This window comes from Kryptolebias marmoratus, linkage group LG16 (genome assembly GCF_001649575.2).
Source record: "Kryptolebias marmoratus isolate JLee-2015 linkage group LG16, ASM164957v2, whole genome shotgun sequence".
NCBI classification, from domain to species: domain Eukaryota; kingdom Metazoa; phylum Chordata; class Actinopteri; order Cyprinodontiformes; family Rivulidae; genus Kryptolebias; species Kryptolebias marmoratus.
The window spans coordinates 20,435,159-20,507,247 of NC_051445.1; the positions used below are offsets into that span (position 1 = coordinate 20,435,159).

The following is a 72,089-nucleotide window of genomic DNA, read 5'->3' on the forward strand; positions in this document are numbered from 1 at the left end:
GTAAACAAACATCTCATAATTGTTGGCAACAAAACCTGACTCCGCTGATTTTGCTCATTTAGTACAAATTCTGTGGTAGACTTTTAGTAGTGAATGATGCGTATTTAGTGGTTATTTTTTATCACAGATGATACACGTATACAAGAAATTCAAATCAAAAACCTTAAAAAAACACATTTTTGACAGCTAATATGACTTTTGAAACTCATAACAATCAAACAGCTAAAAAGAAATGATGATTCTTCTCTGCTAGCACTGACAGGCAGCTGCTTCACAGACACCACAGGCTTTTCTCCTCCGCTGCCTCATATTTTATATCATTATTATAATGTTCAGTTCCAGTTGTGGCATCAGTGTGGTCTTCACCACTGTGTTTGGATTCAAACTGAGAGGGAACTAAAGTAATATTTATCTCACTGTAGGGTCAAGATGCCAGACTTTCACAGCTAGTTTTTTGGGACTACCCACGTCAGGAGCTGGTGCCAATCATGGCAGTCAGCAAGTAGAAGATGGGGTTCACTCCGGACAGGTCATCAGTTCATCATGAAGCCACATGGAGACGAACAACCATACATGCACACACTAACACTTAAGTTCAATTTAGCGCGCCAATGTATAGCTAAAATATATCTTTCAAACTGTGTACGGAAACCAAAGAAAAAAAACAATTGAGGCATTGAACAAACCAACTCCACACAGAAAGGTTCTGTCCAAGATTAAAACCCAGAACCTTCTTCCTGTCCATCTACAGCTCCAGTCCCCACACCATGGTTTCCCCCCTTTGGATTTTTAGACTCACCTCTTCTTTGCAGTTGGCAGGTGATAGGTTTGCTACTTGAAATCAAACATTTATTTGAATGCCATTAATTGCTGTTATGCTTCATACAACTGAGTAGTGCAAACACAAATTCAGTTGAGCTTTTATTTGTAGCATGGGTCACATTTAACACAGGAACCTGCTCCTTGGAAAAAGAATCAGGAGTTCACCTACATCTGACAACAATTTTATTATTTGTTGGAAGACGGCATTGTACTTTTGATAAAAACAAGGAGCAAAAGAATGTATTTTTTGCGTAAAACATCAAAGACTCTTCCCAAACAAGAAATGTGGCCTGGTGCCCCATCTATCCACTCTTTATAATGGAGCCCTGAACTCCTTCCTCAGGCAGTTTCAGCACCTGTGGAGGAATGCCTCCTTTTGTTTTGCATCCTAGCTTCTTTTAGCCATGATGTGAAAGAAAAATCTGAGGGCACAATCCTCTCCACGTGCCCTTTTTCTCCTCAGGTTCAAGGCCTGCACGTTTCAGATGTCTGAGGTGGTCATCTCAGACATCAACATCTCAAGGTTCTTTTATAAGACGTCTCAGGTCGGGACTTAGACGCCTTCTAGCCCCCTCAGAGAGATTTCTGAATGGCCGAGGCAGGCCGAGGGGGGTTGTAGCCAACCCTCCCCGATGCTCCTTTGTGCTGCGAAGCAAAACAGTCGACATGTGAAAAGGTAAACTGGCTTTTCAACTCAATAATCTGATGATGTATGGTCTGTACAACCACCCTACCACAGGATTAAACAACAAGAAACAGGTTTATTACCAAGGGAAGACTGAGGTTGACGCAACGCAACTTTACATTTAGTCTTTAAAAAAACTAACCTGCATTGAGAATCACTACACTGAGTTAATTCTTCATGTTTTAAGAACGATACAAGAGAGGCGTTCGCCACACATTGAATTTGTTGCGCTCTACGTCAACACAGCTAAGTTTGGTTTTACGAGGCTCACTTCATTTTCTGAAAGCTCACATCTGTGATGTTTGAACGGCCAGAGGCAGCATAAAGACGGGTCGGTCTGAGCGGCCATTTCATGGAACTGTTTTGTGAAAGAGCCTTCAGACTTTGTAATCGGAGTCTGTTTGAGGAAAGGTGAAATCGTCTCAAAGAATTGGATTTAGTTGCCTTCTACTGGTGCCTTTCAATTAAAATTCCTGAGTTATCTCTTTAGTGTCATTATCAGCTCTTCATCTGTTTGTTTCATCTCTGTTTCCTGGGTCTGATTGTAACTCTAGTCACTGACAGCTTAATGGGGCATTGACTGAACCCATTGATCATAAAGTGGATAACAGCAACCAGACTGAGTTCTGTGATGACCTTCAGTCACAATCTATCACCAACACTTTGCTATAGTTATTCCTGGTTTAAAATGTCATTAGGTTACCCATTATATACGCAGTATTTTACTCGAAGGCCTAGAATCTGTTTTGTTTTGTTTTTTGTCTAGCACATAGACAGAAAGCTAGTAACTAAATAGAGTTTCAAAACAAGATGTGGCGTTTTAAATGAACATGTCGCTTCTTTAAGACGAGATGTAAATGTAAACATTTGAGACCAAACCAAAACCAAAGTGGTTTTGACCAGTTCAGTATTTTTGCCCATTACTGTCTATGCCATGCTTACAGGATTATATTGACATTTCATTTTACAGTTGCTCCTCTAGAGTCCAATGTTTGTTACATTTAACTGATGTGGTCTGCGAGGGATTATTACTTGTTGAAGTTATTTTTCTTCATGGTTATGTTTATAGAATCCCTCTAGGGCAGACTGTATAAGTCAGTTTTGCTGTTTCTTGGCAGAGAAAGATAACAGGAAGTTGTTATGGTGAGCTCTGTTTCCTGTGTTAAAGCTTGAAGACGGTTGTCAGTCTTAGTACGTAGATATAGCCCTCTGCCACCAGGCAGCTGGTGCCAGTAATCCATCAGCATCTTAAACTGTATGTCTTAAATGTAGTGTTTTTACTCACAGAGTTCTGAGAATTGCATTACTCCGAATCAGAGCGCTCCACACGATCTGCCTTTGGCAGCAGTGAAATCTCTTTGAGCAAGGTCAAATCTGAGCACTCAGCTGCTAAAAAAGTGCTGCAGAAGCATGTGTTGTAAACCGATGTATTGACTGTCGGGCTGCTTAATAGCAGACAGACTAATGTTATAAAGCTTTTAGGGCGTGCTGATGGGTCATAGGGTGGCTGATAATAGCCTGTCATTGTTCAGCCTCCAGTCTAAAACACATGTAGGTTAAATGATGTTTAATATTTGACTTGAAGCTGCTCAGCCAGAACGTCCAAGGCTTTTGCAGCTGTGTTTTGTTTAAAAAGTAGTAAATTGTGACCAATGTTTTCTATATGCGGTTAAAAAATAAGGGTGGAGGAAGGGGTGGGTGGTAATATTTATGTCTTGCTGTCACAGGAAAGTTGTTGATACTTTGCATTGTTGTACTTATTAAATTAGTACCACACTGGGAAAATGGAGGCTCAGTGAGAGGCTTGCATTTCACAAGACTCTAACACAATAGAAGATATATTTTGTCCCACAGTGTGTTCACTTCACATCTGACACAGTGCCTTAAGTATATGGGCTTAACTTCGCTGCAGTTTTGCAAGAGGATACGTGACACTGCTAAGGTTATTAAAAATCTCTTAAATATCTGCAGTACGTGTGGCACGGCTTACAGCGACATTTTGTGCATACATGTGTTCTGTGGAGAAGGCTTTTGTATATCTTTGGAGGATATACAACACTGTCTTGTTTTGGAGATGGGTAGACGCTTGATGTGAGTGTGTGTGTGTGTGTGTGTGTGGTTTTGCTTATGTTGCTCATGATCTCCAGGTCTTAATGTGGTATGGTTGGGGAAACTTGAACTCGACTCAATCTCTGTGGGTTGAAATGAGTTCACTGTCTTGCGGAGGTTTTGGGTGGTGCATTTCTAGTTTCATTATGGAACTGAGAGCGAATTTGCGGTACGTGTTTGTTGAAGAACTCTTCTAAAAAAAGGCTAAGATTAAAAAAAGCAATGTCTGTACATGAAATCGGTACAAGTAATTTTGCAGATCTTTGCTAAAAATAGCAACTGTAGTCAAAGGCATTCCTTGAAGCAATGCATATCGCCCGCCGCTCACTGTGAGATAAGCAGAGTATTTCTACTTGTGCAACAGTGTTGCTATCTCCATGTACAAATGAAAACAAAAGATATAACTCTGTATGTTCGGGTGAAGCAATTCTTTTTTTGTTACACAGAAAATACATTTGAGGAAAGGGTTTGTATAACTATTAAACCAAAAACCAAATCTATTCAGATCAGATTTATAGAGGCTGGAAAATGAGAAAACTGCTTATAGCTATACAAAGAATTGGTTCTTTGGATAGTATTATGAGCAAAAATGTTCCCTTCATGTATTTGGAATTTTATCTCAGCAAAGCATTACACAGACATACCAAGAAGACCAGCGTTATGAGTCACACTGAGAAGGTTTCTGTAAAGTAAGAAGAAAGCAAAATATTTCATTTTACAGCTGTGTCAGAACCTGATTGGCAATGTTGTGAGAAAACAAAAAAAATAAAGTTTTTTTCAGTTGAACTAGTGGTCCTAAATGTGTAACATATTAGACTAAGACTAAAACCATGAGGATAAAAACAGTTGTTTATATAGATTTAAAACAGATCCTCGAGTTCTTTTTGGAAACATATTTTTTCAGTCATTGGGGAGCTCTACTGTTCAGAAGTTATTGTTGTGTTCTTGAGTCCTGGCTCAGTCATCACAACACTTCCTTTTAACTCCATTAGACCATGTTATTTTCACCCTGGGGGAATGCTGTGGACACAACACAGTCGAGCCCGGTATTGTTGGCTATCCTGTTGCTGCCTTTGAGCTTGAAAGTAAAGAATTGTTTGGCCAGCATAACATTTACATGTAGGCTTGTGTAAAAGTGACACACCCTGCTTTCAGGTCGCTCACCTTGCAGGGGTTCAAGAAATGTGGAAGAAAATAATTCAGATGAGCTACACAGACATATTTAGAATACTTGCAGAAACTTCATTCTTTTTATTTTAGTCAGTCCCTATGAAGATATTATCACAGAAAGTTAAATGTTAGTGGTGTTAACTATTTCTAGCCTGGTATACACTTTAAACACTTCATTTTTTTGGTTATAAAGCTTCAGCTTTTGACCTGTCGCAGAAACTGGACCCTGTGTTGGAGCAAGTATTTGCTTTGTTGTCATTAGCAACAGTGTTTGGGCATTTGGATGACTCCTACATAATGGAAACCCTTGACCTAATTTCTGCTTTACACAATGTTCCATATTTAATCTGACTCAGTATGTCTCAGCGGCAGCAAGGGTGGAGAAGGATGAATGTAGATAATTACAGCACAAAGAAAACTTTAAAAGAGTAAGATAAAGAAGACAAAAGGAAATTATAAGTACATGGAGTCCAATAAAATGTCTTCTGTATTATTATTATTATCATCATCATCATAATAATTATTATTATTGATAGTAACAGAATGTGAGGAAAGCAGTTAAAACTTGCCCTGAAGGTTTTGAGAGTGTGTTTTAATTTTTTGGCACAAAGAGACGTTCCTGTCTGATACTGGGCAGCAGCATGCTGAATGAAAAGGTATTTGTTTTTCTCTTTTTGCCTTTTTAGGTTTGTTGCTAAGTTTAACTATTTAAAAGCAAGGATTTCTACAGCTCTGACTTTGAAAGGTTGATTATGAACAAAAAGGATAAAACTGGAAACCGGTTGTGAACCACTGCTATTTGCGCCCTCAACCAGACGTACATTAAAACATACATAATTCTGAAGTTTAAAGCTGCTACGTGAGCTCTGAAACATCTCAGAATAAAACTGTCCTGCTTTGAAGGATTGGACATCACCTGCCAGCTTGCATGCCAAAGTTTTATACCACGATGTCGCGTGATCTGTTGTCGCTCGAAAATGTGTTAGGGATGACTGTCAGCTACTACCACACCAACGTTTAGCTCAGTGTCTGTAAAAATGACTTGGTTCTAACCATTTTTGTATTTGTTAAGGCCAGTTAGCCTTAACAGAGAGTTTCATTAACCTCCTGCTGCTGGCTCGTGTGATATTTTCCTAACAAACGCAGGCAAACACAGACAGAGGCAATCACATTATCACCCGCCACCCCAGGAGGTGGGGCAATAATCAGTTTATAATTAAATCTTGTCACATTTCTCCAAATCTCGACCTGCCTGGCAGCACCAGTGCAGAAGTCTGCTGCAAATGCACGAACTTCATTCTCGTAAACGTCCTGACTTGCTGCGACTTTTAAGACGGGGCTGAAAATGACACCTGGTAAGGCTCGCAAAGAGGGTTTACCGATTGAAATTTGATGCGTCAACAGATGTGTGTGATTCTAACCCACTCAAAGATGTTAATTGTTCCACAGTTTCTGCATGAGATGGGTTTAATCAGGGGATAACGGTACGAAGTGAAGTCATGTCTTTATTTATCTACACTCGAGCATGTGTTCAGTTTGTGTGACAGTCACTCAGCATGTAGGCAAGTTTGTTTATAAATACTTGAAGCAGGTCTATAAATGTCTCTAAATACTACACTAATACTGCTTGCCAAAGTAAAGGTGGAAGTAAAAGGAAATAAACTTGTTAGCTGTATTTGTACTGAATATACAGAAACATGGCTTTACTTGGTAAAGTAAAGTAAACTTGACTGTTTAACCACAGTTTTTTCTTTTTCATTTATTTACATATTGCCTAATAATCTGTATTTTTGCACAAAATTCAATCGGATTAAAAACTTTAATTATTATTTTTTTTCTGTTCTCTCCTTTTGTCTTTCTCTTTTCAGGTATGAGGTGAATAAATACTCTGCACACCCGAGCGAGCGGTCCTGGTTTGACGTCAGCCCCCCGTCCGTTCTGTGCTTGTGAGTCAGTCGGTGGACGTTCGACTTGTCCTCCGTCGTGATGCGCTCAAGACAAGTCTAGTTTATCTGGCTCATTTGGCTTTCCATGGCTAGTCTTGTTTTGAATCGGTAACCACTCGGCGCCAAGCTGGACCCAAGGACTGAGACTCCCCACACTTGTTCCTGCTCCACTGCCCTGTCCCCCGAGCTGTCCTCCGAACACACAAACACACCTCAGCTCTACAGTCCAGGCCTCCCATTGGCCAGCGAGGAGGTGGAAGAGGAGGAATATGTCAGCGAGGCGAGTCAGCCGGCCGCACATCAGAAGTTCATCTGGAAAGATGCTGAGACCATTACCGGTAATGTTGCATGCATATGTTATTACAGAAGGTAGAAGAAACTTTTGTGAGTCCATTTAGCTTTGTTGAAGCAGCATTTTGTGCATACTAATAATTTATATGTCAAATATGCTTTGCTTCAGAAGTCCATTTGTCAGCATTATCATGTTTCAGAACATACCTCAGTTAATAACATTACAGTTTTACAACTTCTCAAATGGCTTTAGAATAAAGTTTAAGAAACGGTGCAAGCTGAAGAACACGGTGGATCAGTGGGTGAGCCATGTGGAGTTATGAGAATCTGTCCTTCTCTCTGACCCCGTTCCGATGTCGCATCCTGTCAACAAAGGACCTCCAGGGAACCTCCTCTGTGTATAAAGTTGGCATGTGAAACCGAGATAAGCTCCCAGTGGACAGTTTCTGTCAGTTCTTCCTCCCATTACGACTGGTTCCCCCTCTGTTCTTTGCTCCCACAGAGCAGAGGAGCTCAGCCTGCCTGTAGTTGTCAGAATTTAATTGTCCGATAGCTTTCTTTGTTTTTACAGTCTGATGAAGCCTGTTAGAGGCAGACACCTACTTCTTTATTTGTTGTTTTTTAAGATTTGACTGTAGTCGGCTGAAATGAGACTGCAGTGCTTTCATTACACTGAGTGATGTGTCCTTTTGTGTCTCTTGTGATAACAACAAACTAATTTGATATGTGCGGCTAAACATTGTTTAACTGGAACTTAAAGTCCTCAAGGACACAGGAATGTCTTATTCAATCTCAGTTATCAGACTGGGGACTAGATTAATTGTTTGAGCAACTAGTTGTTGGAGTCATTGAGTATATCTTAATTTCAGTTCTCGGGCGTTTTAACTCCTTCACAGTTCCCCCAGAAATGCCTAGAAAACCTGAAAAAAAACCCATATGCAAATTAAATTAGATGCTGTTCTTGAAACATTTGGAGTAGGTGCAAAAACTCTTCACTCCTCTTTCATCATCAGATTTATTATATCGCCTGTCGGCAGAGATCAGGACTGCAGGCAGAGCAAAAAGAGTCTCATTGGAGCAGAAATAATTCTGCTTTATGGACACATTCTGCTGGTTTTAGCTCACAGAGCCACTCCTAACGCTTGACCTCACGTGATCTTAATGCAGGAACGGCTGCAGCAAAGCCTGCTGCGTCCAACAGAGGAGATGTTCTGTTTAACGTCCATTTGTGAGACTAAAATTAGAAGATAAATGATCAGTCAGCAGCTTGGAGCAGACAGACCGGACATGAACAGAACACAGAAAACTAAAGACAGAGTAGTTTACCGTAACAACTTCATCAGCCTTCGAATACCAAAACTTTGTGTCTGCAGTCATTGGATTGGAGGTCTTTCCTGACACAGTATCTGTGACTGCTTTACAACCTTCAGTTCGTGAGACTTCAATATTTGTAGCAATGTTTTTTCACAGAATTGTGTCCTTTTAGGTCTGATGGTTGCTATATCCTTTAGCAGGTGGATTGCTATTCTTTTAGTTCAAATGGTTGGGACAAATAGATTTTAGAATCCAACTGACCCCTGTGGCATCATTTGCTAAAGAAAACAAAAAACAAAAGAACAAATCTTGTTCTTTCTTCAGGGGAGATTTGCGAAGTCCAGACCTCAGGTTCCCTTTAACAGAGCTGAATAAAACCTAAACATTCAGAGATTTCTAAAATAACAAGTTTAGCTTTTGTATACTGTCTTTGCTCTTTTATTTTCCCTACAAAATTTAAAAAAGTCTGTTATTACTTGTGCTTCTTGGACATTATAAGCAGCCAAATCCACACAAATGTCTTCCAGGCCTGGAGGGGAGGCAACACGCACATGTTGCCACTGAATCCTAATACTGTGAGTTATTAGTGCAGTGATGGATGGATCCACTTTTACACGCTTCCCAACAATGCTTAGACAAACAAGTTTAGGAGAAATGTAAAAGGAGCACAGTCTATACAGTATACTGCAGAGTTACACTTAAAGGTTTATTAAATCCTTTTTACTTCCAAATTTATTCATCAGAAATTTCACATCCGTACAAAGCCAATATGCAGGCTTTATTGTTTCTCTTTCATAAAAACTGAATTCATAACAAAATCACACTTTTTGTTTGTTTATCTGCAATCATATTTTGATAGTTGGTTTGAATTATTTATTTAAGTTGTTAAAATACAGTGATTTTTAGAAATTCCACTTGTTTAAAAGAAGAAAGGAAGACAAATTTTTTATTTTCTGACAGTCAGACTCGTTGTTATAAGTATCTGACTGGCAACTGTGTAAAAAAAGGAAGTTCTTCAAAATCACATGTTGAAGTGACATACTGTGGAAAAATCCTGTGTTGTAATGTGCCTTTTACACCCAGACCTGTCAGTGAGATTCAGCCAGTACTGCCCCCTGCTGGGAGAAGGGGATAACAACAAGATAACCATCTATCCTGACAGTGTTTAACATTTACTGTTCATCACCTAAACTGTCATCACTTTATTCACTCCTGTTTCACGCTCACCTCCCAAACATTGTGTCTTACTTATCAAAAACTCTGAGATGGTCACTAAATCCAGAGGATGAATGAACACGAGAAGTTGGATAAGGCAGGAGACTTCCCATGATTCACTTCCTTGGTTTGAGGTTGTTTATCTGTGGTTACATGCCAGCAGTGATGTAAGATGCAAGTTGAGCAACAGTGAAATTAAAGGATGCACAATTAGAAAGGGGGGGATGCTCCCCAAAAAAGAAAGGAGAGTTATGTAAGATGCTGAGACAAAGACTCCAAACAGCTGAGGATCTCCAGTTCTGATCTACATTGCACACATACTGTAAAAAAAAAGAAAACCCAGCCAATTTAATCAAACTGACCTCTTTAACAATAGAACAAACAAACAGACTTTTGTCTTCACCATTTGTACATTTGGTTTAGTTTCAAATTGGGCTTTTGTTGTGGCATTGCTTAAATCTCTGATAAGGACACGTGTCCCGTCTTGTCCACCCCCGCCTTACAACCCTGACTGTTTTCAGGTCCTGCAGCATCACCACATTAAAGCTCGTAAAGAATTTCTCATTCAAATGACAAAATTATCAGTCAAAAGAAAGAAACTCTTTATAATATCTTCATGTGAACCAATTCCAGTCCAGTCATTTTTTAAAAAACAAAGGTGTGATGACACAGCAGAAAAATGTCCATTTGATTCACTATTGGTTGGAAAATTTGCCTGCCACAGGTCTGTTTTTGTATTCGATAATATTGGGACATTTAAACACCATGGAAGAATTCAGTTAAACATCTATTATGCATCCTCTGTGACCATCCGCTGCTTGTATCTCAGTCTTATTCTGAGCTTCAGCTCCATTACATCAGTATTACAACATCAGGGATGAAAATTAGTCCCAAGAAATAAACTGTAGATTTCTTCAGTTCAATATTATTTAAATACACAAACTTTTTGTCATAAAAGATGGCAAAAGCAGCAAGAACGTACCCTGTCCAACATACAAACAAACAAACAAAACATTGTTCAAAATACAATTAGTCTTATAGTAAACACTTAAAATGTTATCTGAAAGTATTTTGGGATCTTGTATATATTTTGTCAGCCCAGGAGTAGAGAAGTAATTGAAATGATTTTTTTCTTTTTTTTTAAATTAATTACATTTTGTAAATTCTGTATGTACTTTTTTATCAGCATCAGATTAGTTATTTTAGATGGTTTTTAACAAACATGAGTTCGCTGCTGGTGGTACAGAAGTCCCAGCTTGAGTTATTGCTTAAAACCTATTAAAACATTTCTAAAATAAATAATGAGTCAGTGGTTAATTTGTGCTAAATTACTTTGAAAACACAGTTTAGAAATGAGCCAATCTAATCTGATTGCTGATACTGTGCTTCTAAGACCATTCTGTTTAAGCTGATGAATACAGGAGCTCATATCTGGTATCTTTCTGTGCCAATTACTGGTGTTGGTGGGATTTAATGTATAAAGCACAGGGTGACTGGGTGTGTTTTTAGCAGTTCTGAGTCTTTCAAAGGCTGTCATTACTACTATTATCTTTTCCACTGGCCTGTTGCTCTGGCGGTTAAACATGCCCAGAATAAAAATGACATCTTTAATCTCTCTGTCTCCCTTTTCAAGCAGTTGTAAGAAACAGGCACTGATATCTAGTCATGTACAGGGTTAGGCTTGTCTTTACTCTGTGTGTTTGTGCACGATCAGCGAGAAAGCGTGTGATTCGCTCAGCTCGTAGGATGTGCCTCGCTGAGTGTGTTGGCCCTAAGAGTGAGATAGATAGAAAGAGAGAGAGAGAAGGAGAGCGAGTGTGGGACGGCCCACGTGGTTTTCGTCATTGGCATGTCAGGCCCGACGGACCATTTTGGCTCGGGTTTCTTCCCCCCTCCCTCTCTCTTTTCCTCCCTTTTTGTCTCGTCCACCCAGTGCCGTCCTCTAAAAACTTTTAGCACCCTCTCTTTTTGCTCTTCCTGTTTGTCACCCTCCCAGCTCTCTCTTTCTGTCTGTCCTCTCTGTCCCTCTCCTGGACCAGTGGAAAATGTGACTGAGGAACAGGAGAGCCGGTGGCTGTCGGGCTTTAGGCACCATGAGTGAGTACAATGGGGACAAGTGTTTTCTGTGGCTGTTTCAGCTGCTTTGTTGTTGTTTTTTAAGTTTAGGATCATAAAAGCAGAATAACACTCACTCTCAAACTCCCTCTGTGTTTGCTTGAGTCTTTCAGCCTGTCTGTGACATATTTTCTTGCCTTTTTTAGGCTTTTAAGTCAATGTGCTTTAAAGACTACAGTAATGCAATGTGTGGATATTGGTGGGTTTTTCCCCAAGCAGCCCTACTGCACTGTGATGGTTAACCTTAGCCCTCCATATTGAACTTGAATAGGGCACCGAGACTGTCTGCTTCATGTTGAACAACATTTCAGAGGTTACACTCAGGTGGTTCAGCCATCCGACACCAGGACCATGTGTCTGGTTGGAGACCAGCTCACATGCTTGTCTTCTCAGTTGCCTAATTTAAGGTTACACATTACTGAAGGTGTGGTTCAGCTGATAGGGATACGAAGACACAAAGTCACTTTTTACTATTCATTTTGAATGTTTCCTAAAGTTTTAGCCTTTCGTTCACAAACGTTTGTGGATTCATCGAATTTTTAGTCTTGCCTTTAAATGTTAACGATCCAGTGGTTGTTGGGGTCTCCTACTGTCAGCTTGTCCCTGCAGCTTGGGTTCTCTCTCTGCCTCTTCTCTGTATTTACATTTGAATACTGACCTTGAACTTGAAATTCTTAGTTGTTTATCATCAACATTTATTGATTCTGATCACTTGAGAAGCCAAGTTGTTTTCACCAAGTCTACTTTTATTCCTCTAACAAATGGAAAATTATGTCTTTGGTCAGTTCTGTCGCTGACGAGGAATCATTTTGTAGGTTAGCAAATTTAATGCAACCAAGAAAATCTCATACACTTAGTCATCAAAAACAGCCTGGACATTTGTTGAACTATTTATAACCCATTTGACTCAAAAGGTTCTGTTTCAGAGCTGTGAAAACAGTGCTTAGACAATTGATGTTGATACATTTATGTGATATCATTGTTGAATACTGCAACAAAATCAGTTGTGAGAAACATATTTCCATCACTCTTCTCTTTTTCTCAATCAGAGCTCCCAACACTCTACATATGTTTTAGCATCTTAGCTATCATCTTGATCAGCTGTGGGCATTTATGACAGTGGAGGTCTGTCTGATTGCCAAAACTATTATTGACATGCAGTTTGTGTCTGGGATTTATTGCAATCTATTGTGATATCAATACTGGTACATTAATATTGCAATGGTGATAAATATTTGATATAATGTGCAGCCCTAGTTACAAGACTTTTTTTAATTGATCTTTGAGGCAGAGATATTGTTAAAGGTGGTCTGCGACTGTTGGAAAGTAGTTGGAGACTTAAAATTGTGAGAAAGCTGAGCGAAAATAGGCAGGTTTTCAGTTGTTTGTGACCAAGTGATCAGCCAACCATGCGGCCTGTGACTTGAGCAGCCAATTTTTTGAATATCACGGCTTATTTTTGTGTGCGTGGCTTGCAAAATTGTATTCTAGGCCTTTCACATTGTTTCAAAATTGAGAACCCCAACAATCATTTTGAGACACTTTGGAAACTCCCTCATATATGCCATTCGACAACTAGTTGCCAATAGTTGCAACCCAATGAGATACTACCTTAAATGTGAAAACAAAGCACACTGTGCCAAACCTTTTGTCAGCTTTTAGCACAGAAAGGTTGTGTTGTTATTATCAAACATGCCACGCTGTCTATAAGGGAAGGAATAGCAGCATCTTCCTCAGAAAACAGGTTTGCTTAAACTTGTGTGTGTTAAAGAGTTGATATGTGCTTTGTGTAGCAAAAGAAAGCTTCTTGAGACAACTATGTAAGTCAAACGATTGTCCAGAGACAGTAACAAGAAACGATACTTGTTTTTAAGTTGACGAAAGGTAGTCGAGTCCAAATATGTGCTTGTGGTAATGGTGGGAACTCTGTTCTTCCTTCTGTACTGAAACCCCAGTGAATGTGCAGAATGAATCACCAGCTGCTGTGTGTGTTTTTCAGCACAGTCGGTCATTCAGTCTGGATTAGCGAACTGTAAGAGACGGCATTGTCAGGAAGTCGTCGACAAACAGGCGGTGGAGTGACAGAGCGATGAAACAAAGGACGTTATTTTTTTTGCCTTATGTTATTTCTCATTCAGTGTTAATTCATGGGCTTCTTTGTTTCACATTTCTGTAGAGTCTTCTAATAGCACTCTTAAATGGTGTGAGAACAGAGCACCAGAGCAAAGAGCTTGGGTTGTTTGTGTATGTCTGTGGAAACCTAGAGTTGAAATATGGTGTCTGTAATGGTGCTTTGCAGCTGAAAGCTGTCATTGACTCTAAAATGGAGAGACTTTCTGGAGTCATATGGCCTCAGTATGTTAATGTATAAATAAAGTCATTTATTTTTACCAATTGCAAATACAAATAACAAAGATAACATGAAATCGTTTGTGCTTTTTCAGTATAATAAAAGTGTCTATATTTTTCATCTGAATTGGTTTGGGTTTTGTTTCTGTTTTCCTTATTTTTTTACCTGTCTGGTCTTATGGTTAGCCAGGTAGTTCTCATGTATACAAATAAATAAAAGCGTGTGTTGCTAAATTTGCAGCATTTTTTGATTTTTATCATTTGAGCAATTACGTATTTAAAGGCACCAGACCAGATTGAGGCCCATAAAATGGATTCAAGTTGTGTTTGTTGCAGTTTTTTTGAATGAAGGCGTTATATAAATGTTCTGCATGACTCTTTCATGTTTTTGGTTTTGCGACCTAGCTTATATTTGAACATGAATGACCAAAGGCTTCATTGGGTTTCCATTTTTCAGCTATGAATCAAACTATGTCCTCTATGGTCCACCAGAGGGCCTCATACACCTGTAAGTTTAACCGACTTTACTGTAAATGTGTTGTTGGACTCAACTTTCCATCTGCATCCAAAGAATGAGGAACATTTATTTAGAAAAGAGGATCTCAGAAAATCTGTATTCCAAATGAACAGAAGATGTGACACCTGTTAAAATAAACTAACCCGTCCTAATGAGAGGTTACACTCCTGGTAGTTTGACAACTGTTTACAGCTACAGAAGTGACATTTTGTTTTCTTGCTGCTTCTCTGATGGATTTTAAAGACCAGTTTCTGTCTCTTTTTTGTGCAGATGTGTGTAACAGTACGGACTTGCCAGAACTTGAGATTATCAGCCTGTTGGAGGAGCAGCTGCCTCTCTACAAGCTGAGGGCCGACACCGTCTTTGGTTATGATCAAGATGATTGGCTGCACACGCCGCTCGTGGATGCCGACGCTGCCCTCGACCTCACCACTGAACAGATAGAAGAGACCCTCAAGTACTTCTGTAAGTTGTTCACACGCTGTTTTTAAAGGTTATTGGCAGGCTTGTTGATTTAAATCTACAACACACTACAAATCAGACCCTTGAACTTTCAGACGAATGTTATTCGAGTTTAACTTTGAGAGGTTTATGTTGACTGAGAGTCTAAGATGGAATCAGTCTGCTGGGCATGGTTACCAAAACAAACATGCCTCTTGGATTAATGTTTAGCCCTCTCTTGCACTCAGCTCTTGTGTGTCTATGCACATGTCTACTCTTGTCCAATCAAACTGCCTCGTGGTTGCCATTGCTTCAATTGTAAACACACACACACACACACACATTTGCATGCAAATAAAAAACTAACAAACACACAGGGTTCCAAAAAACACGTGCACACATTTCATACAGCAAACAGGGCAAATGTGTTTGTTTGGGGTTTTTTTTTGTCTTTTTTCCATCAATTATTCATTTCTTGTTCCTGCCTGCTTGAATTGTGACTCAGGGTAAAATGATTTCTAAAATTAGATTACATCTCTCATTTATAGCCTGAACTGAAAACTTAGACTTCACCTCTGTGCTCTGTGACAACAAGGTCACTTTGGTCTATAGATTCATAGACAGCCAGGCAAAGATACAACACCAAGATTGTTACATCAGAAGCTTAGAAACAGTTGAGAGGAGTGTTTTGCTACAAAGTCTGTATTGCTTTTTTACTTGTTGCTAACTGTATTTCTCACATACTTTCCTGGTTTTCCTGATCCCTGTTGGTGGCATGTTGGTTCTCATTATTACCCCGACAGATGGTCTGGGTGTTTGCACCCCGAGGGACCATGATTTATGAGCAGTGTTTGATTATTTCCACCTCTGTGGGCTCCTAAAGCTTCAGGTATTTAATTATTGTGCCAACTATCAGAAAGATAAAGATGATCATATGTAAATGTTTACTTGTGAAGGACTAACCTGATTGTAGAACTACAGCAGTGTGTGTGTTAGCAGGGAATCACACACACACACACACTGAGTCGCTACTGATGCGACCTGCTACATGAGTAGGACATGATGACATGGTGCCGATCAAGAGCAGCTCTCTACATGTTCAGATGAAACAAAGGTTTAGCTTTTCAAGAAATCAGACTGGTGATCAGCAACACTTCATACTTAAATCCGGTGTTGTAAAAAAACAACATGTTTTTAACTTGCAGCAAATAGTGTTTATGTTTTTTTATTTATTAAATCTTAAATTGTTCTTTAAAATTGTATACTTGTGTGTCTATATATGTGGGTAGTGACAAATCTTCCAGGCTAATCTTTCATCTGAATTTAAAAGTGGAATCTTATAAGGCCTTATTTTGTTACACAAGCAGAATTTCTAACAGAAATATAATTTATGCCACGTTCATAGGTCATTTTCTCAGCAGTAGCTACATTGATGCTTCATATTTACAATCACATATGGATTAATCCATCTACCTCGTAATTAGCACAACCCAGGTTGTTGTATTTTGTTGATGTTGGTACTAAATGGACCGTATGTTTGCATTGTGTGGCCTGATGAGCTTCGCACCGGTAGTGCACATGCTTCGTCACTCCTTAGACAATGACTGATCTTTTAATAGCTGTTGTGTTGATTCATTTTGGGCCAGCCACGTCACCTCTGCCAACGCTACATGGCTTTCCTACTAAATGTGCCTCTACATGCTGAAAGGCCTTGGAGTCGGAGCCTGTTACTATAGCAACCGCTCAGAAGGACAAAAGTAGAGGAGAGGAGGAGGGAAATGCTGACATGCAGTAGTGGGAGGGAGCATGCCGGCAGTACTTCGCCTTTTTATTGGCTGTAGACTTGTCTGTAAGCCTGCCCACCCCACGTTTCATCAGCAGCATCACTTCTGCTGCAAAACCCGTGACTGCTGCTGGTGCTGGTGTTGCTGTCTCTGTTTCTGTATTCATTGACTCCTTGTAGGAGGTGCAGCGCTTCATGTGTAGAATCAGTTCTGTCGCTAAGAAAGGGATGTTGGAGCGAGGAAGATAAAGGCCATTGTTTGACCTTAAGAAGCCAATACTGGACCAAGGACAAGGAAGCAGAAGACTACAAGACCTGAAGCTACTAAGGGATGTTCTGATAAAGAAATTTGTTTTGAAGCTTTGGAAATACGGAGGTAAACTGATGGGCAGATAGAAGACACACACTAAAGGATAATGAGAGGCTGATAGAAGATGAAGCATTTTGCCAACATGGTAAAGAATCCCTGATTGACAAAATGAGACTTTTGTTTTGCTATTTTCTCTTAGCTGTTGATGCAAGTGACAATTTGATAAGCTGATATGCTAGAACAATGCCAACAAATTGAGCATTATGTACTGACACGCTGCTGTTTATAGTTGTGGAACAGAAAGGACGAATGATGAGAATTAAAGGACTCTTACCAACACTGTGTGCTCACTGCTAAGCATGCTGGGATCACTGGATGCTGCCTGTAATTAATTAGAGCTCAATAAAACTTGACATTGCCTGACAATGCTGGGATATTGGATATACCAGAGATGCTAGGACTAAAAATGCAACAACATTGGTACACCTGTCTGAACAAGCAGTGAGGATGAAGAGACGAGGCCAGTCCAGAGGCCAGAGGTTTGTCAAGGCTGACTACTATGAACTGGACTGGTACTATGAAGAGTGCACTGATGGTAAGACCCTGCATTTTTAATTTTATGCAGATATATATAGTCGTTGCAGAGTCAGTTTGAGCTGTGATCTTAGGTATGTACAGTAGAAACAAAAGGCTACTGATTTTGTTAAAAAGCATAGTAGTTATTTGGATAGTATGAAATAGTAAAATACTACTTCTTAGCTCCCATTATGAAGATTATATTGTACAAAAGGAATGACTTTATTGTAATTATTGTAACACATCTAGGGCCAATTTAGAGTTGTCATTTAACCTAACATGCATGTTTTAGGACTGTGGGTAAAAACTGGACTAACAGGAGAAAAAACACAGACACACACATGAGCCTGCAGGACACAGTAACTTCACACCAGAAGGCCCCAACCGAGATTCAAACCCAGGATGTTGTGCCACCTTGCAGCCCTGTAAAAGTTTATAAATTCAAAAACAAGCAACCTAATGAAATGAAAGTAGCATTCCTTGAAAGAATGGATATTATCTGCCACCTGCTATGTCAATGTTTTACACAGATCTGGAGTAATCAGTGCTTAGAGTATGAGTTGGGGATGGTGCTCCACTACAATGAGAGTTTCATTACAACCTGTCCAGTGGTTCATGAAAATATTTGCTCTCCGGACACACACATGCACGCACGTACAGACACAGTAACATTATCATCCACCTTTCACCTTACAGCAGCGGGTGATAATTATTGTGACAAAACGAATATCATATGGTTGAACACAATTAAAGGACATGTTCCTTAACAAATCCCAAGCAGGGAAATAATCACTTCTATTTAAATATCTGATTTTTATAGAGCTTTTATAGTCTTGTTGACAGTATGAATCATGTTCACTTAGTCACTCACACATTCATATGTCAACTATTAAGGCTATACAGTCTGAGTACAGTACATGGATACACTTGTATGCCAATTAACCCATCAGTAGCAAATTCAGTTCAGTATTTTGGCCAAAGCTCCTTTGATATGAACTTGGAGAACAGAGGACTGAGCCAGCAACCATCATTTGGCCGCAGCACAGAAAATTCCCCGTTATTTAATAGATTTTACAGCTTTTGGTGCAATAACTAGTATTTATGTAGTGCACCAAGGTCTGTGGCAGCAGCTTGTTATACTGTTGTGCAGCAGCTTGGGTCTGCAACTTGTTGTGGGTAATGACTCTACCGACTGATCCACTCAAACAGATCAGTGTGATTTGTAGAGGACCGATCCATAGATGCTTCCTGGTCACGTGACAGGTGTGACTAACAGCAGGTTAGAACAGTGGTATATCATCTGGCTTTTTGGCCAAGGCTCTGTTTGGCAGGTCTGTGCCTCCTGTCTCAGGTTTTCCTTCCACTCACTGTAAAATGCAGCGGCCTTGGGTTCATAATATGACATGATGTGTAGTCGTTTTACTTCTGTCACCTGCAACAAAGGCTTTTTATTTGACTGCACACAGGTCTGTCTGTGCAAATTTGGTGTATTTTTATCCACTGCGATCAAATTACAAAGCTAATGTGACGGTCTGTTGGATGAAAATAGAAAGTGTGATGTGACTGCACGTTAATGTACCACATCGGACATGTGTTTTGGGGATGTTCTGTAAAAATTCTTACATAACAGTTTGAGGCAGCTCAGCACCTCTCCAATGAGAGCTACACAACTTAAATAAAGGTCATATTATTCAACTGTGGCAGATGTGGGATTTCTAGTCATTGGTTATTGGATTTTTTTGGCACACATGTTGTCCAGTGAGAGGAGGGATAATCTTTGATAAATCTCTTTGTGGAGGCAGAAATAGCCAGCTGCTGGCTTTAGTCTGAGACGTGCAGGGAGGGGAAGAGGAAGTAGGTTGGCTTATATTTAGCCTAATGATTTGCATGACTCTCCAAGTCACTTTTGTTAAAGGCAACTTCCGTTGATGGATATCGCTTTTTAGAAGCCTTCAAAGCAAATGGACCAAATGAACAGATCCAAACAGGACTCAGGCAAAGAATGTACTAAGGATGAAGCTAATCTAATCTATTCTTCTTGACAATATGTGGAATGAGAGGACTTTTTTTTCCAAATAATAGTTTTCAAACAATATTTAATTAGCTTTATCAGTGTTAGCTCTCTCTGCTCTTTTAGTAATAAATCTGCAGTTGATATCTCAAAGAAAAATAGTCTCCCCTTGTTGTAAGTAGCATAATCTAGTAATTTCAGTTGGGGTTTTTATACATATAATTAGTTTCTGTGTCAAACATTTAGGCACTTTAAAGATATTGTGGAAATGTTTCAAAAGAAACAGATCAGGCATTTAAAATGGTTCACCAAAACAAGATAAAAGAAGTAGACTGAATGGTGAATGTGACCAGAAAAGCAATGTGGAAAGACAAAAAGCACTACACCAAAGCACTGAGTGGTGTTTGCCCAGAACTCTTTTGTTGTCTACAGCATTGCTTAGGACTTTTGACTGGAGCTGCCCAAGCATACAGGACCGTCCTGAGCTGGAATCAGTTTTCTAGGCCAATTACAGGAACTGTAACACTTCAGCAGCGACTAATGAGCAGAAAATCTTCTGTCTTGTCTTCCATAATCATTTATGAAGGGCTGAACCTCACAGGCCTCTGTAGTTCAGCAGAGATGGACATTTGAAGTCAAAAATTGCAAATGACTGTTTCCCTTTTTTTCTTTTCTTTTAGGCGTGAAAAAAATCAGAAAGCTTTGAAAGTACAACCAATTTCCAAAAAAGCTGGGGTGTTGAGTAAAATATAAAAAAACCCACAATGCATGATTTGCAAATTTCATGAACCCATATTTTTTCTCAATGGGATACTACAGACATATCAAATGTTTAAACTAAAACCTTGTACCATATTTAGAAAAGAATAATTTTATATTTAATGGCAGCAGCGCATTTTTAAAAAGTTGGAACAGAACTATGTTTACGAGATTATGAGATTTACAAGACATTTTTTATTCCGTTTTTAGTTATGTTTTACACAACTTTCACAGAATTGGGGTGGTATATTTTAAAGTTTGGTTGAAAATGTTTTAAACTACATAAATTCTTTATTCTTTTAAAGGAGAGTTATTGTGCCCCCTTTTTTACAAGATGACAAGCTTAGACATCTCACGTGCCCTGCGTTAGACCTGTTCAAGTTGGGAGAGCAACACATCACAGCGATTGAAGTTATCAGTGAAATGGTGCTTTTTTTTTATGATCCACTTCTTTGGGTTTTGTTTTAGTTTTTAAGATGTAACATTAAGAACTGCTGCTTATGTGGGCAAATTTAAGATGATTTTTGGTAGAAATGCACCGTCTGCATATTTCTGGACTGGTTTCAGTTTCAGCTGATTTGGATTTTTTCTTCAAGAACTATAATTAAAACCATTTTTGTTTTAACTGATAGTTAAATGACAAATTTGACCAGTTACAGTGACTTTTTTCTCTCTGTCACTGTAGAGAAACCTGAACAATTTAGTTTTAGATTTTCAGAGTTACAATTAAATCCAGCTGAAACGGGATTACAGTGTACCTCCTTTATATACCAGAATCCTTAACGTTTTATCCTTTTTACACAACTCAAAACCTTAAAGTGCACCAGAATAAAAAGCAATTTTTACAAACCTTTAACACAAAATGGTGAGGCACTCAAGATGGTTGATTATTGATTTCTTTGTCAGAGCTCTAACAGGGAGTGCATAGGTTATTTATATTTAATCACTCAACTGAACCACTAAATGACGGGATAAAGGTTACAAGCTTAAGTTATGAAACCAAATGGTGGACTCCCATACTAAATGTTGAACTTATATGATACAATAAAATGCAGCTCTGCTTTTTAGTCAACAAAGAGCTTGCCTTCAATGAACTGATCTAGAAGTTTGACATAATTTCTTTGAATGTTTACCACCATGAGCAGTTTGTTAAACGTGTCTTAATTTAAAGATGACAAGCTAATGTTAATAATGTCAAACCGACAATGACACACAGGTTATAAAATAGCATTCACATGAATTCCTGTAAAAGTTTAGAAATGGGAGTTGTTTTAAGATGGGAGCAATCCACTTTGGTCTCAGATTACCCAGTAGCTTGTCAGAATTAAATTCTGTTTTTCCAATCTGAGGTTGTTTAAGTAAGATGTTAATTGTTCATCACCTTTTTACAAAACTCTACCTGAAAAACTCTGAACTCTCATGTTAATCTTTAAGTTTGTAGGACTACATTTATTGTGAGTATTTATTGTCTTAGAGATTTTTTTGAGCTGGATCTGTCTTTTAGTAGCCCCTGGCTTTAAGGGTTCTAATATTATAAATAATATGAAATAACATGTTGTGAAGAATAATGTCTTTATTTGTAATGTCTGGACACTTTACACAAAAACCTGAGAGTGCTTTGCAGAAAGAATCATTCACCTCTTGAGCCAGCAGCACTGGCAGAGGGCAGAAAGAAAGAAAACTGGAAGAACCAGGCTGAGGCGCAGCGGCCATTGGGGTGTGATTAAAAACACTTAGCAAGACCTGAAAGAAAAAGCACTCTTTAGTCTCCAAGGTATGTTATTAGAGGTAGACAGAAAAACAAGTTTGAGCTGTTCATTTCAAACATCACTTTTCTTTTTTTAATTCATGATTATCACTAGATAAACCTGTCTGTTGGTTGAATATATGTAAAGCATTCACCTGTGAGCGTGTCAGTGTTTGGCCACACCCTGGGAACAGGTGGTTGAATGTTACTGTTTGCTCTGCCCTGGTGTCACCATAGAGGCTGAGCAGGACTGTACCAAGTTGTTGTCATTTGAGAGGGGTCATAAAATTACTTTTCTTTGCTCTCGAGGCTTGTGGAAGAAACCGAAGCTCGCTGCTCTCATTTCTCTCCTGTAGTTGCAAGACTTAACCCCTGCATTTAAAAAAAAGAAACACTGACTCAGTGAAATAGTTGAGGATGGCAAGGTTATGAATAAAATTATGGGTATGAAATCCCTGTATTTTTTTTTTGATTAAATCTGGTTTAGTCACGTTTTCTAACCTTAAAAAGAAATTGTTAACAATTTGCATGCCCCTGTGTCCCCTGTGGCAAAGTAGAGTAGGCCATTCACTGATCAGTCAGGGAAAAGAGGAGGAGCTGTCCAGCGGTCTGATAGTCTCACCAAGTTGCCACAGGGGACATATTCCATGCAGCTGATACAGCTTGACAGATACAAACACACAGGATTTTCCAGTTCTTTGCAGAGGAGTGGTTAGAGACGAATATAAACTCACTTCCTTCTGGCAGCAAACTTGCTTGTTGTTTTTTTCAATCTAACCACACATATCAGGGAGTTACTGACGAGACCTTGCACCTTTACAAATGCACTTAGAGCAGGTAGGAGGCATGGATTTGCTCCCATGGGCTTTGTGGTTCACTGGTTAGCCGTAGTGCCGGGGGGGAGAAGATGGCACTCCACCTGTTTGACTCTGAGAACGAGCTGGAATTCTCCAATCAGCCACATGAGGATGAGGAATACATTTGTTTGCCTACTAATGAGAGCGCAGAGCAAGAGGAAGAAGAAGAAGAAGAAGAAGAGGAGGAGGAGGAACTTGCTATTTTCTCCAGGCATGGAAGGTACAAACAGGAGGAAGAGAAAAAAGAAATGGATAAAGAGCAACAAGATCTGTGTGAAGGTAATTGTCGTTCAAATTTAGGCCACTATCTTTGTTTTGTCCTTATTTGGCTTCTGTGAGATACACATTTGTTGTCTCTAGCTGCAAGGCTGTCGATAATGTGTGACTCTGTTTGGTCTTCTTGTTCAGAGGAATTAGGACTCAAATAATTGGAATATTTCTGAATTCTAAGAGTACATTTATGCAAACTTATGCAGCTCTTTTAGAGGGTAATGGAGCCGGCTTCTTTTGCTAAGTTGTCACTTCAGATTTGTGTATTAAATGTTGATGTAATTTTGTTTTTGCCTTTTTCTAAAACCTGCAAAAGAACAACAGATTAGAGAGATGTTTGACGTTAGTGTTAGAGACGGAGCATGAGACTTAGATGTTACTGAGATGTGAATATGTTTTATTGTAGCAGTTAAGATGCATATTAACTCAGGAAATGGTGCTCAGTGAATCCCACTTTTGTTACATTTTAACAGTCTCACAAAGACTTTGCTTGGGATATTGATTAAAATAACAAGACTTTCTTTCCTTGTGTTGTCGTAGAGTTTGTTTCCTTGTGCACTCTATTACTTATTATTGGAGCCAGTAGATTGTCTGCAGCTGCAAACCCATTCAACCCCTTGCAAACAACACTGATAGAAACCCGCTTTTAGCTGAATTGCATACCTTCAATTATAATTACAGGTCAGATTCAAATACTTGGCAGCTCAACCTTTTATGGGCTACAGGAATACTTCTGAATAAAACAATAGTGTGTTTCCTCTGCTTTGTCTGGCACATAAAAGAAGATGGAGAGTGAGGGTGTGTGTGTGTGTGGGAGAGTGTGTCTTATGTTACCTGCTCCTTCTTAGGTTTCTCCTCATTATAACGTCATCTAATTTACATTTGCCTCCTCTAATCAGAGTTATTCTCCTTTCTGTGTTCAGTGCTCAATTGTCACCCTAGTGTATTAAAGCTGTTTATTGGTAAAATAGATGATACTTCCTCCTGGCGTAGAAACTAAACTGTCTGCATGTTAAACCTTAGTCATTTTGGGTGGAGTGTTACCATGGAAATAGGCCAAGAAGTTCTTTGATTGGAAGCACGTACACAAATAGAAAGTATGCCAGGCAAACAGACTGCACCTTGTGCTATCAAGTTCACAACCCCATAATTGGCCTAGCATAGATATACAAATGTTGTGGTTTGCTGTCCACATGTGTGTATGCTGATGCAGCAGCAGCTCATTGGGTTTGCAAATAACCATTGAATTTTATAGCAGAAAAGCTTGAATTGAACCATCGACTGGATCCACTCTCCACAAGTTTGTACCAGTACACGTGAATGCTGTTTTATTAACTTTTACGCCACTGTCACTTTTGCATTATACTGTTATTCCAGCAGAAATGTTGTGATATTCCTGCTGGAAGGGCCTCAGGCTGCACCGGAAGTGCTACAGCCTGCTGCTGCTGCCACTGTTTGTGCTTGCAAATAACACAGTTCTATGTAAATATCTATCTATGCAAAACTGATTATTATGTAGAAGTTTATAAAATAGCATTTGCATAAACCGCTATGAATTTTATTTAGATTTCAGTTGTTTCAATACAGCAGCAACCTACATTGGTCTTAGCCCTGCTCAGACTAGCCTTTAGCTCATCAATCCTGTAAAAATGAAGCCCTTCAGATTGAGGTTGTTCAAAGAGCTACTTCAACAAGTAAAATATTAATGTTTTTTTTACAAAACCCCTTTTAAAAAGATCTAAACTGTCACTTTGGCAAAAAAAAAAAACAGAAACAAAAATTAGTATGAATCTGTATCCCAGTAATTGTTTGAAGCCATGATAATAGTGGAGCTTTATTTCTGCTCTGTCAGTGCACCACCTTATGTGCAGACTGAAAAACTTTATCAATAACTGGATTCATTGAAATTTGTTATGATTGTCCAAAGAGCACCTTATAATGATACGCAGAGAAATGTGTAACAATTTTTAAACTGAGTGATATTAACTTCTTAACACAGCTGCGTAGACAATTCTGTCAACTAGTGAAAAGACCAATTAAATTTAAAGGAAAATACTGCAAAATCAGGGTCGTTGGGTACTATGTAGGATGCCAGAATGCTAACATGTTAAAATGTTGGTGAGGGAAAATGTACTTGCTGAGTTTTTGTGCAGCAGCAGCTTCATCAGTGATTGCACACCGATGTCACAGTCAAAATGCCTCTGTGTCTACAGTAAATGCAGCCTAACAGAGCCAAATACATGAGTGCAGCATCTTACGGGGCTCTCTAATAGATGGTTGCATTGATAACAGCTGAAACTGATCCAGTCCTGTCACAGCCTGGAAATCTGAGGGTGAAAATAAACCACAAACGTCCCTTAACTAAAAAAACAAAACAAAATGTCTCTCTCAGTGGAATGGAGGCTTATTTATAGAATGGCTTGTAAATACCATTCACCAATACATAAGGATGGTGGAAAATATAGTTAACTAACACGTATCCAGCTGAGGCCGTCTCCTGCCTCTTGTTTCCAGCATTCAGACACTGTTTGTATCAGTGAAGATAGGGAAATATGTGCTTTGCATGGCCAACTATGTTTGCATTCTTTGAGGACTCAGGTTCGGCTTTATTTTGTATGTTCCTTCCATAAAGTTTATTTTAATGAAAAAAAAAACTCTGTGTAGTTTGAAATAATCTAATTATTTTGGTTTTTAAGAAAAAGTATCAAGAAATATTCTTATCTATGATAAAGATTACTCATGAGTAGCATAAAAAGATTAGACCTGTAAAAATATTAACTAAGGTCTGGTTGCATATTAATAGTTGCATAAAAGTCGTGAAAATCAGTGTTAGGAAACGCATCATTGTCAATAAGCAGACAGTATAGTTCAGTTGTATTCAACTGTCACCATGCTCTGAGACGTGAGTTTTTTTAAAGTCTGAGGATTAAAGTAGTTCACATTGAGCTATCAGAGCTGGGATGTGGCTCTTCACATGTCTGTAAGAGCCTATCTTCTCTGAATCACCAGGCAGGCTAGAGAGCAGCAGGCTGAATACGGTCATTTTTCCAGGGTGTGTACATTCGTAATGTGGGTGTTCTACAGAAACATGATATGATTCCGGTGAAGTGCAAAGGAGATAACCGGGGGAACGGTGAATGCTGACTCTTTGTCAGTCATGCACATTGCATCCAACGCGTCTATTTGTTGTGTGTTATGCAAAAATTACATAATGTGCAGTTTGTTCTCGGACAGCTCAAGCTACTCTTCCCATTTATATGTGTACAGGTAAATGCAGGAACATCTTTCCTAATCGTGCTGCGCATTAGCTCCGTCATCTCTTCTGACATGTGCTGTAATTACTTTTACAATTGTAATTTTCTTTTTCTTTGGTGGATGGCTAGGGGTCGAGGTAATGAGCCAAGAAACTGGGCATCAAGTCACCCAACAGTTTGTCCACCTTTTATTAGACTGTGGATTAGGAAAACCTTTTGTGCTTAATATTTTGAGGCATTACAGACTGTACCAGTTATTCATCAATCCACCTTTAAAAATGTTGCATCGACCCATATTTACAACCTGTTTTTCTGTCTCCCTGGCAGTGCTGTGTGCTGACAGAGTGGGCCAGATGACGAAGACCTACAGTGACATTGACGCTGTCACTCGACTGCTGGAAGAGGTTAGAGCACACAGAGGACTAAAGTCTGTTGAGATGAACATTTTAAACATTACAGTGATTGTTTAAAATGTAAGGTTTCCTGTCAAGGTGAAAGAAGGTTGTTTAACCCCGCTGCAGTACTAAAGCTCTTCTTCAGCTGCTCAGTATCTGATAGTCTGGAAGTCTGGACATCATGAGACCTGAGAGTCAGAAAATAGAAACACTGCTAAATGAACCATGAGCTTTGACAGTCAGACATCCATGGAGCTGTTGTCTAAACACAGCACTCTGACATTTCTTGAAAATGTAGACAGGGAAAAAAAAACTATTTATTTTAAAGAAAAAAAAGGTGGAATGATTGAAATTTCTTCCTCAAACATGTGGAAGAAGGAGCCATAGTCAGATGAGACCAAACTTCACCACATCTGAGGCAAATCTACCACCTCTCATCATTCTGAAAACGCCATCCCTGCAGTGAAGCATGGTAGTGAAAGCATCATGCTGTGTGTGGGGGGGTTCATCAGCAGGGACCAGGAAACTGGTCAGAGTTAAAGGAAAGATGGATGGAGCAAAGAAACAGAGGAATTCTTCAGGGGAAACCTGTTTGAGTCTTTCAGGGATTTGTGACTGGAACCAAGCTTCACCTTCCAGCAGGATGGTGACCCTGAACGCACCGCTGAAGCAACACTCCAGATAAAAGTCCTGTAATGGTCCAGTCAAAGCCTAGACCTCAGTCCAACTGAGAACCTCTGGTTTCATGTAAAGATTGTTGGACCCCATTAAACTTCATTTATTTAAGTATTGTTGTAGAATTTTTACTCAAATTAAAAATCTGACTAATTCCACATGTTAAGGGAACAAAATAGAAAACTTATGAATACTTGTGAATATCTTTGCAACCCACTGTAAAAATGTGTAATGTAGATTGTAGCTTTGTTTTTTCGAAATTCTCTACTGCCATATAGAGCATGGTATTTACTGTAATCTGCCTCAGCCCAGTTTCCAGAGGTTAACACGTCTTTAATTGTAGTTCAGTGTTGACTAATGGGAGCTTTTTATTGCACGAGTCAGTTTCTTCATGCTTGCACAACAGAAATGTTCCTTTACGAACAATAGCAGGTTGTGATGCGTTTGTGACATGGTTCTGTCTCCATTTTTAATTTTCTTCTTACATTTTAATCCTGCTTAACATTTTAAACTGGATGCGCTTTTTTCTGCTGCAAGACTAATTTACTTTGTTCTTTTAGTTTAAAAAAAAAATCAGGTGATTTTTATTGCTGTTTATGAAACATGCAGCTGATTCAGTGGAAATCTCAGCTCAGTAAAAAAACTGCAAACTTTTAGTCTGTCTAAACATAGGAGTGGTATCAGTAAAAAAAAAAAAAAAAAATAAAGGAGTTATTCTTGTGATAACAGTTTGCTTGTTTTTGTGCAGAAAGAGCGCGACTTGGAGCTAGCAGCTCGCATCGGACAGTCCCTGTTGAAGAAGAACAAAGTTCTGAGTGACAGGAATGAACTACTGGAGGAGCAGATTGAGCACATAAGAGAGGAGGTACCAACAACAGTGTCTGAGGGTTTCTATTATTGCTGGAGTTCAAAGGTCAAACTGTTAAGAACAGCCCGTAAATGTAAAATATGCAGAGTAGATGTTTTTTTATGTGCAGTCTCTTGCAGGTGTTTTGCAAAACTAGAAGCAAAACAATGTTCCTTTTCTATTTTTGCACATGCAGGTGTCTCAGCTGCGTCATGACCTGTCCATGAAAGATGAGCTGTTGCAGTTTTACACCAGTGCTGCTGAGGAGAGTGAGGGGGAGTCGAACACCTCCACACCGTAAGACTCCTTCCATTCTGCTCTTCTCGTTGCTCTTTTAATGCTTTCAATCCCGACCAAATTCTGTACAGACCAGTAGAACAGCAAAGTTCAAGTCAAACCAGAAAACTAAGAAAGGTTTACCATTCCTTGAAAAATTCACGTCGCCCTCCACTCTGCATGCCAGAGTTTTAAACACAGATCTTGCACAATCTGTTAGCAGACTGAGTGTTGTGGATGACTCTCAGCTATGACCACACCAAATCTTAGCTCAACCTCTGTAAAAATGACTAAATTATAGCCATTTTTTGTTTGCTAAGGTTGATTTGCAGCCATCTTGATTTGGGTTAACTCTAAAATTGAACGAGCAGTAAATGTTCATTCAATGATTACTCACTGAAAGTTTTATTAAACTTTAGCCTCTGGTTCACGAGATATTTTGTTGATGGACAAGAAAACACCTGTGCACGCACACAAACACACACACACAGAAACACTTACATGATCACCCACCTCACACAGCGACAGGCAATAACTAAATGTCTTTACACTAAACAATCTACAACTGATTATAAAATTTAACCTTTTTTAAGAAAGATGTTTTTTTGTTCATCTTTTTTTTAAAAGCTTCTATCAACAAAGATCAAATAAAAGTGAAGTAAAGTAAAATAAAGCTCAGCTCACACATGTTGCGTTTACAGCGTGCGTCCCAGTGAACCGAATGTGGCGGCTCCAACATGTTTCCCCCTGGACTCCTTGCAAAAAAAACTCAAAGATTTGGAAGAAGAAAACAAATCCCTGCGATCTGCGGTACAACCACACACACACACACAGAAGCTGCTGAGAATATATGTGTATAAATGACATGATTTAACCTCCTAGGACCTGGCATCCGCATATGTGGACATCACATTTTGCTTTGCACTTGATTCACATCAGGTACCAATCAGCCCAAATAGCAAAGACAAATCAAATTAAAAATACATACCATGCATAAATTCAGGTCTTAGAAGGTTAAATCAAAAAACTAAGACAAGAAAACTTCCTGTTAATATCTAATTTTGCCAGGTGATCACGTTGGAACTCCTGTTTCAGTCTGTTTTAGTAAGCCAGTTAGCAGAAAGAAAATATTGCAGTCTAAGCATGACCTTATTTACAGTGATCAGAAGTTATTCATGAGGCTAATCATGTTGACTGTGTTTTATTGATAAAGTGATTATATTTTTCCAGGCGACTCATTTGGAGACAGAAACTATCTCATACGAGGAGAAAGAGCAGCAGCTTGTCAATGACTGCGTCAAAGAGCTGCGTGAGTGTTTGAACCATTGGGCTCTTCCGATTTTGCCCATTTTTCTTTTTAATGTTAGCCACTTGTTTTTTTTTATCTTTAAAATATCTGTAAGCATAACGACTGTCAGCAGTTTTGCCTTTGCATTAACGCCTGCTGTTGTCTGCAGGTGATGCCAACCTGCAGATTTCCTCTCTGGCAGAAGAGCTGTCCAGAAAGTCTGAAGATGCTTCCAGGCAGCAGGAGGAAATCACACACCTCCTCTCTCAGATAGTAGACCTGCAGAAGAAGGCCAAGCTTGTACGAAAGCCCCGGTGTCTCTGCCAAAAACTTATCAAACGCTGAATACTTTAAACGAAAGAATTGCCAACAGCTATGTTGTCCTTGCTGTTTAGTATTCTGTGGAGAACGAAGAGCTGACGCAGCATTTGGGTGCAGCCAAGGACGCGCAGAGACAACTCACTGCTGAGGTAAGGCAAACCTACAAACTGTGACTTCATGGCTGCATCGTTTGAGCAGCTTTCTGTGTTTAAGAAGAAAGTATGCAACCTCCATCATAAATGCAAAGGGGTGAATTCTCTTCTTTCCATTCTGCCTGTTTAGCTGCAGGAGCTGCAGGACAAGTATGCAGAATGTATGGAGATGCTCCACGAAGCTCAGGAGGAGCTGAAGAACCTGAGGAATAAAACTCTTCCACTCAGCAACCCGAGGCGCTTCCATTCTCTGGGCCTGTTCCCCATGGTCCGTGTTGTCACATAGTTCTTCATCTCTGTGCACGGAATGGTTTTATTACATTAGAGGCTGACAGAACCACAGCTCATCCAGGGTGCTGGTTCAACAGCAGCAGACTAAATTGCATTACCTCTCTTCTCAGGACTCTCTGGCAGCAGAAATAGAAGGCACCATGAGGAAGGAGCTTCAAATGGATGATCCAGATGTAGAAGAACAAAGGTACATGCACTTTCTTTAATCTATGTTTAAAAAGAAATAATTGGAAAATCAAAAAAATCACATCTCATCATTATTTTCCCTTTAGTTCTTTATTTATGTGGTCACTGCTTATGTTTGTTCAGACTGCACCCGAAGCGCGTGTTCCAGACGGTGAAAAACCTGAACCTGATGCGTCAGCAGCGTTCCTCCGCCGCCCCCTCCCCTCTCAACATCCCAGGCTCCAATCAGACCTCATGCTTCACCTCAGGGCGCTCCAGCAGGGTGGCCACGCCTCGCTCCAACTCCATTTATGGGAGTGAAACAGGAAGTGGGATCATCCTAGACAACAGAACGAGCAGCATCCTGGAGAGTCCGGATGATGGGTACAGGCGATCTCCTGCCAACAAAAAAACTAACAACAACATCACATTATTCATTAATACCTTAAGTTGTTGTTTGGTTTTCTTATTCTCTTTTCCTTCTTCCGCTGTCTGTCTCTCTAGCTCAGAGGACTCTAACAAGCGCCCCCCTGGTACCCCAGGAACCCCGGGCAGCAGGGACCTGGAGGCAGCCCTGCGCCGCCTCTCCCTCCGCCGTGACAACTACCTCTCTGAAAAGCGTTTCTTCGAGGAAGAGAGGGAAAGAAAGCTGGCCTACCTGGCAAAAGAGGAGGAGAAGGAAGGTGGGGAGGGAAGCGGAGGGTCGGGCACCCCGACAGAGAGCCTGTTGTCGCTGTGCTCGCACCCCTCCTTCGCAAGCGTCTGGTCGGGATACTCGATCACAGCCAGGTCCTACCTGCCGGACAAGCTGCAGATTGTAAAGCCGCTAGAAGGTGATTATTCTTTTCAGACCAGCAAGTCTGCAAATCCTCGTCATGATGAAAAAAAAAATGAGAACCAGACACTAAAACAGAAATCCAATCATTCTTTTCAAAGCATCCTTAAGAAGGATGCCCAGTTTTGTCCAGCCGGTCAGCAGCAGAGTCAGTATCTGATTTTTCAGAAACCCCGTCAGTCCAAAATCTTTCTGAGGGCCTCTCCGGATATTAACAGGCTGCGGAGGAGCTCCAGTTTGTTGGAGCTTCGCAGCCTGTCGAGTTCTCAGCCTTCCCTTAGAGCTCCACTTGCTCTCAGCAGAGGGCTGCTAAAACCATTAGAACAACAGGAAGTAGGTTTAAATCTTCAGCACTCCTTTTATTTTCGACACACACAGCCACGCTGCTGGTTTGAGCTATAAAATACCAGACAGCAGCCGTCTGTGTAGCAGTGCTACTACACCGACAAGAAACTTATGAATCTTAACATGTGGTCTCAACTTTTTGAAAGCAGAAATATTATTTTGATTTTGCAAATGAAAACTTAATATCATACCAAACCATGAACAGATTCAACATAAAATGCTTATGTGTTAGATTGAAATGCTTCACAGAATGTCAGCAAGTTTTTTTTAAGTTAGTTATTTTGAATAGAGGATGAAATTGTATGTATATACAGCAGTAGTAGCTGTTTTATTCTATATCATAATGGACTGTCTGTAATAATAATGTTCGTAGCAACTGTAATGAAAAAAACCCCAGTATTTTTCCTCTATATCCATGATAAACAGCTGTAGAGCTGATGTTGTTAAATGTTAAGTTCAATATAACTTTTCCATAAGTTCATCTACTTGGAGAGAAAATAGTTTTTATTTACTGTTTTGTGTTTCCACCTAGTGCTCAGAGCTTTAATTACAACCACTGACATTGGTAATGTATGTATCTAAAAAATATCATTTAATGAGAAAATGAGAAAGACAGACACGTGAGGACAAGAAATCTAGAGTTTTCAGAAAGCTGATTTGACTAAAAGAAAGAACGTAGGGTGTTTATCCCACTCAGAGTTGTTTCAGATCTCTTTATTGGCTTCATTAATTTATGACACATGGTCACACATTGCTGGTTTTAAAAGTAATCTTTCTTTATTTTGACTTTTCTGAGTCCAACAACTGTATGTTCTGTCTCCTCCGGTCACTTCTCCTTTGTTGGTGTTTCCGTTTCTTCATTCATGCACTTTCCTTCATTTTCTGTTCAAATTCTATCCTTTTTGTTCTTGATCTCTTAAATAAAATCTTACTAATGTTCTTACCTTTCCTTTTATCTTTTTTGTTTTGGTGTTTGTTTTGAGTTATTTCATCGACAAGTTCTCATCATGAGAAAAAACCCCTTCACTAAAACATACCAGGTCAAAAGAGCGCAAAAAAATAATAATAATAGAGAAATATTGCCATGAAATGACATGTCGTCAAAATAGATGACTCCTGTGTCATGAGATATTTTGTCGATCACGTTTACTGTGCATGTGTTTACAATCAAAAAAGGGCTTTAGTGCTTTTGTTTTGAAACGTGCCAACAGCCTTCCTTTAAAAGAAATAACACCCTTAAAGCAGTGCCTTTAATGCAGCATGATTTCAAGGTAAAAGAGTTTACAAAGGTAATCAGTCCTCAGAAACTGATCTGATTCAGGCTGATTGTGCAAAGTTGAAAAAAGTAAGTCACACTTTGAAGAACTGCCACAAACGTGCATTAATAAGTGCAAAAAGCTGAAAATCTTCATTGTTTTCACTACCGTCTTCACCACAGTGTCACTGTATTTTATGCATCGTAAGTTATCAAACATTTTTCATACATGGTTAAAATCGAGACCTCACCCTGTCATATTTGGGGAGCTTCATGTTTCTTAAGACATGAAGTAAAAAATAGCAGAAACAGCCATTTTCATTGCCATAAAAACATCTAACTTGAGGCTTTTTCTGTCCCTGTTAGGCTCTGCTACACTCCATGCATGGCAGCAGTTGGCTCAGCCCCATATGGGGGCTCTGCTGGATCACCGGCCCGGTGTGGTCACCAAGGGCTTTCGCACTTTAGCTCACGAGCAGGAGCAGGAACGGGAAGACGGCTGGCAACTGGACCAACCCGAGGAGGACGAAGTGTCATGTGACTCATTTAGCAGCTCCGCTTCAATCAGCCTGCTTCACTCTACCTCTATTTCATCTGTCGGCTGCAACAAAATGCCCCACGCTGAGGCCAGCAGCCAACCAGAACGACTCAATGGAGCAATCTGCGGTGCTAGAGAGGCAGTGGAAGGAAAAGATGGACGTGCTGGCAACATGCCCCTCTTCAGTTTATCCTCTCCTTCTCCTGTCCCTTCCTCTTCAGAGATCAACTGGCACATGGACCCGAAGGAGCTCCAAGCCCTGCAGCCCGCCGCTGTGGACCACATGCCTGGTGAGGGAGCCTCTTAGCAGGAGTCACAGCATCTGTCCTCAAAGGCCTCATTTTAATCCGGAGCATGGGGGAGAAAGGTTGGGCGAATGTGAAGAACAGGAAGGAGGGTTGGGGTGAGGTGGGGTGAGAGATGAGGGGAAGCGTTCGCTGGACATCTCACCTCCATAATGTGTCCCTCCCCCCTTTCCTGCATGATCCCATGCATGTGCGCTCACCAGCAAACCCGCTCACGCATCCCAGGAGCAGTCCACGCAGCCATCAGGACCCAGACAGAGTACTTTTATTTTTGTTTTTCTTTTATTTACTTCATCCTTCTTCTCACTTCCTGCTTATGTCACACTTTGCTTTTCTTTTAGCCACTCACACTTTAAACATTTCAACCCATCTTTGTCCTCATTTCAACCCTAACCTCTGAAGTCAGTAACGCTCACGCACTCTCATTTTCATTTCACCTTGAAAATAATTTTTAAAAAGGGTTATTCTTACAGTAATAGTGCAGAGAAGCAGAAATATCATGGCTGTTGTCCAGTTTATGTTCACGTTTTTGCGTACGAGGCTGTATCAGATGGTGTTAGTGCAGCTGTTCGAGTCACATGGGTGTGTGACGTCCAAAGCTGCTGGACTACAGTCGGTCACTTTTGTGTGCAAACATAACTTTTTCATAATTAAAGCATGCTCATATCTGTTACATTCCATAACATGTAGCTCAGAGTAATCAAAACTCTTAAAAATACTATTTTATTATAAAACATTTCCTTTCTGCTTTGGGCATATTCAGTTAAGTCTTTTCATTCATTCTTTAATTTTTCATTCTGCTTTAGGGCCATTTAGGTAAATGTCTTTCATTTCTGAAATTACCTTTGATTTATATTCAGGAGATCAGTTTTGTCTGCTGGAATCTACATGTTTGCACTTCATGAACCAGACAGAAAACTGACCCTGGGGGCTAATTTAAGATTGCGTTTTCTTGGGGCCTAAACGCTGACCGTGATCTGTTTTTCTGCACTTTATCTTTGAGAGTTTTTGAGAGTAGTTTTTAATGTATTTTGTGTCAATAATAACATTTTTTTCTTCTATTATTTCTCCTCTCCATGACCTTTTTCACCCAGTTCATTTCCCAGGGAAATGTTTGTCCCAGACCAGCTCCACGTACACCTTCACCACCTGCAGGATCCTCCACCCGTCTGATCAGCTGACCTCTGTTTCCCCCAGGTAACACTTGAGTTACCCTTATATTTATTAGAGAGGAAGAGAAAAACTGCAGCAGCAGTTGACACTTTTACTGGGTTTTAAGCGTAAATATCCACAGAATGCTAACAGTGGAAGAAATCTTTTCTTGCATTTCCTTTTAAAACTGATTTCCATGTCACAGAACATGGCTCACATCTGATTCTGTCCCTGCTGTGGTTTTGGTTTGGCAGGATATGTGATGAGGAAGAAGAGCTGGACTTGTATCATATGGTTGTTATGACTGAAGTAGAGCAGACCCACTGAGTGCAGATGGGCAAGAAAGTGCATGGTAGTGCATATTTAAAGGCTCTGGGTTTGTGTGAACCAGAATAACCTCTGGACTTTAACTCTAACTCACTTACATGAAATGTGTGAGCAACTCCGAGGCAAAAACTGACATCTCTGCACCCACAAATACTAGCAGTATGTATAAGCAGAAATATTGTTTTAGTCTTAATAAAATGTTCTTGGTTTTTGATAGTTACAGTCCTGAACATGAGGTTCGCTTTAACCCTTTTCTCTCAGTATCTTAAAGCTAAGACTGCATCAAGGATTAAATCAAACTATCATATACTGTACATAACCCTTAGAAACAACTTACTGTTGAAAAATACAAGTATAAACATCCAGTTCTCAACTTTAATTCAAGATGTAACTATGTGGCCAAGCCAAATCCTTGAGCCAGTTGGTAGGAAGTGATCAGGTACAGGTTTAGGACAGATTCATGCAGGAAGATAAAAAATTCAAATTGGTTCACGTATTTTTGACGACTGCTTTACTTAGTCACGTAATTACTTCTGGTTTGTGGGTGAGTCTGCCGAATGAAGACATGCAGTTGTTGACCTCTGTGCTTGGTGTTTTATCCTTGAAGCGAGTTTAATAATCTACTTATTTTCTGTTAAACTGTGTAGTGTTTGTGTTATTTTTCTATAATCCTGGCAGCGAAACAAGCTCATTTACTCACTGCTCAATGACCTAAATGGTCTTAGTTTAAAATCATGCATGGTTTGATGTTTGGTTTGGTGGTGTTAGGATGTTTGTAGTTGTTTAGTTTTGTTGTTTTGAAGTGTCATGTTGTTAGTGTATGAGTTCCTGTGCTGTTTTTATTTCTCATGAACACTCAATGACTGCTTCTTCTTCTTTTTCCATTTCTCTCTCTCCTTCTTCCTGTTTTTATTTTATCTGCAGCCCCATCGTAGCCTCGTCTCAGAGCAGCGTTAGCATCGGCACACCCTGCCACACTCCCTCCCCCGTGCCCTTCTCAGCGCCGCACACACCTTCCTACACCCCCTGCTGCACGCCACGCCGCCTCTCCCTTTCCCTGTCTCTGGGGGAGTCCTCCACCAACCTGCGGGATTCTACCAAGACAACCAGCACCTCTCTGGGCCTCGTGCGCCTCCTGCTGGAGCGGGGCATCTCTGCCTCTGTGTACAACCCGTGCAGCTGGGACCGAGCGTTGGACGCCGGCGGCACTTCTACGATCGTCGGAAGGATCCAGGCGCAGAGGTGCACGGCCAGACCGGAAGAGAGTGAAGTCAGACAGCCGGTGCAACGGCCCAGCAGCCTCCTCCTACAGCCCTCCACCCCACCCGGCTCACCACACTCCAAATCTGCCTCCTCCACCGCAGCGCGTCCCGCGTTTCAGTTCAGTCCCATCAGCGATGACCCGCCGTATCACGATGCCTTCCTGGCATCTAAGCCAGCCCGCACCATCCTGAGGGAAGTGTTGGGGGATTTGAAGCGAGAGCGTGTCGCCCCGGTGGATGACGACAGCCAAACCGAGATGACAAACCTCGGACTTGTGGACAAGCTGAAACGTTTCCGCACACGATCCCCTCTCTCGGCCTCGGGCTCCTCTGGGAACGCTCTGCTAGCCCCATTTGGCTCCCCGGGGATGGCGAACAGCACACTGGCTGGGGGGCTTCCAGGTTTAAACACAGGCCTGCGGAGGAACCGAAGCTATCCGGCCATGGTGGGGGCCAGCATGGCTATGAAAGACCCAGGCGGCCCACCCTGCACACTCATACCACATACCATGCAAACCTCCCAGACACAAGAAACAGAACACACACCAGAAAAGGGCAAAGTGCAACCAAACCACTCTGTGGTTAGGAAGGCCTTACACATCCCCCAGACTTTAAACGCACTGGAAGCCGTCACACCGCAGACTGTAATACAGAGACGCACCAGAGCAGATTGTAGGCTGCGGGGTTCAAGAAGACAAGACGACGATGAAACCAGGACATAGTAGGAACAGGTCTGTCCTGTAGATTAGCTCATATTCCAGCCCACAGCCCCGCACATTTTACTACACTACTTTATTATTTATCAGTCCAATGAAAGTATTTACCTGCTCAGCTGCTGTCCCTGAAAGCTGACTGATACAATCCACCCACAGACTCACTGAAATACTCGTTTTCCAAAACAGTCTGAGCAACAAGAAGTCAAAGAAAAGGGACGGTGATGAAGAAAATCCGTAGTGGTTGAAGTTGTTACCCTGTTTTATAAACTGTCAGACCAGAATAATGATGGTGGAGTATGCTGCCTTCGTTTGTGTCTTTTTTTAATTATGATTGTACTGTATGTGCAATATACTGTGGCATATAATCAAATATTAAAGCTCCAGTCTGGTGTACGTTCTGCAGATTAACTTTAACTTATATGTTGTCATAATTTTATAAATTTGGAGTGGTAGTAGCTGAGCACCATCCCCATAACATGCTCCAAGGGCTACAGATTGTTTGGAGATCACACAGGTAGCCATTTTCCAAAAACAGCCTTATTTCAAACTGCTCACTGTACCTGTAAATGAAAGTTTTTGCCTTTTTGTTTCTGAATTTAACACATTTGAAACTTTAAACGTGTGTACAAACAGGCGACAGACCTCTTTTATTTGTCATGTGACGTTGGTGTTCGCTCTACATACACGCCGAAAACAAGAAGAACGTCAAAAGCTGAGCCAACAGAGTTTAGTTTTCATCAATCATTGGACCAATTTTAAGATCTTAGTTTCTTGTGTTTGAATTACTCGGCTCTGGAATGAAATTAATATTATAAAGTCAAACACTGTGCTAACAGCACTAAAGATTATTTTCTACCATCAACCATTTTCCCCCCATTTCAATTCTGCAATGGTACATTCAAACATACTCCAGATTGGGGCTTTAAAGCGTCCTCCTGCTGTGACTGAATGTTCTTATGTGCCTACAAACAAACACACTGTATCTCGTTGCAACATGGGTTGCATTTGTTGTGTTTCGTTACTTGTTGTGATGTCCTAGTTTGCCTGTTCTCATGCAGAATGCAATAGAAATGGTGTAAGTGAGATTAGTTGTGAGAAGTCCTGTTTGCATCTTCATGTGCCCACACGTTGTCACCAACATGTACGTCGGTGCCTCTTTGTTTCTGTCCGACTGAGGTTCACACCCAACAGGAAGCATGTTGGGGTTAAATGGGAGCAGAGCGCAGAAACCTCTTAGATCACTGTGACTGCGGACCTGCTGAGATCCCAAAATTAGGTTTCTTCTCTTTACATGTTCTTCCAGTCAGTAAAGAGAGTTTGAAGACGATGACGAATGTAGGGTTTAATTTTCCCAGATGGACACTGACCGGTTATCGTTTGGAGTCAACCTGATTCAAGATGGCCGCTACATCTAGTTGAACTTTGCAAACAAAAAAATGGCTATAAATCAGTACATTTTACAGTCACTGAGCTAAAATTTGACGTGTTTGTAGCCAAAACTCATCCCCATAACATACTTCAAGCAATAACAGATTATTGTGCAACATCTTTGTTTAAAACAAGCAAGGTAACGATCTATATGCATTTCTTCAAGGAATGATTGTTCTCTGTTAAAGCATTTGTCAATATTGTTTTTCATTTTACTCTAAGTGTGCACATTATGTCCCCACAAATTCAATCTGTAGCAGAATCATTATCTTATATATACCAACTCCACGTTGGATAAAATTGTAACTATGAGACTTTGTAATATAAGCGTAACATGAATGATTTGAAACATCCCAACATTAGTTTTACCACCAGAATCTGAGCTTAAATCTGTGCTAGGCTGATGCTGAAGGCTATTTCTGCCTTAGCCGAGTCTGTTTCAGTGTCTGCAGTTCTGACTCAGCTGTTAAATCCACAGGCTCGCAGAACCGACACATTTAAAAAGAAAAGAAAAGACCTTTTATGCTAATTGGTTTAAGAACCTCTCACCCACCTGCTTTTCTCAAATCTCATTTGGCTGCGTCTAAAAAGTGAGCAAAGGTCAAATGATTTAAATCGTGCAGATGGAACCTGCTTGATCAAAACAAGCAGCGTTCTTCAGTAACCCGGACCAATGAGTGGTGGATAAAATGTGTCGTTTCTTCTTCTTGCATAATTTTAAGTGAAGGATGTTTTCAGTTTAGTTTATATTAATGTCACACTGACATTTAGCATCATTCTTACTGAACAGGTCTATGTAGGACGTAAATGTGTAATATTTTAGTTTTAAAACAGAAGGTATTACCTGTCTACAAGCTCAGAGTGCATTGATTCTGCCTTTTCATTCACAGCAGTGGCACATTTTTTGAGAAGGAATAAAAGTTGCAGTATTTTTGAAGCGAAAAGATTGAATCAACTGTGTGTGTGTGCATGTGTGAACTCTTCTTTCTTTTTTTTTTTTTTTAGTGCCATTTTCTCTGAATGTCAGTCCATACAGTCGTCCTGCTTGTAGGGCCGTGAATTAGTGTACAGTATGTTTGTGTTGCCTTCTTGAAGGGAACCATTATCTCACTGTAAATGTATGCAACGTATGTTACCTTTTTGAAAATATATATAGAAAAAATGTATAACTGAGTTGTTTATTTAGGATAAAAAAAAAGAAAAATGCTGTTCTTGTCAGGGACTGATTGTTCAGAACAGATTAAAATGTCAATAAAATGTTTAAAAAATAAACAAGAACTTGTTGCCTTATTCACTAAAACTCATTCAGTCGTGTACACAGCACAGCTTGTCTCAGGATGTGAATGGATGTGTTATTTTAGATTTTAAATAGACACCCCAAATCCAGGTCACAAGTACATCACAGGGACACACAGAGACAAACAACCATTCTTATTTTCACTCACACAGTTTTAGAGTTGCCAGTTAAATAGACATCCCAAAAGCATGATTTGATCTCACTTATAGACCATAAATAATGCAGTGTTGTTCTCCTGAAGGTTATCATAAAACTTTATTCTTACAGCGGAACTTGCTGGTCTCAGCTGCCTTGTTTTTGAAAGTAAACAGACCAGAACAGCAACATGGCTGTAAAAGTAAGTGATACGAATAAGAAACTGCAGGAGAGAAAGACATTTTGCAAGAAATTAGGTTAGTTGCCAACAGGTCAGGAAGAAGACTGGGTGTAAAAAGAGCATTTTAGAGAGACTGAGTCTCTCAGAAGTAAAGATCTGCAGAAATCTCTGAACTCAAAGGTCGACGCTGAAAGTCAACATTTAGATGGCTGTGATCTTTGGGTCCTCAGGGGTCATTGCATTAAAATGGGTCTGATTCTGTTCTGGACATGACTGCATGGACTTAGGAACACTTCCACAGATCATTGTCTGTAAACAAAGTTCACTGTCCCATCCACAAATGCAGGTTAAAGATGTATCAGGCGAAGAAGAAGTCAGATGTGAACACCATCCAGAAACTCTGCTGTCTTCTCTGAACCAAAGTTCATTTAAAATTGACTGAGACAAAGTAGACAACTGTTCTGTGGTCAGACAAATCAAAATTTGAAATTCTTTTTGTAAACCAACATTTAAACACACTGATTGTTTTTAGAGTTATACAAACATTGTTTGTGTATTTAAAATGTGCCCCCTAAAAAGTGATAAACTACAGGAAATTTTCTGTGACGTTGTTAAATCAAAGGTTTGGCAGTTCCGGTCACACCTCAAATTCAGCTGCAGTTACAGTTTAAGGCCACATGGAGGCGCTGTGTCACAGAGAAACGATCTGATAAGATTAAAAACTTTTTCTTTTTTTTTTTCTGTGACATATCTCGGTGTTTTGACAAACCAAACTGGAATAGGAAACTCAAATTTAAATTTATATCCTAACTAATTGCTCTTTTAAAATAATTAAATAAACAATAAATTGGATCTCGGATGTAAACAGCAGAGGAAGACAGTGAGGAATGATAAACAGAAAACCCAGACGATGAAGAAGAGGACTCTCTCCCTGAATGATGGGTCCAGAAATAGGACAGACGGACGAGCAGTCCTGAATGGGGGTGAAATTGTTTTTGATGCTTAGAGGAAGACTGGCAGATGTGTGCGCTGCTGCAGGGGAAATGAGAACATTCTGCAGAGCTGAGTAAGCCAGGATGGAGCATAAGAGAACTTTTGTACCCGTCATGTCTTACTTACCTCCTTTAGTTCACATTGTCAGTAAGATATTTATCCAAAACCTTCTGTAAACCTAATGGACATTAAAGAAAACCCCTAAACCTAAACTAACAACTGAACCAAAAGTATAGATCTTTGTGTTCACCTTCACTTGTTCTTAAAGCTCGGAGGCCAAGAGGTTCTTCGGCACAGAGTAAATACCAGCAGCTTGGAAAGAAGTAGTAGTAACTTCAGACCTACTCATGTAATAATCGAAGCTGATAAAATGTTGACCATTTATTGCATAAATTGAAGAAGACTGAGCTGTAGTTTTCACACTCATTTTGCTAAAATTCCATTAAGTGGACATTTTTTTGCAACTTGTTGTACTGCAATCTTTCTCAGAAAGAAAGAAAGAAAAAACATCCCTGAAGGAATGCAGGCCGTCCACTGCCTTGTATGCCAGAACTTTAAAACAAAGATCTGTTAGTGCTGACAATATGTGTTTTTTCTTCCTTTCTAGGAAAGATTGCAGTACAACCAGAAGCTCTTAGCCACTACCACAAGTTTTAGCTTAAGTCCAATGAGTCACAGCCACTTTTTGTGTTTTCTATCTAGCTGTGGCGGCCATCTTGAAGTGGTTCGACTTCAAAGTTAATAAACTGTAGACTACATCCAATGATTATTTTCTTAAAGAAAGAAAGAGAAAGAATTGGGTAGATGTCATTGGAAAAACAATACTTCGAGCTCCAGTAATGTTTTAGGAATGTATGGTTTGTTTGTTTTTTTTCATACCTCAGGTAAAACTTTTCAGCAAAAGTCAACAACCCACGCCTTATTATCTGATGTAAGTTTCCCTTTTTGCCTGAACTTTCATTGTAGAACAAGTTCTGTAAGTTGCAACAACCGACTAACACACACACACACAAAAATTAAATAAATCAAAAATCCTGCAGCACCGAGAGAAAACAATGGCTAAAGCACCTGATGTTCCTAATGTTGGTAAGTGAAGTTTATTATAAAACTGTACAGTCTTTTGTGGAATTTCAACATACTGTAGTTGACAAAAACTCTTAAACTGAGTCCTGACTGGTCAAATATGTAGACTCTAAGGGCTTTGACTCCATACTGAAGTTTTCTGCACTTGTGATTTATGGTAAAGTTTGTGTCTGAGGATCAGTTCTCTGCTTAAATGTCAAAAGAGCTTCAAAAAAACAAAATCAGCTATATTTGTATTGATGTTCTTTGTGAGTTTGGTATTAATAATTTGAGCCATTTATTCCATGTTCATAAACAGATGAATTTGTCAGTAGATTCTGCATCTTTTTCAGCCGTAAAGTGTAAAATGATGTAAATTCTGCTGTATTACAGGACCGATGTGTAACCCTCCAGAGTTAAGGATTGTGTTGATCGGAGGGAAAGAATTTGATGGCATTCCCAGTGGTAAAAGCTCAAGTGGTAACATCATCCTGGGTGAAAATGTGTTTGACACCAGCAGAAGAATGGCTCAGAGCGAAGCCAGGCAGCAGGAAGTACTTGGCAGACAAGTCACCGTGGTCGATACTCCAGGCTGGTACTGGTTTTACGCGCAGGAGAACACCCCGAAGCTGGATCAGCTAGAAATCCAGAACAGCGTCTATCTGTGCCCCCCGGGGCCTCACGCCTTCCTTCTGGTCATCTCTCTTCATACACTGTTAACTGGGCGAGACAAACTGTCACTGAAGGAGCACCTGGAGCTTTTCGGTGCCGACGTGCTGAATCACACCATACTGCTGTTCACTACACCTGTTCCATGTAGTGACGAAAATCAACAATCTAAAATGGGGAAAAGCTCAACGCTGCAGTGGGTTCTTCAGCAGTGTGGGAACAGAATGCACGTTCTCAATACCAACGACAGGGAGGACAGAACTCAGGTCCAGATGCTTTTTGAGAAAATCGATGCGATGGTTGCAGACAACGGAGGCAGACACTATTCTGTTGACAGAGCTCGTGGAAACGCTCTGAGAGGAGAGATGAAGGTGCTGACTGAAAGGACGTCAGGAAGGTTTGATCAGGCGCAGAAACAAAGAAGCAAACTCAGAGCTCTGATTGTAGGTAGACCATTAATGTCACTACTAAAAATACCAAAACTATATCAAATAAAAGACCCAGCATTCCTTGAAGGAATGCATATCACCCACTGCCTTTCATGTCCAAGTTTTAGACTAAGATCACTTTATAATAAGAAATGACTGCTTTTGGTCAAACCTTGACACTGATGTTATGCACAGTCTCATGCACACTCAGAGTAGGTGATGGGGATGACTCTCAGCTACCATCACAGTAAACTTTAATTTAATATCTGTAAATCTGACGTTTTTGTGTTGGCTAATGTCGATTAGCGGTGGCAGCCATCTTGAAGGAAGTTGATTCTGAAATTAATCATTTGTAGATATACGACCAATGATTACTTCCTGCAAGTTTCATTAGAATCTGTCCAGTGGTTCATGAGATAATTGCTCACAGACAGACACACAAACACATGCACACACAGGGGCAAAAACATCATCACCAGCCTTTTGGTGGTGGGTGAAATTTACATCACTGTCATAAAATGAAATTTGTAAAAGTCAAAAAATAAAAAATTCCTTCAGACAACAGTGTGAGTTTGGGGGAAACAAGTGAGTAAATACAGCACTCTTTTAGCTCTAAAACATAGACATACATCACAACAGAAACATCATTGAAAGTTTAAACAGGTCATAGAAAGTTGGACTTTATGAGGCTAAATTGGAATTTAAATTTTTAAACTGTTTTTTTTTTATATATAATCACAGTTTAGCTTTATGGTTTTTGAGATTTAAATTCAAAATGTTCCACTTAAAAATGTGACAATGTCACACAAGCTACACTTTGTGGTGGCTGTCTAAACTTTCCAAACGTTTTGCAAGCCTTTTTTTTTTTACTTCTAGAAACTTTGCACTTTTTACATCAACATGTATGTTTTTTTTTTTTTTTTAAATCTTCCTTCATTCAGTGTGTCTCCGACTGCTACAGGACTTACAGTTTTCTCTTTAATACCTCCGAAGTGCAGTGGCCACACATCGAAACTCTCATTGATTTCCATTAGATTTAGGCTCAAAGTTTTCTCTTCAAAACTGTTAAACTTGTCATATCACTATCATAAATACAGCAGACACATAAAATGAACGTGTATGACAACCAGATGCTGCTGCACTTACAGTTCAAGAATGATTTCACTACAACTTAGTTTTTGCACAGTGACTGCTTGTTTGAGGCTTAATTTCTAGTCTGCATTTCTGTCTGCTTCTCTTAAGACAGGTGTGTGGTTACCATGGTGACCCCAAAAACCCACTGGCTGTCACTTAATCTTTTTACTCTTTTTGTACAGTTTATACATCAAAAACATCAGCTTCTTGTCTTTTAGATTTTCTTTAGTTATTTTGGGGCTTTATGGAAGAAAGTTGGTGGATGTTGGAAATTTGGGCTTGGCTTTGACGACCTTTAATTTTTGAGTTGTGAGTGGCAAACCTTCTTTCAAACTCCTTTGTCAAAGGCAATAATCTAAAGACTTTGTTCGTTCACCCTCTTGTCTTGTTAACATATTTTGTTTCATTTCCTGCAGGTGGAAAAGTCCCACCAGAGCATCTCAGACTGGTGTTACTTGGTGGGGCGCTGACAGGCAAAAGCTCAACAGGCAACACCATCCTGGGGGGAAATGTGCTTGATGTTAATCGCACCATTGAGAAAAGAACCAAGCGCTGTGTAATAAGCCACGGCGTCGTGGAAAACAGGCGTCTCATTGTGGTAGACGCTCCTGGGTGGTTCTACATCCACAGCCTTCACGACACCAGCGAGATGGATAAGCTTGAAATGGAGAGTAGCGTGCATTGTTAACTTTCCCTGCCCTGTCCTCCAACCGTGGTCCAGAAGACGCAGGGGGGAAGGGACGCCTCCTCCAGGGCCGAAGTAGCAATACTTCGGAGTTAACTCCCCAGTGTCGGACGAACCACACGGTAGCACCAAGGTGGTTTTCAGGAGAGCTTAAGTTTATTTTTTTGGTTCGGCAATAAACTGTTCGCCACTGCTCCGGTCGCCGCACTCACACTCTCACCGCCATTCGCCGTGTTTTTTTCTTCTAGCTCTTCCCCCCGCACATGCCAAATCACGCCTCACACAGCGCCCCCTTTCTAACCGGAAGAGCGCTGCTACACCTCTCACTCACCCGCACACAACATGCACTTTCCGCAACAGCATCTATGCCCCCCAGGACCACACGCTGTGCTGCTTGTGATCGACCTGACAACAGCAATCGGTCCAGCGTCTCTGAGAGGCATTCAGGAGCACATGAGTCTATTCGGAGAAGTCATCTGGAAACACACAATTGTTCTGTTTACCTTAGGCGACTGGCTAGGAGGGAAGACTGTGGAGGAGCACATAGAGTGTGATGAAGGTCTGCGGTGGGTAGTGAACAAGTGTGGGAACAGGTATCATGTCCTGAACAACAGGAACCAAGGCAACAAAACTCAGGTGAAGGAGCTCCTTGATAAGATTGACGAGATGTGGGCAGGAAACAAAGACCCTTATTTTGAAGTGGACCTGAGCCGAGCTACTCAGATAGAAGATCAGAAGGAGGCTGGAGACAAGAAGGCCAAAAAGATGAAGAAGACAATGGAAAGACAGTCAAGAGTCCTGAAAGAGCTGATGAAAGGTACATTAAAGTTAACATAATTTTTGATCACTTATTAACTCTTACCAATTTTAGGATAAATAAAACAACTTCACATTTTTTACAGGAGACAAGGAGCCAGTCACTGACATCAGGATTGTACTTGTTGGCCCGAAATGTTCAGGAAAGAGTACAGCAGGAAATATCATCCTCTTTGGCAATATGTTTGAAGTCAGTTTTAACATAGCTCGGCTGAGGAAGGTAACTACAAGAAGATGTCTGCAGAGAAATATTCCACACAGTCGAATGACCAGATTGAAGAATGTTTCGTGTCTTTGTAGGACCTCCAAGACCAGAGAAGAACCACAACATGCGAGAAACAGCAAAGAAACTTCGGTGGATTCAAAGTCACAGTTGTTGAAACGCCAGGCTGGCTGAAAGACGCGACACCACCCGACTGGCTCAAAGGCGACGTCTTCCACGGCGTCTCCATGTGCGCTCCTGGGCCTCACGTTTTCCTCTTGGTCGTCCCAGTCTTCAGGGCGTTCACAGAGAAATGTCGCGCCGCCCTGGTCGAGCTCCTGGAGCCGTTCACGGACAGAGTGTGGAGACACTGCATGGTGCTGTTCACCTGGGGAGACTGGCTCAACGATCGACCTGTGGAGGAGTACGTCGCCTTGGAAGACAAGGCCCTCCAGGAGCTTTTGGAGAAGTGTGGGAACAGATATCATGTTCTCAACCCCACTCATTTCCTCGATCCTGTTCCGGTCAACGAGCTGTTCGGAAAAATTTTTTGAAACGGTAGCACAAAACAAAGGATGCTTCCCAACTGAAGACATACCAAGGAAATTTCAACCTTGGCAGGAACAGCTGATGGAAGAGGAATGGAGGAGGAGGGAGCAGGAGCTGATAGAGAGAATGATGAAGGCTTTGGCAAACAAACCAGAAGCATCAACAGCCTCCTCTGCAAAAATGGCAAACAGCATGGACGATTTTTATATTCCAGATAGTAAGTTTAACACAGCAAAGAACACATTTGAGTTTACGCATGTCCTCGGTTCCATGCATTGGTCTAATGATTGACTGCCTTCAATGTCTGTTTCAGTGAGCGGGGATGTTGCCTCAGGATATGGGAGCGTCTCAGGCTTTAGGAATCAACGAGCTCAGGATAACGTCACCAACTGGCTGAAGAACAGAGTCAAAGGCTCTGAGATCACCTCGGGGTTTGGCAGCTTTCAGTCCTCAAACATGGATATGGAAAACATCGAGGAAAGTCCTCTAATGGCTGAAACAGCAAATAATTCTTCCCCGTTGAAAAAAATGAAGTCAATCCTGGTACAAGTGTCTTCTCGAACACTGCAAAGATTCAACGCAGGAGCTCTTGTTAGCAGTGTCTGGTAGAGAATCCATGTTACATGTTGGACTGACCAAAGCAGATAAAACACAAAGCATGATGGACACTGAGGTTTATATCTAAACTTATAATGATGAGAATTTGGATCTATAAATAGTAGTTTTTATTTTATCTGAGAATTATTTCTGATCATTTAACAAACACTGCAGTGTTTGTCACACAGTGTACAGAACCTACCATCATGTTTTAATTATTAAACCTTACAGAAACTATTAGAAGAGATTATGTAACTATAGTTTAATGTGCTAAGCTTTAAACCATTGGTGCCAATGCAACTACTGCCCACATTTCCAATAAACACCAACTTTCTCCTATAAGCTCAGTGGTAATATGGAGCTTACTTTGCTAATAATCTGAGCAACGGCAGAGCCAGACTTACTTTAAAGAGTACCTGTGAGCTATATTTGAAATTCCAAGTAAAAACTTCCTGTTTGCTTTTTCTGTTTTTGTGGGAATGAGAGCCACAAAATGTGAAGAAGACAAAAAAAGCCTACATTTTGATGAATGAATTGTCTAAGAAAAATAAATTTTGTTGGAATAAGAAGAGTTTTGATGCATTGTTTTATGTGGGATTTTCCTGCTGAGGGAGGAGTGGCAAATTAAAACGAACACACTGATCCAAGCCTGGTCAGCCACATGTGAGTTACTGCTCGTTAAATTTACCTGTGAAACAGATTTCAACCACTGTCATTCAGCTGAAGTGAAAATGAATTGTGAGATGAGTTGGACATTGAACTTCGCTTGATTGGGGAGTTGCTTTCTCTTTAACTGTGACAGACACACTCATACACCCCCCGCCCACACACACACACACACACAATGGGGTTTAAAGTACTACCTTTAAAGGCTTTCTAGTAACATGTAAACAGATGAAACATCTGTTCACTGAACAATCAGAGGTAATAAATCTGTAAATGTGTCAGATACACTGTGTTTGCCTGACCGATCAGCACAAGTGAGTATTTTATACACTAAGTGGTAACAGTTACAGAGACTGAGTGTCATTATGAAACAGATCAGGGCAGCAAAGAGCACGATTTCCAATTTCCAATCATCCACGTATGAAAAACGAATCCCAGAAAACTTTAAGAAAGGGCATTTGAACATATAATAAAACATTCAGTTAACTCATTTCAACAAATTAAACTGGCAAAAGAATATATTAAAAAAATGTATATAGGTGTTTTTAGGAAAGTAGCATCGTTGAAGGAACAGATGTTGCCTGCTGCACCGCATGCCAAAGTTTTGAACAAAGACCTTGCCTGATCTGTTTATGCTCAGAATATGTGTTGAGGGTCAGTCTCAGCTACTACCACACCACATTTTAGCTCAATATCTGTAAAATTGACTGAGTTAGAGCCCTTTTTGTGTTGCCAAAGGTTGATTAGCTGTGGCAGCTATCTTGAATCCGGCTGACTCCAAAAGGTAATCAGCTGTAGATGTACATCCAGTGATAGCTTTCTGAGCAGTTCACTAAAATCCATCAGCTGGTTCAGGAGATATTTTGCTAACAGACAGACAAAGATGTGCACATAGCACACGCGGCAGGTGATAATAAGACAAAAACACTTGTTAATATTTGTGACCAAAGGATTTCAGCCTTACTTGCATATTCAAAAGTAATAAAAACTGAAGCCAATTAACCTGGAGGTCAAGTCCTTCACCATTCAGGTTAACATCAGCACTGCTGCAGCACAGCTCATATGGAAAGAGGTGAGTTTCCCCCTCAGGCCATATTTATTATTAAAAATCTATCTCATTAAGGTTTAAGTTTAAAAGTAGCACAGGTTTACGTTTGTAGGGTCTGTGGTTCCTGCTATAATATTTAAAGACTTCATTTATCACTAATTAATGTCTGGTTCACCCGATCATGTCTTAAAGATGATCCTCCTCCGTGGCACCTGTCAGAACATCTGCAACAAGAGAGGGAAACTCCTGCAGACACCAGCAGGAGGCTAATAAGATGACACAGATCTTATTTTTTTAACTGTCTAAACATTTACCACCAGAGACAGGTTTAAATCCTGAAACAGCCTGATAAAGAAACAAATATTACTCCAGGTTATTTGATATTACTGATCGTTTATTGAGATGATTATTACTGCTCAACTTTCAGGACAGTAGGTGTTTATGTAGCTGCCTGTTTCGGCTGTCTGTTAGCAAAATATCTCATAAACCAGTGGACAGGTTTTAATGAAACTCCCACAAAGTAACAACTAGATGAACGTCCACAGATGATTGACTTTTAAAAAGCACATAAATGGCTACAATTCAGTCAGTTTTACAGATATTGAGCTAAAATGAATGTGGCAGTAGCTGAGAGTCATCCTCAACACATACTTGAAGCACTACCAGATCACACAAGAGCTTTACCCAAAACTTTGACATGCAGTGCAGCAGGCAACATCTGTTCCTCCAAGGAGGCTGTTTTCATTTAGACTTGTTTTAAAATAAATTTATGGTTTATTTTTAAGTATATAATCTTTTGTCAGTTTAATATGTTGAAATGAGTCAATAAAAAGCCTTACATATCATATTTTCTGCACTATAGGACGCATTGGATTATAAGACACACTGTCAATGAATCATCCATTTTTGAATTTTTTTTTCATATATAAAGTGCACCGGACCATAAGGCGCATTGTCGTGCACTTCCCAATTTTTGTAACTTCACGCTTCGTTTAAAATGGACGATTTTGGTGTTCTAGCGGAGCTGGTTTGCCTGTATCAGCATTTATATGTTCCCTCTACGAGAGATCACAAAGATAATCAAACGGTTCAAAACTCACAGAAGGATACTGCACCGACGTAATCGTCAAGTATAAACGCCTCCACCGCTCGCTCAGGTCCACGCACCGTGCATGGAGCCCTGCGCGACTATAACTGAGCCTTAATGCTGCAAGTGGTGCAGCTTTGTAGTTTACCAAAGTCGTACTAAAACATTACAACTTCTTAGATATACAAGGCGCTCCGGATTATAAGGTGCACTGTTGTTTTTTGAGAAAACTGAAGGCTTTTTTTTGTGCGCCTTACAGTCCGGAAAATACAGTATTATTATTTGCTTGTCTAAATTACTGAGGAGGCTTAGTGTTCAAACAGCTTCTTTTTTACTTTAGGAGACACATATGAACTCAACAGGTCACTTTGACAAAAACAGTTAAACACTCTGTAGGACATCCTGTTAGATTTCTCATTTTTATTTTCCATATTTCAGAAGCTAAAACCTTTTTTCTGTTATTATTGATTCTATTTCTTTGTTTCATATGGTTACTGTGCAGTTTCAAGGCCACATGCACTTTTAAACTACAGTTTTCTCTTTAAATAACCCTCCCCACCCTTCACCGTAACCTCCCGATGATTTCAGTACGAGCTGATGACCGTCTCTGAATCCTTCCAGCAGCGACATCCTTCATGTGATTATCAACTATCAACACGTCCCGAGGGGACAGATAATTGAAAATTAATATCTTTCACTTCTGGGGCCCTTGTGTGTGAGGAAGGTCATCTACCTCCCCTCCTCCCCTGCTTTACTCATTACACCGGCGTTGTGACATTTTTACCATCAGCATTATTTACATCAAAATATCACGATTTGTCAGACGGCGAATTCAATCAAGTCCAATGAAGTGGGATTGCATTTCTCTCAGCATGAAACATCTGCTGACCTTTCCTCCTCACGTCTTCTGGCATTTGGGTACGAACAAAAGTGATTGTTGGAAAGTTAAATAGCTGGTTAACATCCCAAAATACATTTGAATCTTTATCATTCATGATCCTCTCTTATATGAGTGAAGTGGATGGCTGAAAAATTAAAGGCCTTGTATTTCTTGAAGGAATGCACATCACCCACCATTTATCATGCCAGTTTCCTTAAAATCTGACCAGTGGTTCTGAGATATTTTGCTGACAGCCACATAGAGTTGATGCCAAGAGATGATAGCAGCATTTTAAGTGAGGATCTTGCACAATGTGTAGCGCTCAGAGTATGTGTTCGAGATGATTCTCAGATTCCTCCTTCAGTGCTTTATACTGCTGGTGACGATGACTCCAGACCTCCGTTGTAATTCTCTGCTAACACAGCAGCAATCCACTTTGGTCTCGGCTGCACTTGGGCTAGACATTTGTTGTCCATTTGGTCCAAATTAAACATTTCTTTCAATCTGAAGTCACTCTAAAAGCTATCTACTACAGGTAAGATATTAAAGATGGCTATTCAAAAGCATTGGGCCGTCCTTATTACTATTTGTTTGTCATTCTTACATTTGGGTCACAATTTTCAACGTGGTTTAAAAAAAAGCCTGTACATCAGAACTCTTCTCATTTCCGCAATCTTTACACAACAAGTTTGTACATCAAAATGTAGGCAGAAATCAGTCAGAATTAAACTTGTTTTCTTCTCCAAATGGAGGTTTTTTCCAAAGGTCTATCTACAACAGATAACATATTAACTGTTCATACCTTTTCCTCTGAACTCCATGCCAAATAATCTGAACTATCCCTTTAAATGAAAGATGCAAATTTCTGCTTTGAATAATTTAATGCAAAAAAGGAAAATAAAGCAAGAAAAACATTGGCAACAACAAAGTCGAAATCAAATTTTTTCAAACATCTAGACAGGTTGTTGTAATTACGGTGCAGCTGCTCTTCAGTGTTCTCGTCTCTTCAGAGGATCCAGACTGACTAGTTTATGGCTCTGTGTGGAGGACTCACCATCTGCTGCAGGTCTGTTCTTACTGTGGCTGCAGGCAGCTGTTTACTGCTGGATTTCTGGGCTCAGAAAAAGCTTGGATAGGATGAAAATGCTCCCTAATGGAAGCATTTGGTAAAAATAAAATCAAATAAATAAAATCCCTACTTGTTCTTTTTTTTAACAATGCAGAAGTTATTAATTCTGATCAAAACTATGTGTCTCCTACAGATGCTAATCCCAATCTGAGTCCAGAATGTGAACTATTACCTCATCAGACAGCACCTGTGGCTTTTGACACTTTGGCTCTTTTTTAGATGAAACTAATTTATCTTTAATAAAAAAATCCAATCCAAACAGAATTTTTAGACTAAATGGTGGGTGTGTTCATGGGTTTTATTCAGTTTTGGACTGATTTTAATGTTACTGAAGAAGAGTTTTGATCACGCATTTGAAACCTTTCTGAGCACCTGACTCAAGCTGAAAGAGTTTGAAACAAAGGTCATTTTGTCAGCAGCGCGATTATCCCTCATCTGGTTTTATTGCGTCCTCACAGCTGTTCAGTGAATGATTTGGGTTCAGCTTACATCTCATTTTTTCTTGATCTGTTTACCCAAATATTATGATGAATTTCATTACAAGAGCAAAATCTCAGACAGCAACACGATTCTAAGATGTGTATATAAAGGCTTAGCATTCCTTGAAGTAATGCATATCCCCTGCTGCTTTCCATGCCAGAGATTTAGACTAAGATACGTTGATAAATGATGTAGCTGTAGCTGATTTGGTCAAAACTTGAAAATAACATTTTGCACTATCTTGTGCTCAGAGTATGTGTTGTCAATTACTTTCAGCTTATGTCACATCAAATTATAGCTCAATATTGGAAAACTTTACTAAGTTACAGCCAATATTATGTTGGTTAATGTTGATTAGCTGTGGTGGCCATCTTGAATTCTACTGACTTCAAACATTAATCAGTTGTAAACATACATCCAGTGATTACTTTCAGAAAGTTTCATCAAATCAGTGCTGTGGGGTTCATGAGATATTTTGCTAACAGACAACTCCAACGATCAATGCTAATGTTTTAAGCAAAAATCTCAAACAATAAGTAGCTCCTACAGTTTGTGCTATGACAGCTACAACCCGCCTTTTGGCAGCAGGCAATACAATTCACAGAGGTTTTTCAAAGAAAATGTGAGAAGTCTAGATGTATATGCTATTAAATGTTTATAATAATAATATATTAATATCATTATTAATATCTCATCACTTCACAGAGTCAGGAGTTGGTGCCAAGTGAAGCAGTGACACTGATGGACGTGTTAACTCTGCGAGCTGGATCCGAATGTATAATTCAGTTCTGGACCACAGGGACAGAACCGGCTCAGGTCTGAAAACGCGGCGAGGTATTTATTCGGTAATGTGACAGTGATGACATTTCCAGCACAAAGCTATATTTAGACGTCGCCGCTTGTTCGGCTTGCGTCATCGGAGGGATGTGGAACAAGATGACATGACATGAAAACGACATGAAGATGTCACGTTTATTTATTGGTGTGTGTCTGCGTGAGTGAGTGAGTGAGGCGGATCATGTTTGTCAGAATGAGAGATTTAGACATAATTACAAGAAGAAAGGCCTTCAGATGTGATGCAGGCGAAGGATGGGGAGGAGGGGGATATTAAATTTGATCATGCTCTGTTAATGCACGGGGTTGAACCCATGCAGCATGAAGACAACTGTTGACACATTTAAATCTATCCTAACCTTAATGAAATCATTTATTAGAGATAGTTTGAGCGTTATTTATAAAAACTAAGTACGTCATGAGTGAGAACTGAAGCATGCGCTGAAATGAAGCCAAATATTTACAGTAAGTGTGGGACGGCATGGATGTTTCACTCTGACAGGCAGAGGTTCCACTTGGTTTTATCAGTGTGGTTTTTTTTTGCATCTGTTAACTTTAAAACCAGTAAAGTTAAGCACAGCAACATCTTGTTTAATTATTAGCCCCGAATGTCTTTAGGTTTATCTGAATGTGTCACAATAAGCTCCTGGACCCTTGGACAGGCGCTCGTGCTCCTGTGACAGCAGGGCTGCCAGGTCGTGTTGACGGCCCATGACAGCAGGCGAACAAGTCAGATATGACAAGAGGAACCTAAAGACTAGAAAGAGGCTACACATGAGCCTGTGGGTCAGGATGTTCTGACTCAGTGTGAGAAAAGTTTGTTGTTGCTGTTGTTTTTATGTGCTTTGTGTCTCCACTGCACTACTTGGGCATTATGACACAATAAAAAATTAAAGAAGGTCATGTTTGTTGTGTCAGAGAATAACTCCCAGGAAAGCTTTAAATATGGGTTCAGTTCAATTCCAGCCACAATTTATGGCACAAATTAAAACACTGCCCCTCAGAGAGTTCCTCACACATGCAGCTTTGGAGATACCTGCAGAAAGACTTTTTTAAAATGATATAATTTTCTGTTTATAATCTTTTCTCCATTCACACGTTCTCACAAAAACTGAAATAGCCTTGCTGCACCACTAAGTGACAGGAACGCCAGCATCAGTTCCACTCAGTTATCACTTTTTTCAGCACACAATCAAAGTTTAATTGCATCAGGATCAGGATGAAGTCAGACACATGCAGAAAAATCAGCAAAAACAGCTCAATGTTTGCGTTTCGAGGGCACAAAGTGATAACGGGCATGAGCTGCGGCGTCATTGTTTCTGAACAGCTTCGTATCTCCTGTCCGTACAGATGCACAAGAAGTGGAGGTTTTAGAAATCCACAACTGAGATGCACTTTTTAAAAAAAAATAGTTTTTCTCACCCAAACCTCAGCTTGTGTGTGGACAGGAGGAACAAACAGAAGAAAATATCCATTAAAAGAAAAAATCAAAGTAGGTGGGTCTGGCCTCTGTAAGGATTTTAAATCATTTGCATTCACCGAACATTTTTGAATCTTTATGAATCTTTATACCTCACACATATTTTTTTTTTACAGCGGATGGGATTTTTCTCCACTTTGTAGCTTTGCCGTCGTATGAAAGTGATTCAGCAAACTAAGAAAGAAGTCTATTGCTTTGCGGCAGCTTACAACATTGTTCATTTGTGGAAGACATTTTAGGCAGTGAAATAATTTTATGGCACTGCTACCTTTTGGACCACGTTTTGTTTAACCTCTTCATAAAAAATGCCACATGATGAACCCAGATTTTTTTTTTTTTAAACCAAGCTGTTCATCTGCTCCCAAACGACCATCTCTAAACGCACACTGCCTCACTCTTTACTTTCTTTGACGTTCTCCATGCTCAGTTTCCTCTGTCTGGATACGAAAACATTATGTCCACAGCAGAGATGTTTTGACAGGTTTGGGGATGTGCTGTCTGCTGTGAGTGAGACATTAAGAGAGTTTGTGAGAAACTAAACTTTCTGTCAAATAGAAGCAGATGGCTACAGTGTTTTGATAATTTATCCTTAATGGTTGTGATGACGATTCAACAGATCTCAAGTGGAACAGCGCGCAGTACATCAAGTATATCTGAGATATAGCCCACCCCTAACATATAGGAGTGAATACATAATTTAATATTAGATTGTGAAAATTTAAATTGTTTGAATGATGCTTTTGTGAGGAAAAAGCTGTGGTACAGAGAAGCTTTATGAAACATATTGGGTTGATATCAGGCAAAGTAGGAGTGAGGAAAACCCACCGGACTAAGTCACTATTATCACCACGGCTATGGTAATATAAAAAATAGAATTTAAATTGTATAACTTGGAAAAATTATTCTGTTTAAAGTTATGACTGTTAACTACCGGGACAGATTCATGAATCCATTTTCACTGGCTTATCCAAGATCAGGTCAGGTATTTTATATGATTTATTCAGTGGCATCGATACCAGAGCAGCACTGACTAAATGCCCATTGCTCAAATATTAATGGCAGTGTGATAGTTTTATTGTATGTAGATCCTACTCACACACATAATCATATCGGTGATCTATATTTCGCGGTTCTAACTGAAGCTTTTTGGCTTTCCTATCTGCCCTCTTCTTTGGCCATTTAGTATTGAATGCACTACTGGTCTGTGTACTTTACACTCATTAGGACCACATTTTTCTCTTTTGTGAGTGCGTGTTTTATGGCTCCCACCTCCTGTGGATACATCCTGATGTTTTATGGCTACTTGTAATGGTCAACAACAGAGAAAATAGGTTGGAAGGGCTGATGGAAAGGACTCGAAAAAGACAGAGTGTCGCAGGTCAACAGTCTGTGTCATTGCAAGTCTATTGTCTGCAGCGCGTCCCATTTTAGACTCGTTTGCTTTAATATGAGCTGGGACCATTTAAGCAACGCACCTACACTTCAATGGCGTCAGACCGTCCCCCTTGTGATGAGCAACGTTACACTGACGATACAACCAACACACGCTTACCTTTCACATAAAACGCAGAGAGCTGACAGATAACCAAGCAACCAAAAAGGCAGCCCATAATATTATTGTCTGTGTCTGTGTGCATATTTGTTTGTGCGTCTGTCTTTTAGCAAAAATATTCTCACAAACCACTGGATGGATTTTAATGACCATCCAAAAAAGTAATCACTGGATCTACATCTACGACTGATTGGAGTCAACCCAGTTCAGAACAGCTGCTACAGTAATCAACCTTAGCAAACACAAACATGGCTGTAACTCAGTCAACTATTCAAATATTGAGCTAAAATTTGATGTGGAAGTAGCTGAGAGCCATTCCCAACACATGCTCTGAGTGCTAATCGATGCTACATCTTTGTTTGAAAACTTTAGCATGCAGGGCAGCAGATGATATCCCATTTCTACAAGGAAAAGTAGTTTAATTTTGATTAATAATTTAATTAAGTACTTAGTTAAAGATCTCTGTGGAAGAAAGCTGAACAGTAATGATTTATATTTAACACTGTCTGTCAAAAATCTGCAAAAATCCAGTAGTCAGAGCAATTGATTAGTGGCACCAATTAGTGTTACAGAATTTCAATTATCTCTACAAATGAAGAATATTTTCTTAGTTTTGCGATGGAAACATGAAAAACATCGAAACACTTATTCTTTCTATGCATGTGTGAATTCTCTTCAGGTACTCCTCAGGTTTCCTCCCACAGACCAAAACATACATTTAGATTTAGTGATTACTTTAAGTTGTCACTAGGTGTGTGTGTGCGTGTGTGTGTCTGTGTGTGTGTGAGAGAGTGGTTGTGTGTCTCGTTCATCTCTATGTGGCCCTGTGATAAAATGGTCTCCTGTGCAGTGTGCATGAAAATAGGCACCAGCTCCATGTGACCCTGAACAGGAACAGGCGGGTTAAAAAAATGGATGGATGGAGAGATAATCCATGCTCTAAAGTGTGAATAAATAGAAAAAAGCAACACAAAGATAACTGACCTCACAGAGAATCAAAGATTTTCTAATTACCAACAAAAACATAAAGCTGCTGTTTTACTGTGCAACAGTAATGACACAGCTGCTGCATTTCCAGCCAAAATAGGCCGCTGACTCAGAAGGTAAATCTCAGAAGAATCTTATTTTCCTTACTTGTGGAATATTCTTAATTAACTAACACAGTGAGCGAGCAGAGCACCTTGTTGCTCATGTTGTTAACCACAGTCATGTGAAAACCAAGCCACTACAAATGCCTGCTTTTGAAAAACAAAAAGGAAAAACATCCCTCACATCAGTTTCTGCGTTCTTCTTTGTGACATTTCAGATGTTTGTTTGTATGATCTTATGAAATTTAAAACACAACCTTTTACTTCCCTTTTTTTCATAGTGAGTCAGTTCAGTGCTGTTGTCTTGTATTTACATTTTATCTACATAGATACAAATACAGACAGTTACTCTGCTTGTATAGAGTTGTATTGTTGCTTATGTATCATTGTGTGTGTGTGTTATATGCAGGTGTGGGGATATTCATAAGCCCTCAGCTGAGTGTTGGCGTTCTGACTGTTGTCTAAGCAGCAGCTCAGACTGACGTCTCTGGATGCTGTCCTGGAAGGAGGCCATCTGGGGACTTCAGCGCCCATCAGGGCAATGATGAAAGTCCTTTTGACATCTAAATTCAGAAATACTTTTATGTTTAATTATTGATAACAATATCATATACTCTATCGGCAGGTTTTAGTGTACCAATATTCAAACTTCTATTCTTTGCCCAAATAAACATCCTATCACGGTTATTACAGAACACTCAAATAGGTTGTGTCAGGAAGGGCAGTCGGCGTAAAACAGTTGTCAAATTTTTATGCAAGTTTGCTCGATGTGGTGACCTCTGAAGAAGGGAGCAGCCGAAAGAACAACACAACAGTTATTACAACAGAAGTAATAAGCTAGTTTTGCCATGAGTGTATATAAATATATAAATACATAAATACAAGTAAAATTGACAGCGATGAAAAGGTTTGTACAAAAGGAATATTGTGTTTGAATGAGGGAAAACCACTACGAAACTGTTAGATGGAGTCTAGCTGTTAGCTTGTCAAAACTGTCAGAATTAAACTCTATTTCTACAAACTAAAATTTAAAAAGCTATCTAAAGTATGTAAAATAATAACTGTTCAGGATATTTTCCCAGAACTCCACTTCAAAAAATCTGACCAATCATTTTAACTTGTAGAATTAGAAGAATATCTAAATTACAAGAAAACTAACAAAACCTACTATTTCAGCTCATATTTTTCGAATTTGATAGCACATGCCTGTAACACTCAGATATCAAGATGATAATTTTGCACAGATTTTCATAATTTCACTGTGCTGTGTGTGCGTGTGTCCCACAATAGCTCCAAGGTCTTAAACAGTGTTATTTAGCTGGATTTTTAATGAACTACTTGTCTGATTACTTTTGGCATCATGATTTCTGTTTCCAGAATGACTGACTACAACCTGAAGTTAAATTTACTTTAATAAGAAATGTAATGTAATGTACCCAGCCGGTATACCTATGATCATTTACAGAAACATCTCTCTGTGAGAAATCAATGATACAAGGATTTATCTTAAGATGCAGTTGTATAAACAGATGTTTTTCACATTCATTTGAATACATTGCTTTAAAATCATTTCCATTCATTGTAAGAGATGCAAACTAAAAAACAAACAAGCAAACAAAAAAAGGAAGATCTCATGCTGTGCAGCTTCTTATGCAAAGTCCGACAAACACAGCAGAAATTATTCCATCACGGTCAGCTTTGTTAGAAGAAGTAAAGAAAATAAATCACAGAAAAACAGAATTTTATTCAGAATGACCACTTGACTTTTAGGTCATGACACTTGTAAGGACGTACAGACTCTCTGTGTTGCTCATCAGGACCATGAGTGCACTTCTTTTCTCTCCATCTGTCTTTGTAAAACAGGCCGGGTCAAAATCCCTGCCTACATTAGTGGCTCTTATCATGTCCGCTCTGCGTCCCCCACTGTTTGGGTTTGTATGAGTCACATTGTGTCAGTCGCCCCTTCTGACTTTAAAAACTACAACATTCAAATACTTCAAGTACTGTGCACCAAGGAGCTAAATTCTCATATTTTCCCAAAAGTCATCAGCACTGTCCACCTCTAAATGTGGCAAAGCATCATAATTTTCACTCAAAGTTATTAATCAAACAGGGTCATCAGTGCAAACCTTTCGGGAGCTACACTTTCATTTATTCTAGAGCAGCCTCCAGACAGCCTGAAGACATTGGGTGAATAAAAAGTGTTGGATTGGAGGGGGTGGGTAAATCCAGATATATTATTTGAAGAAATATTTTAAAGAAAACACTACTGTGTCGATAAATTCACCAATCAAAACTTTCTTAGAGCCAGAGAAACAACCACAACTCTGGCTACAAGATAGACATGTGTGTAAGAAATCTATTTTTGTCAAACTAAAGTATTCAGATTAAATAGATCTTTTGATTTGTATGTTTTCTATTCGGACCAGCACCTTAGAAATGAAATGGGATAATCTATCTTTTCACTTTCTTCTTCTTATCTGAAGTCAGGTCACAGAGGTAACAAATTAGGAAGCAAAACACAAACATCCCTCCCCAGCAACAGTCTCCAGCTCCTCCTGAGGGATCCTGAGTGGATATATAATCCCTGCAGAGGGTTCTGGGTCTGCCCCAGGGTCTCCTCCCAGTCAGACATGGAGGATCCTAGTCCATCCATTCATCCATATATCTGTTTTCTTTAACAGTTTTTCCCCTAATCAAATGCTCAAACCACCTCAGCTGACTCCTTTTGATGCAGAGCAGCAGCTCTACGGATAATGGACATTCTTTGTGTTTATAGGGCTCAGCTCGGCCAATCAATGGGGGAAGCTCATTTCATCCACTTGTATCAAGGATCTTATTCTTTCAATCCTGACCACAGGTCCAGTAAATTGAGAATTTTTCCTTTTGGCTCAGGTCCTTCTTCACTGTGACAGATTAAACCATTGCCCTCATTACTGCAGATGAAGCAAACATTCACAAAATTATTGCAGAACACATCTGTTTTTCACAATTTTTTTTTTAAATCACTTATTGAGAAGTAATTTGAATTCATGTTATTCATGGAGCAGATGACCTCATAAAAAACTCTGTGACAAGCTGACAGTTTTACTTTACATGGTTAGTTCAGCAGAAATATAACAAGTCCCCATGATAATCCTGCAGGAAAAGACGCAGGCTGCTAAAGTAACATCCAGCTGCTGTTGTCACTACTTTGCACTTGCAAATAATCCTAAAATTATCATGCTGGGCAGAGAAGGAGGTGAACCCAGAGCGCAGACTCATCGTTCTATAGAAACTAATTCATTAAAATAAAAAATAATCAAAAACAAAGGCTGACGTGACAGCATAACCTAACATACAAAAATCCAAACCTGAGATGAGAGGGACAACCAGACAGCGCATGAAGCAACAACGGACCAGCGACAAGTGGAGGAGATGACCAGGTTTTAAGAGCAGGAGGTAATTAGTGGAAGTGGGCACAGGTGAGACAATTACCAAGCTAGGAGCAGGTGTAGATGGGCGTGACAGGCAAAGAGACTGAGGAGAAGTGAATGATGACTGAGGCACAGAGAAAAACACGAGGACAAGAAAATAAACAATCCGAATACAAAAACACAAAGAAAACACAAAACCTGACAAAAATCCTCTTTTTTAAAATTCTATTTGAAGCTGAAGGCAGTGTAAAGGTTTCTAATCAGGGTTTGCATGAACTGCTATTAGTGTTCTGAGAGTAGACTTGGCATAAGAGTTGAAAACAATAAACTGTTGTCCATTTTAACTCCCAGCTAAGTTTAATTCACCACCAGAGCAAAAATAGTTTTGTGCAAGCTTCCTGTAAAAAAGGTCTGTGATCACAAAGAGCTGTTTCCAAAAGTTCTCACAATGAGTCTCCTTAAATCAAAATTAATCCTTTTACAGATGCATACCTCAGAAATAAACCATGTCTGAAACGAGCCCCTGAGATTTCAAAATAATGTGCTAATTATTGGACATATTAAAAAGCATAATGAGTACCTTTTTAATTAAAGTAGTGTTAAATGTGAGAATGATCCTCCAGTAAAAAAAAAACAAAAAAACAACTAAACTGCTCAGTGTTCTTACAGGAAATCATTAAGGTGTGTTAATAAACACATGAGGTTTGTAAAAACTGAATGTCAGCAGAGCAATGTTGGAGCTTAGCGATGAGCTCATTATTTACATGTATATCACAAGAACAAAAGATTACCAAAAATTTTTTTTGATCAATTATAATGATTAATAAATGATAATGTGTGCTCTCTGCAGGATAAAACATAAAAGAATTGTGACTGTAGTTAATTACCAACAGAGAGGATTTTATAAAGTCCCAGTACAGGCTAAATATGATGTGCAAATAATAAATCCCTTTCATTAAGATGTTTTTAACTTGTTTTAATAGAAGGCATCTAGAACAAATTAAAAAATTCTTCATAATATCTTTATTTTCATTGACTCAATTTGTTGCTCAAAACTGGATATTGGAGGCACGTACCATCTCCGTATGTTTTAAATTCATGACAAATTTGTTCATTTCTCAGAGATATTTATTTCTCTACATTTCAAATGATCTGAATCCTGGTTCCTGTGAGAATCTGAGCTTTTATTATGAATTTTGTTGGCGTTTGGGTCTTAGTGAGGTTCAGTTTGTAACCTGACAACAAATCCAGGAAATACCAAAACCAAACTTGGGGACCAGTTTCAGCTACTACCACACAGAACTTGAGCTCAATATCTTTAAAATGAAGTTGTAGCCATTTCGTTTGCTTGTTAAGTTTGATTAAAGGTGATGATGATGCTGAATCAGATTGACTCTAAAAGGTAATCAGTTGTAGACCCACATCCAGTTTTCTATAAGAAATAAAACTGAGTACAAGGGCAGAAACTTCACAGATACACATTCTCTATTGTTAGGCTGTAGACAAATCCATAAACCTCATTTAGAGACTTAATAACTTGCTCATTAAAACACTGTGTGCAAAAAACAAAAAATGTTCATGAGGTGATGAAAAGTGTTTAATATGGTGGTATCAGTTTTGGTATCAGCATGAAAAAGAGAAAGTAACCAAAGCCGTCAGATCATCTGTCTGTCTCTTCAGTTCTACAAGATCCTTACACAAGACTCAAGGATTCAGCTATTTATAACATTGAAAAGTCACACAAAGGTAAGAGAATGACGCAAGACAAGGTGAAAACCTGGTATATGAGTGGACAGTCGTCAATCACTGGGTGAAAGTGTCTGCAGTTTGTCACGGGGACACTGTTTGTTATGTTGAATCCTGATTATTCACAACTTACACAGACTATTGCATTTTACATCGGTGCAGTCAGTCAGTTCAGTATTCATTTTAAGGAGGAAAATAAATCAAACCAATAATGACAACATTCATTTTATTTAACTTCTAAGCTGAAAAGGTAATTGCAACTTTAGAAAGGAAAATCGAAGAAAACAAATCACTTACACACACATAGTGTGTGTGGGCTGCACAGTGAAACACTCGGTTAGCACTGTTACCTTGCAGCAAGAAGGTTGAAGGTTTGGCTCAAAGCTGGAGTGGATACAGGATGGAGTGGATGGGTTTTCTCCCTCGGGTTTCCAAAACACGCATGTTCAGTCAGCTAAATACTCTAACTTGTCACTTGGCCTGATTGATTGTTTGTCTCTTTTGCCTGGACTGGACATGTGGCTTGTCCAGTTCTGACAGACTTCCACAAGCCTGTACTGAGTTGATTTATTGTTTACTATAAAATGCATTATCAGCAGGTGTGTATTCATGAACCACTCAAATTCCAGCCCATTTTAAAAAGTTGTAACTCAGTAAATTGTTGCAAAAGTAAGCAGCAGCTCCTGGTAGTTATCTCTAAAACCAGAAGTAAGGCTGAATGCATAATAACCCAAAGCATCTAGTAAAGTAAAGAAATGCTCAACCAAAGCCAGAAAAGAAGCAGCTGACTTCAACAAGAACTCTGCTTGCATCACATTTGCTTTGTTCTCTTTCAGTGTACTGGATGGACATACACACCTTGCAGTCATTGTTGGGTTTTTTTGTTTGTTTTGTTGTTGTTACATCCCCTGCATTGCTTTTCTAGTTGACAAAGGTGGCGTTGATGTATTATACAGGTTGGCTCTGCAGACAGAATTATTTTTAAAAAAAAAGACCTAATTCCTCATAACAACAAACAGTTTCTGGCTTTAGCTCGTCTGCTCTGTGCTATTCAATGCGGCCTTTCTCAAAGAAAGACCAAAAGTGTAATTCATTTATTAATTTTGGGACACATCTGAATAATTCAGTGGAAATGCCCAATAACTAAAAAATCTGTTAATGTTCTTACATTTACTGATGGTTATCCATGGTCGCAACGGCAACAGGACAGTCTCCTGCTTCTTCTTGGGAATCTTACGACATTTCCCAAACCAAGAGAGGATTCATAATCCTTCCAGAGAGTTCCGGGTTTCTCCTCTTAATGAAATGTGCCAAGAAAACCTCCAAAGGTCATGGTCTGAAGACACCAACAGAACCACATCATCCACAAAAAGCCAAGATGAGACCCAACGGTTCCCAAACCACACACCCTCCTCTCCACACCTGCATCTTGAGATCCTGTACACGAACACCACAAACAGGATCGGACACAAGGGGCAGCTCTGATGGAGTTCAACCCACACTGGGAACAAGCGTGACTTTATGTTGAGGATAAGTGGCCCCATCATCCTATATTACTGTGGAACCCCCTACAGAAAGCCTCAGGGAACATATGGTTGTAAGACTTCTTCCAATCCACAAAACACATGCGGACTGGACAATCAAACTCCCATGACCCCCGCAGCAACTCTGCAAGGCTAAAGATCTGGTCCACTGATCCAGGAGCAGGACCAAAGCCACACTGCTCCTCCCAGTCTGCCACTCTGCAGGGGGTTGTCCTGGTCCCCCTTGTGATATCAATTAATGCACTCTAAAGAAATTTTATTGTAAAATTAAACTAAATAGTAAAAAAGCCTGTTTACTCTGTTATGTCTATCGTTAGTGAGGGTTTGCAAATATAGTTGGAAACCTAAGTTTAGGTCAACTCATAAATTCAGTAACTTTTTGTGGACATTAAGAAAAAAAAATCTTCTAGGTTTGAAACAGCAACATAATTTAGTTGCATATGTCTAAAAAGAGAAATGACTTGGTTCACTTTTTCACTGCTTTTGTACAGAAAGGAGCTGATTTAACGGATGAATGACGGTTAGAATAGGAAAAACATGCAAAAATGAGTAGACAGATGACGATGATGACTTCCCTGAAGATTATTTCCACACTGATGGGTCAAAGAATAAATCCGTTACATGAAATGAAACACTGACTGAAATATTTACTCAAGGGTAATGAATCAACAACTGAGGGGAAGAAAATAATAAATCAAAAACTTTCTCAGACATGCTTAGAAAGCACAGTTTACTGTGGAAATATAAATGAAAGCCGAGCCAAACTGCTGTTTGAGCCACTGTTGGTTCATTACTGTCCTGATTCTGAATAAGTTTGATGTTTGTGATAGCAGCCGGTTCATTTGAGAAAATCTGCAAGTCACACTTTAACTGGGAGTGTATTCATGTCAAACACTAAAACTCTTTTAACTTTCTCTGAGGAACCATACACTCAAACAGACTTCTTTCTTAGAGGCCAATAATGTTATTGATCTCGGGGAAGATTAACAGTATGATTAAATTGAACCAGGAAGGTTTAGATTTAATTTTCAACCAAAAACTGAGCTGGAAGAACGTCACCAACAGTGACCCCAAAGAGCAACATGGCTACCCTGGATATTAAACCTGATCATACCTGCTGTTAGTTACTGTTTTTAGCACTTTTGTATTTTGTTAAAAGAGTCACAAAGCACCACACAAACTCTACCTGTGGAAATACTGTCTGAAGAGTTATCAGCTCCTGCTGCTTACTCCACTTGTTTTCTTTAATTGGACTTTTCAGAAAATAGTGGTGCACAAAGACACAGCAGCTACCTTTACTGCAGAGAAAATGTACAAGTTTTTATCACCTGTCTTTCATGAACCATTCCGATTCCAGGTGACTAACTCATCTAATCAAACTTAGCCAGCACAAAAATGGCTACAACTCGTTCAGTTTTATAGATACTGAGTTAGAAATTTGAGTGTTACACGTTGTGTATGATCCTCATTTAAAACTGGTATTAACTGTTGACATCAACTCTATACGGCTCCACAAGATCTTTGTTTAAACTTTGGCGTGCAAGGCGGTGAGTAATATCCATTGCTTATGCAAACCTTCAAATTCAGTGTCTGTGGAGGATTATAGACTTCCTGTTATAGAGACTAAAAAAGCACACAGAATACAGGATGGTGGAAAACAGAAAGGGACAAAAGAGATGGTCTCCGGGCATAGCTTAAAATTAAACCACACAGAACAACGACACACTCTTTTCTTGCCAGTGTTTGTTCCTTTGGATAATAAACTGGGTTATCTGCGGCCGCAATTAAGCACGCAGCACAAAAAGAGAGACTGCTGTGTTTTTATTGTGACTGAAACTCGGCTCCATAGCAACGTCTCTGATTCATTAATCCAGCAGGATGAACTAACAACTTTACCTGCAGATATAGAAGCAGAATCTCTGTCCATAACCAGAGTGTCCTGGATCTGCGGCACTGTCCTGATCTCAACAATGAGATGGGGATGGAAGGGGTGAGAATATTTATTATTATATATTATTGTTTGGAGCATTGATGACCTGCGACCTGTGCCCTACATCCTGTCACCTGAAAGAAGTACTGATCAAACCATCCGGTAGAGAGAAATGCAGTTTTGTTTCATGATTAAATGTTTCAACATTTACCCTCCAGTATAAATGGAACACAACATGAAAACAATTGCTTGTGTCTTTGTAAAACTTTCCAAGAGAAATAACAAAATAAATCTGAAAACTAAATATATTTAAGGATATTGGGTGGCTCAAACTTCACTGTTCCAACTATTTAAACCTTTCACTCCCATTTTTCTCCATAAACCCCCACCCTCCTTCACGAGCAACACTTTTACTTGCTAAATGACTGTTAAAAATAAATAAATAAAAAAACTAAATGTAGAAGAGTTGCACAGTTCTTTTCTGACGTTTCAAAGACCTATTGAAGATAAAATAGATATGTACACACGGGCAACATTTAGTTCACTTCTATTTTTTTTTACAAAGTTTTTATGTATCCTGATGAGTCTTCAAGTCTAAAGTTCATTTTTATGGTTTCTCTAAAAGCTCCTTCAGTCGAACATTTGTGTTTTTCAGGAGACTATCTTGTCCTAATTTGTATGGTTCTGAAATGGTTTATCCTCCATTCTTTGTGTTCTGTCTCTAAATTGTCTTTAAATTCTTTAGAAAAAGTCCAGATCAATAAATTTGTTGGCATCCTATGACCCAACGTGTAAAAATATCAGGACCACACCTTCTCGTGCGGCTCTACCAATTTTAATTTATGAAAATCTGGTCCTCTTTCCTTCTGTGTCTCCAGAAAGCCACTATCAGTTAATTGGACACATAAATGAAACAAGAATTTGACCCCAAACGTTATAAAACAGAGACCTTTAGATCTCTTCCCCACAACAGTAATTTTCTGACAAATCGCTTAAGCGCTCGGGAAGATTGTTAGTGAAACGGCGAGACAAGAGAAGGTCAGCACACGGCACTCCAACTTATCGTGGCGGCGCAGCGATTGTAGCACAGAGTGTTTGTCTTTTAAATGAGTATCGCTGTCAGTGTGTGTTTGAGATCAGTGTTTCTTTGTTCTCAGCACAACACAAACGACTCTCCGGAGCGACTCAGATCCAATTAAAGATCGCCCCCCCTAACACTGAGCCTTTGGTCTTCAAGCCTCACCAATCACCTGTTTTACAGAAAACAACTTAAAGATGGGAGCTGATTCTCTTAAAACAGAATCTTGGTCGTTAAATTGCTGCATTAGAGGCGTCATAATGTTGTTTAATGCTAAGTTTAGTCCAAGAACCAGCTACAATTTTATGTTCGTCAGAGAATCCGACTCTCTCCCTGGTGTCAGAAATATGTAAATCCAATTAGATTCAGTGACAGACAGGAAGATACTTTCAGTTTAGTCCATAACATTTGTGATTTCTGTCAGTCTTTTTGATCTTTTTCTTTTTAATTGACAGGGGGCATAAAATATCAGAGGAAAGTTCACTTAGAAGAACAAGTAAGAGGTATGGTGATTTCCTACAAGTGGTGAGCACTAAATAAAATTTAACTTCAAATGATTTTTGCATTAGTTATCCACCACCCGACAAATTCTCCCAGTTCATGCTGTAAACATACTTTTTTAAAAATCAAAAAAGCTCCTAAAGCTTTCATCCAAATACTTTCTCAGTTATGGTTTTGGTCTTTAGAGCCAAACCTCCTGCTGTTTGATTAGATTTTTTTTTGTTTGTTTGTTTTGTTTTTACTGGACTAGATTAAATTTTCCTCTGAACATGCATGAAGCTTTAAAGATGATACACAGCCAAGTCATTATTCTTGGCTGTTCCACAACTAAATCAAATTTTCCACCAAAAATCCTCTTCAGTTTTATAGCAGCATCTTCAGACCCCAGTAATATCTTAGCGTCATTTAAAACATGAGCTCAGAGAGGGGATTCTGTGGTAAGAATATGAACAATAATATCTTATGTGTTGTTATTTCTCAGTTTGGAGAAATAGAGTTTAATTCTGACCACATTCACGAGCCAACAACTAGTTCAAGTGGAGTCAAGACTAAAGTGGATTGGTGCTGTTTAAAAATAGCTCCCATCCTAAAACTTTTGTAGTAGTTCATACAAACTTATCAACATTACTTTGCATGATTTTTCACAGAGGGATCTTTGTAAGTGTAAAAAGCACCAGCAGCAACTAGATGTAACACCACTGATGCAGACTGGGTTCACTTTAAGTATAAATGCCATAACATTTTTGCCAAAAGGACACAAATACATTTCTTTATTTCCAGGTAGTTTTACACCAAAGGCCTGATTATGCTGGTGTGTGACTCGTGATGTGACCCGATTCAAGAAAGTTGAATTTTAAGGGTTTATCTCGGCATGTCAGACGTACTGCACTCACTGCGGTTCTCCTGTAACACCGTAGGGTTGCTACTGAAGAAATACCGCAATGTAGCAAAAATGACACATGAAGAAGAGTTGTGCATCACAAGTATAGTCTTCATACAAAGATATATGTAAAAAGCTTTATATTTTCTATATTATCTTTTCAGTTTATGAAACATCTGCAAAAATTGTTGAAACAAACGTGCTAGCAGATATTTTTTATTTGATTTGGATATAAAACACGCAGCTACATTCAGCATCACTAAAGTAATAAAAGTCTTCAGAAACTGTTTTATTTGCTAAGCATCATTTCAGTATTAGACACAATTTGTATCAGGATTTGGGTTTTGTTTTGTTTTTTCTTTGAGGTTTCTTTTGTACTTAGGGTTATTGTTTTCATGTTTTGACTTTGTATTGTTTCTGCCTCTTGTGTTCACGTCATTATTCACTTCTCCTCAGTTTATCACTCAGTATTAAAATTACATATTTTGTCAATTGACTTATTTGAGACTCCAAATTTAAGGTGACTTGCAAAACAATAACCTGGTCCCACTTCTGAAACACAGACTTTGCAGTCAGAGTAGACGCAGGAAATGTGTAAAACTGTTTCTTTCCAGGCTTACATCAACCAAATTACCAGCAAAATCTCCCCATACAGCCATCTTTTTAGCCCTTTCATCTCTGTGTTACTCTAATCTAACAAAATCTTCATCATAGCTTTACATCAGATGTTATGGTTTGGTCATTTTCTGCTGTAATGTTCCTTAAAAACAGCCGCTGTTGGTGGAAATAAAACAGCTACTGCAATGTCTAGAACACTAGAGTGGTCACAAACATAGCAACAGTGTGATAAATAAACACTTGTGCTAAGAGAAAAGCTGGGAGGCAAATACTGAATGAATCATGAACCCATTAAGAAAACAAATTCATCATTAGAAAGTGATTGCATTGAGGAACATTGGCTCTGCTCATCCAGCTGCTCTCTATCAAATAACATTGAGAACAGAGTAACAATAGGATGTTGATTCAGTAATTCACACGCAATGGTCCTTTACTTTGTGATGAGTGATCCCTAAACCCACACTGGTGACAGTGCTGTTTGATTTGTTGTGTGTGTGTGTGTGTGTGTGTTTGTATGCAAAATAAAGGTATGACTAAGTGCATCATGTCCGCAGCACTCACATGAGCATATCTCATCTTTGTGGTAATATAAAAGGGTCATCAAGTGTGTGTGAGTGTGTGTGCACATTATTCTAAACGTAATGCTGAAGCCACGCAAGAACAGTTAACTCTATCAATCAGCGGTGTTAATGTTAGTGAGACTAATATTAGAAGGTCAGTAAATACAGCCGAGTGTGATACACAACCTGTCTGTTACATTACACATACACACAACGAGAAGATTTGGAGGTCTCTTTCTAATGTTCTGTATTCTAACAAAAAAAAGACAGTTTAATAGAAAACATAACATTCTTTTTCATAATACAGTTAATAGTTAATCAAGCATAAAACTAGAATTAAAAATCCCACAACATATATGTATTGATAGAGTGGTTGTGTTGGTTGCGTTCTTTCAATTTAGGATGAAAAGAGTTGTCCTGATTTTCATGGTAGACGCTCTAATGTTACATATATTTATTTTTTTAAAAGGAGGATGACGCATAACTTCCCTGATCTCTGATTATTTGTGTGTCAGAAAAAAAAAACTCAGTCCATTTGAACAGAATAAGTGTTCTGGCCAGCAGAGAGCACGGTACAAATTCTTAAGAAAGAACCCATCACAGATTTCCACAGATGTCACTGTTGAAATAAGCTGCCTGGCGGGGACATCCATCTTTGGCTTATTTGTCATTTCTATATGTATTAAGATAATATTTGTGGATTTAAACAAATTAATGAACTCCTAAAGCTTTATAAACCTTTATAATGTGGTCAATTTTACATTATGCTATTATTCTGGCAGAAACACGCCAGGCTGCACTGGAAGTGCTACAGCTAGCTACAGCTGCCATTATTTGCACTTGCAAATAACCTCAGAATTCTGTTTCTGTGTTTCTGAGTTTATAACATAGTGTTTTCACTTTAGTCCTGGCCTTGTTTGGATTAGCTGTTAGCTTACCGGTCTGGTCAGAATTAAACTCTGTTTCTTCAAGCTGAGGCTGTTCAGAGAGCCCTCTACAAGGTAAGATGTTAATTGTTCAAAATCTTTCTACACAACTTTAATTGAAAAGATCTGAACCAGCACGGCTGATGCATGAGGACTTTTCAAGCCTTTTCACAATGTTCACAGGGACCATCTCTTGATTTGGAAATGAGCTCCTCATCCTGTCGAGTAGACAGAAGATTAAATTCAGTCTGTGGTGAAATTTGATTTGTTTTTTGTTGAATCTGTAGAGAATATAGCTTTTTTTTCTCACACAGCAGAACATACATTGCCTACCATTACTGTTCAATCTTATATTAAAGGAAGAAATGTTTTAAAAGAACTAATCAGCTCAAATATCTTTCAAAAGATGTAAAATTATCTTATTGAGGAGAAATAATCTATAATGTAGTGGTCCAGCTGTCTTATCACAGATTGTCTGATGGTGGGATTGGAAATCAGCCTCATCTGGTTTGTATATCCTCTTTTAAAAGAATATGGTGATCTTTTATTTTTTATTCACTGTTTGATTGCACAATTTAACACTGCAATTCGCAACGTTTAGCAACTGGCAACCATTATAACATCCAATGCTGTTTATAGTGCTCTTAAAGTCTCAGTATTATTCACACTGGTCATTAAGGAGATACTGATGTTTGTAGCAAAGAGAGAATTCGAGTGATTTCTTATCTCTCTGTCACTGGCATCATTTAAACGATTACAGCATTCTTCAAAAGCCCTCACATAC

General features: G+C 39.4%; 1 protein-coding gene and 1 pseudogene across 5 annotated transcripts; both read left to right on the top strand.

Moving 5' to 3' along the window:
- The first annotated feature begins 6,844 nt into the window (after positions 1-6,844).
- Positions 6,845-39,628, top strand: trak1a (trafficking protein, kinesin binding 1a). Of its 5 annotated transcripts, XM_025004567.2 has the most exons (17): positions 11,472-11,649; positions 14,804-14,998; positions 26,869-26,945; positions 28,360-28,476; positions 28,655-28,755; positions 29,436-29,544; positions 29,965-30,043; positions 30,192-30,322; positions 30,418-30,492; positions 30,626-30,763; positions 30,897-30,973; positions 31,096-31,335; positions 31,456-31,784; positions 33,753-34,214; positions 35,324-35,426; positions 35,636-35,675; positions 36,633-36,805. In XM_025004567.2, the coding sequence occupies exons 1-17, from the start codon at positions 11,646-11,648 to the stop codon at positions 36,663-36,665; spliced, it is 2,310 nt and encodes a 769-aa protein (XP_024860335.1). In that variant the 5' UTR covers positions 11,472-11,645; the 3' UTR covers positions 36,666-36,805. The 5 variants fall into 5 exon arrangements, with proteins under 5 accessions (XP_024860334.1, XP_017265485.1, XP_024860335.1 ...); XM_025004566.2 differs by lacking the exons at positions 11,472-11,649; positions 35,636-35,675 and adding an exon at positions 6,845-7,070 and having other exon boundaries at positions 36,633-39,628; XM_017409996.3 differs by lacking the exon at positions 35,636-35,675 and having other exon boundaries at positions 11,470-11,649; positions 36,633-39,628.
- Positions 39,629-43,180: 3,552 nt separating this feature from the next.
- Positions 43,181-48,309, top strand: LOC108232233 (annotated as a pseudogene).
- The last annotated feature ends 23,780 nt before the right edge of the window (positions 48,310-72,089 follow it).

Bases quoted from the DNA above. Each gene is read 5' to 3' on its own strand.
- trak1a (XM_017409995.3), top strand. From the start codon at position 23,068: ATGGCACTCCACCTGTTTGACTCTGAGAACGAGCTGGAATTCTCCAAT. The intron at 31,336-31,455 runs GTACAGGCGATC...CTGTCTCTCTAG, and splicing joins CTGGAGAGTCCGGATGATGG to CTCAGAGGACTCTAACAAGC. The intron at 34,215-35,323 runs GTGAGGGAGCCT...TTTTTCACCCAG, and splicing joins CGCTGTGGACCACATGCCTG to TTCATTTCCCAGGGAAATGT.